This window comes from Mustela nigripes, chromosome 17, assembly GCF_022355385.1.
Source record: "Mustela nigripes isolate SB6536 chromosome 17, MUSNIG.SB6536, whole genome shotgun sequence".
NCBI lineage: Eukaryota > Metazoa > Chordata > Mammalia > Carnivora > Mustelidae > Mustela > Mustela nigripes.
The window spans coordinates 32117364-32189452 of NC_081573.1; the positions used below are offsets into that span (position 1 = coordinate 32117364).

Consider the following 72089-nt stretch of genomic DNA (forward strand, 5'->3'; position numbering starts at 1 on the left):
ATGCTGTGTAACATTGCAGACCATACTCTTTTTTTTTTTTTTTAAGTATTTATTTGACAGAGAGCGATCACAAGCAGGCAGACAGAAATAGAGGAGGAAGCAGGCTCCCTGCTGAGCAGGGAGCCCGATGCGGGACTCGAACCCAGGACCCTGAGATCATAACCCGAGCTGAAGGCAGAGGCTTTAACCCACTGAGCCACCCAGGTGCCCTCCAGACCACACTCTTAACCAGGTTGCTGTGCTGTCCAAACCTTATTGACAAACCGACTTTGTCAGTGCCCTAAATGCATGCTCGATTTACCTGTGAGTGAGCGCCTACGGTTTCTCTCCCTAAGTGCCTCTCCATCTCCACCCTTCAAAGCAGCCACACCTCCCAGCTGACCCCTCCCGGACCCTTCCTTGGGCTGCGTGGGAGGATGAATAGAAATGGGAGTACTAGGATTCCTGGGACAGGGAGTGACTGGACATGCTGCTGGCTCAGCCTTCATGGTGGCCCTCTCCCAGCAGAGACAGACTTGTGGCAGAGAAGTCACTGGCTGGCCGGGTATCACAGGCCCCAAGCCTTCTACCTTTAACTGGAGACATGAGATGTATTTTTGTCAGTGGAGAGGAAGTAGATGTGAAGCAGGGTGGCAGGTCAGGTCTCCAGGCTGGTGCAATCAAAGGGCAGCTATGCCTTCTCTACGCTTGAACTACTCTCCTGGGGTCCTTTGGCAAGACTGCACTTGTCCAGTCAGAGCAATGTCAACATTCAAGAGAACTGAGCAATTAGCAGCCACAAAGCACATGACACTCAGAAAAGCTCATGGGTTCTTGGCCAAGGCCATGCGTTAGAGCTGAAATGAAATGAAACGAATCTGGAGACCTTATTTCAAAAAAGGATAATTTGCACTCATTTGCACTGTGGTAGGCCAGTAAGGGGAGCACTGGGATTAGGCGTGAGGTCTTAGTGACAGTGCTAGAGTCAGTCCCCAGAGGTGACCGCTTGGTTGAATGACATGGGCTGGGGCTCTTCCCTTCCACCTGGGAAAGAAACAGGAGTCTTTCTTAGGACTACCCTAATAAAGAAGACCCCTATCTCTATCTTCACGGGACAATCTGGCTTGTCTTCCTAAGCAGACGAGACTGTTTCTAACCACTTAGCACACCACATCTCTCTCACACACACACACACATACAACCATTATACCTGTTGCCCTGACGAGCTCATCTTTGCAGCCTGGGAACAAAGCCCTGGTTCTCCGCCTAAAGAAACCTGGAGAATGCTGTCTTTGCAAAATATAAAACGAGGAAGGGATTATTCTCCCGATCCCACTATTTAATCACATGCCTGCTCGAGACATTAGCCAGTTGTGCAAACAGAGGCAGCCACTCCCAGACCTTGCCATGTCTGGCTGCAGCCTGGAAACCCATTACTGGCTCATGATGATTGCGCAGAGTAATAGGTGAGGTTCGAGCTCACCATGCCATTAGATCACGCCATCACACCTCAGTTTTGCTTAACGTATATGGTCTGCTTGCATCCCATCAGCTCTGTACATAACACAGCTCTTCTTGCTTCGGTGGTGGTTGACTGCGTTAACTGCTTTTCCCTTGGGAAACTTCCTATGGTTTCTCACGTGGAGCTAGACGGTCTGAAGGGTAAAATCCTAGAAACTGGCCTTTGCTCTCAAGCGTTTAGACAGATCTTAGGGGAGAAGACACCTCTGAGACCTCCAAGTTATCCCCTACCACACCTCCCCAACAAAGTCCTCAACAGACACACGGAGAGCACCTACTAGAACAAACCCTCAGAGAACTATAAGCCATGTCCTAGGATTGACTGAGGCAGAGCACCTGTGGGAAAGTTTGACCTGGGGGAGGCTTCACTCGCCATGGACATAGGGGTCATTGCACAAAGCACAAACCACTGGAAATGTCTCATCTCCTGCTGGCAACATTCATGCCATCCCCATCAGGCAATCCCATGGGACTGCCTACTTTAGCTTCTGCTGAGGTAGAATACATGGTAAGAGTTGGGTAACCCATGGTAGCAAACAGTCCCAGAATGTCAGGGGCTTATTTCGGCTGATGTAAAGATAAGTGGTGCTGCGCCTCCAATGATCTTCAACAAGGGGTAAGTCAAGGTTTTCTGTAAAGGGCCAGGTAGTAAATACTTGAGGCTTTGTGGGTCATATGGTCTCTGTGGCAACTGTTCAATCAGCTATTGTAGCAAAAGCAGCCATAGATAACACCTGGGCAAATGGACACGGCTGTGTTTCAATAAAACTTTATTTAAAAAACAGGTGGCCCGCTGGATTTGGCCCATGGGCCAGTTTGCTGACTCCTGATCTAGAACATGGCAGCTTTACCATCTTTAACTCATAGTTTCTCATGTTGTCCTGGGTGCCAATTCTAGTCAGCTGGAATTAGCACAGAGGAGTGAACGGGGTGGGGTGGGGGGGTTGGGCCAGGCCTGGCTGTGGACCTCCTCATCTCTACTCACAGTCCATTGGAAAGAACGTAGCAGCCTGGCCAATATAATTGTAAGGAAAGCCAGGAGATAGGGTCTGGTTGTGCGCCGAAGGAGGCTGGACAGATTTTAATGGCAATGCCTACCACAAATAATAATATCCATTAAATCATCAATTAGATACTAGGGATTTTTTTCCCTAACACACAGCAAAATGAAGACATAACCATCATATAATGCTTTAAAGTTTATTTGTGCACCATCTGAAATCATCTTGCAGAACTCCGGGAATAAGTGTACTATACTTTGGTAAACAATAGCATCTGTATTTCTTTTATTTAAATTCTGATAGCCTGATTGTAAACCTAGTTCCTGCTTGCTTGGGCTACTCTATAAAGGTTTCCTTCAGCCCCTTAAGAGTAAAGAAGGAGAAAGGGGGAATCAGAAAGATACATAAAAATGGAAGCCCCAGGAAGTTAAGATTAAATTATATTCTGAAAACGGTCCAGCAAACTGAAATCATTACAGATTGTATTATAGACATCTGGGTGATACAGTAACCTTGAACGAGAGAAGTGTTTTGTGTGTTTTCTTATGCTGAGCATTGTTGGGGTTTATGTCTATGAATGTCCAAACCGTCCATGACTTCTGATTAGGCAAGGCGTTACGAGGTGAGCACGATTTGAAACAGCAAAGAAGAGAGCATGTCAGCACTGGGGCAAGGTAGTTCTGGAGGCTTCTAGAGGAGGTCACTTGGGCCAGAAGGGCAAATGGAGGACAGAAGGCTTGAATGGTAATCTAAGGGGAGCTGGCTTTCACCCTGGACAATAGGGAGCCCTTGAAAGTCTTTAATCCTGGGAGTGACAAGAGAGAAAGGGTGTTTCCGAAAGTAGAATCTGACAGAAGCAGGCAAGCCACTGGAGAGGTCAAGAGGGTTCCTCCTAAATCCTCACTGGGAGGTGGGAGGTGAGTTCTCTCCAGAGAAAGCTAAGATCTCTGCCTGAGGAAGCTTGCCCACCAGGCTCCCACAGGCCTCTCAGCAAGAACAGTGACATCAGCTTCTCTGAAATGCTGGACTGCACAAAGCTTTGCCCAGATCGAAGACCTATCAAGGCTGATTCTCGGTTCTCACTTTAGAAGGTCCTGAGGGGCCATGAAGCCTTCAGAGTGCCTAACAAGCTGGTTGACAGCTGGGGGTGGGGCATCGCAACCTCATCCCCAAGTCACTATCCTTCCTGTGCCTACATGTCTTTCTATGGAGCAAATCAGGGGTGAACACCAGGGAGCGGTAGAGGGAAGGATGAGTCAGTCAACCCCCTTCGCTGTGGCACCTAAGTTCCAGCGGCCTCTCATATAAAATGTCGTTTCAACATACCATATGTTTCAACATACCATATTAAACATATGTTTCCACATACCAAGAAAATGTCATTTCAACATGCTAAGAAACACGAACCTCAAGACATGCAAATTACAGGCCGACTCTCAAATGGTCCTGATCAAAATGGCAAGGACTTCTACTACTGCTGTGTTCGTAGTTGTGCCAAGTATGGACAAGAGTATGGGAGAAACGAGAACAATCGCTATGAGTGAGAAACTACGACAAGCTTTCTTGGGGCCAATTTTGGCAGAATCCATCCAAACACTGCCAAGCGGCATGCCTCCTGTCCACACTATTCTCTAATCAGGAATAATTCTGAATGAGCCCGAAGTTGTGTGCATCAGAACGTCTGCCTCTGTGACACTGACAGTAGCAAAAACTGTGATGTAATTGGAGAGACCAGCTATAGTGACTGCCCAAATACTTCATCAAGTATTCCAACTATGGAAAGCTATGTTGTTGTCAAACATGGAGAAACATATATATTTTTCATTTATTCACCTAAAAAGCATGTTTGCCACTTCCTATGACAGAGGGACCAGAAATTGCATTTCTTTCCACCCTCTCCCCCACAAAAGCTCATAAAATAAACTCTTGGAAGGCACAAGCATGTGTACATACAGAATGGAAGAGGAGATGATAATGACATCAGTATTTTAGAAGTGAGAAGGTGGGACAGAGGAGTGACAACTGCCTTTAGAGCAGAGAAAGGGAAAAATCTATGCATGAGGAGGGAAACCCCCCCCCGCCCCCGCCACACACACACTCAGACTAACACATTCACAGTGGAGGCAGCAGAAAACCCTCTGGATTTAGAACTACTGGGTACCTGTGAAATTGGGGTGCATCTACCCCCCCTTATGCACATGGGAGTGCAGCTCTCCCTTCTGAGATCTATCCCCCAAACCAAAGTTCCCACATGTGCTCTGCCTCTGCTAGTCCCAGAACTGGTTGAATCTGCGGAATCCAATCACTTGATTACAACAGAGCCTCCAAAGAGCCTTGCTAATATCAGCATAGTGTGATTTCTGTCCAGAGATCTGAGTGTCAAAAGGAAAATGTTCCCTGAAGTTCAAGGAAATGGTGCAGTCATGGTGACCCTCGATGAAGCCAATGCCGGTCACCTAACCCTGCCCTTCTATTACTAACTGACTATCAGTGGTCCACAGGAATACAACTTTTGGAAATCAATTGTTACTTTATAGAAAATAAAGCAAGGAATTTCTGTAAAGCAAGGAAACATAAAGAATAAGGATAAAAGTGAAACGAATCCTTTAGAAAAATACCAAGTGTCAACAACAACACGGAAGAACTAGAAATTTCTTACTCTGCTGGTACGACAAGTCTGCACGACCACTTCAGAAAACTCGTGGAGTGCCTACCAAAGTTGACATGTGCTGGTGACCTAGCAAAGCCACTCCCAGGTAAATATCCAAGAGCAATGCATGCACATAGTCATTAAAAGACACGATCTAAAGTATTCGAGGCAACTCTTTTCATAATAACCTGAAACAGGAAATTCTCCAAATGCCCAGCACCAGTAGAATGGATAGATTTTTGGCATATTCACACAAATAATGACTACGCAGCAGCGATAGAAACCTGTCACCACCTGCACCACCACGATGCAGATACACCCCCTCTCCCACCTCTGCCCACCTGGGACCTGCAACCAGGGCCAAAGGGCAGGGAGCTGGGCTTTGTGGTTGGCCAGAAAGGTCAGAGTGTCAAGGGCCCTCGAGGGGAGGGGAGCAGTAACAGGGAGTCACCAGGGAAGGGACCCTTTCCTGCCCATCTCAGGCGGGCTCCTCGGGCCCCAATTGGGAAGTACAAAAATTAGGAAAGAAAAAAGCCTGTAGGTCCCAACCTCTGCTCTGCCTGCGAGTGTAGTCATCGGAGTCAGACTTTGCAGGTAATGGGCTGGAATTGGCCCTTTTCCAAGTGTTACAGAGAAAAGCAATGATGATAAGTAGTATTGGTTTATAATTTAACCATTTTGTTGTTGTTGGTTTTGTTTTTAACCTTCAAAGTTGTACAGTATCACGTCACCTGCATCTCAGGAGCCTCAGAGGGGAGGAGAGCAGTTTTTCCCCTTTTATAATGCTGCCCTCTGCTGCACAGTAGGGAATTCACAGACAAAGATTTGGTTTGTCTCCAGAGTTTTGTTGGATTTGATTTGATTTAGGGATTCAGGTCCAAGATTGTAAGGGGGGTGGGGGTGGGAAGGAAGCATGGAAAAAAGGAAGTTGTTTAATTTACAATAAGAAAGTATATAAGTATTTTCTGTTTTTACAGTGGTGAGATAACAGGTGAGTGGGAAATGCATGCATCTGTGTTGTTGATGAGAAGGAAGTGAAGGGACCCTTTGGGGAAGTGAATTTGTAGAACATAAGAAGAGCAATTTAGGGGCCCCTGGGTGGCTCTGTCAGTTAAGCGTCTGCCTTCGGCTCAGGTCATGATTGGGAAGTCCTGGGATCAAGCCCTGCGTTGGGCTTTCTACTCAGTACGGAGTCTGCTTCTCCCTCTCCCTCTGTGTGTGTGTGCATGCTCGCTCTCTCTCGCGTGCACGTGTAAATAAATATTTTTAAGGGCAATTTGAAAAGGGCATGGTCTGTGACTGGGCCCATCTTCTGCAGATCCAGATGGCAGGAATAATTTTACAAAGTAAAAGTACTCATTCCCAAAGCTGCTCATCAAATTCTATCCATAAATGTTCCAGGAGCAGGCTACTGGCTGGAGATGGGGATACATCCACATCAGACTGATATGAAAAGCTGATTCTCTGAAGATCCTCCAGCAACTTGGAATGCATATATCATGCTGTGACTACTCAGCACTTCTTAATCAGGGGGGGAGCATCTAATGCCTAAAAAGGGAAAACATATGTTTCTTGGTCCCATCCAAAAAGTTTCTGGTTTGGTTGGACTGGGGAGCGGCTTGAGCAGTGGAATTTTGGAAAAGCCCTCTGGGGTGATTCCTCTACTTACACCTCTGATAAGAAACCCTGAATTAAATGGAAAAAAAAAAAAGCAGGATGCCAAATAGCATTTATATTTCAGCTTTAACCCAATACAACATCTGATGGCACGTGGACAGGAATAAGGCAAGAGGGCCCTGTATCTAGATGCGTTGGAAATATGCTCCCTCTTGCAAGACACCTACCAAAATTAGAACTGTATTTGAGGATGCCGGGACTGCGTGCAGTATATAAATAAGTGTAATGTCATTTAATATGATAGTATTTTAAAAAATGAGTTGAGTGGTGTTTTCTAACTGTTAGTTTAGCCAAATATCAGTGTAGAAATTAGCCTTCTGCAGCTGCAGAGGCAACTGAATTTCCAGCTTGCTTGTGTGTGGCTTGGTTCCTCTTCCTAGAGCCAGAAAATGCCCCAAGTACTGTTGATCAGCCCTTCCGCAACCACCAAAGCCATAGACACTCCAACAGATTTGGACCCTACGCTGAGGGAGACAGGGAGCATGGCAGAAAGAGTCCTGATCTGGAAAGACAGAGATTCGAGGTCTGGTTTTGACTTGCTACTAATTCACTGAGTGATTTTCAGTGAATTCTTTCACATCTCCATAGGTTTCCATAAAATGAGAGGCCAGGGGTCCAAACCTTAACATCTTTGGGAGTCAGGTAATATCAATGAGTGAAATGGACCCAGGCACAAGACAAATTAAATAACTTCACTTTTAAAGAAAATCTTCCACCCACCCTTACAATCTTAGACCTGAATCACTAAATCAAATCAAATCCAACAAAACTCTGGAGACAAACCAAATCTTTCCCACAAAGGGGAATAGTGAGACTGTGAAAAAAGGTAAAGGGGTGGCCACTACTCCGTTCCTACAGGTTGTTCCATCAGGGTCGCTGAGAAAAATTGTGCAGGTTGTGTACTGCACAAGAGCACTAGTCCAGAGGAGGTACTGTTCACATCACAGATGTAGATCTCTATCAATGATGAGATGATGATTTCCTGGAAGATGCCTATAGAAGGTTTTGAAGAAAGGATACTTTCTAATTTGTACGAAGGTGATGTATGGGCTATCAGAAGCCCTGGTTACCAGGCTGGAATGCAGCTCCAGTGTTGCCAGAATTCTTCTTCCCCCTTCTCCTCTTCCTCTTCCCCTTTTCGTTCTTTTTCTCTGGAGGGGCTAGAAACATGGCTTCTAAAGTGAAATTCCCCTGATTTCATATTAATTGGAAACTAAATCCAAAACATTTTTGACACCTGTGGGCTAAACAAAACATTTCTGGGGGCCACATTGAGGCTAGGAGTTGGAGATCTCTGACCCAGAAAAACACAACATTACTGACATTTCAGAAACTCTCCTACTCCATGCACTTCGCATGTAATCCTGAAGCAATCACAAAGAAAAACTAATTACCCTGGTAAATTACATGGATAGAATAGGGATTATGTAGTTATCATATGAATTAAATTAAATATCAGATTATATTAAATATATTACCATTTTAAATAAATATTATAAATGAATAGATAATTCTATAAACATTAACTTAAATATTAAATTTTAATATGATATAAAAAGTAAAAGTACGGGACGGCTGGGTGGCTCAGTCCATTAAGTGTCTGCCTTCGACTCTGGGATTAAGCCTAGAATTGGGCTCCTTGTTCAGTGGGGAAGCTGCTTGTCCCTCTCCCTCTGCCTGCTTCTCTGCCTACTTGAGCTCTCTCTCTCACTATGCTCTCTCTCTCTCAATTAAATAAACAAATATATATATATATATATATATATATGTACATAAACAAATCTATCTATCTACCTATCTATCTATATAGATTCTTTTAAAAAAAGTAAAAGTGCCTCCTTCAAATGATGTATCACAATACTCTCCCTACCTATCATCTGGTTAACTTCAATCCATCCTTTCTCCAGAGAAAATCTCCTAAGATACGCATCTCAGTTAGGTTCCCCTGTTGTACTTACATGAAACACCTGACTCTCCCTAAGTGAGATTTTCAGATTTGTCACCAACTACACACTTGTGTGGATGTTGGCTTATGGTGTATCTGCTTACCACTGGTGGAGGGCGTGTCTCGCTCAACACTCTAGCCCCAGTGGGGATATGCCTGGCACATATCAGGCACCCAGTGTAGGTTTATGGAGGGTTGGATCAGTCTATGTCCCATCAGGCAAACATCTTTTCTCCTTGGTGTCCTCCCTGACCTGACTTTGTCATCAGGTGTCTGACTCCTTGGCTCCTGACCTTGGAGGACCTCTGGTTTTAATTGCTGAGAAGGAGGCTCTCTGGCCACCCCACAGGCTCTCTGGCCACCCCACCCCTCCTCCGCCTCATATCTCCTGAGCTGGAGAAAAGACCCAGTTTAAGCCATCGAGGTTGAGGACATCCATGCTTGGCTTGTGGCAGAAACCTGCCTGGATAGGAGTTGGAGCACTCAGATTTCAGGTAACATACACCTCTGATAGGAAGTGCACTTCACCTTGGATGCTGGGGGTTGGGGGAGAGTTTTGAGTACAGAATTAAATTCTGCTCCCCGTACATACTTCATGTTCTGATTTTGTTTCCTCTTAGTAACAAGATCATTATGATGCCAACTAATAGGCCGGCCCTCCTACAGATTTATTGAAGAGATCTGGTAGTGTTCCAAGGCAAGCAGCTTTGTTTGATATCGAAAAGAAGTCCCCTAGGGATCATCCCCACGCCCATAAAACATCAGTAAAAGCAGCTGATTTCACAAAGTAGCTAAACACAAAAATGGAGCTAATGATTGTGGGGGAAACTGCAGAAGGAAAATCAAAAATCACACACAATTCCTCAGGGAGCAGAGAAGAAGAAAGGTAGGAGCAGAGAAAGGGAGAGTAATGGGGGAGGAGGACCCGGGAGGGCTGTGGAAGGGGACATGATCAGAGGGAGGGTATCTGACCAAAACTCCACCTCCCGTTCCTTCAGTTTCTGTCCCACGCTCACATTCAAGTCCAGCTTCAGGTACTGCTCGCTCTGACTGTAGGCTGGCCACAGGGGCAGGCCTTCCCCGTTAGGGTCCCTGGAAGTGAAGGCAGAGACGAGGATGAGATTTCCATCCTCCAGCACCTGACTGTGGGGGAGCTTGAGCGGGGGTGTGCGGGGGTGTGGGGAGGGTATACTAAGGGGAGGGAGGGGACAGGGCTCACTTACCCGGTCCGCGCAAAGTTGGCCCAGTACCTCATCATCTTCCTGCTCAGCAATTTCTCCTTCTCCGTGGCTCCTTCTGGAGGAGACAATCACAAAACCCAGCTCTCACACGGATTCACCAGAAGGCCAAGGTGACTCAGGTGTGCTGAATGGCATTCCCATCTCCCTTCCCGCGGGATCCGCTCACCAGCCCACCAATCAATGCACTCCTTTTGCAGCCTCATGTACAAAGGCCCAGAGCAGCAGGGGCTCGCCCAAGGAATCATGGCTTCTGAATGCTCAAGGAGGCCCAACACCTAGTTTCCCCTTCTAGCCAGTGCTCTTCCATACATTCCTGCAAGGCTGCAAGCTCCCTGGGGACAGAGACCAACCCCCCCCCCCGCCACCCCTCCGTCTCTTTCCACCACTCCCCGCCTCAGTTAATTATTGCATTTCTTTATTGGAGAAAGTAATATTTGCTCAAAGTACAAAATGCAACATGCAGGAAGGGCATCTAATGACAATAAGGTTCCCTCCCATCCCTTCCCTCCAGACCCCCAGTGCCCAGCCTCAGAGGTAACCATAGCTACCAGCTCCTCGAGCGCCCTCCAACGGCAGGCTGGACACGTACAAGGGTTTAAGCGGACACCTTGCTACACATTCAGTATGACAGGAACACATATTCTGCGTCTTTTTCTTTTTACAAAATCGTATCCAGGAGATAGTTCCACACTGTCGCTTAAAAACCTTCCATTTATTGCCGTTTATTATTCTCTAAATGTATAATGCATGAATATTTATATATGCAATCCTATGTAAATATATAATTCATGCACCCAGTACTCTCTTGGTGGATCTTCACAGCGTTTTCAGTCTTTTGCTGATAAAAGCAATGCAGCAGCACATGCCTATCGTTTTGCCTGTGCGCAAGTATAATTGCACAAAAAAATTCTAGACATTGGATTGCTTGGGGAAAGACTATCTGCATTTTAAATTTGGAAGTTTTGCATTAATATATGAAATTGTCTGTCTCCCCACACCTGCTCAAATACATTATGTAAAATGCATTGCGCTTCCCAACCTTGATAGATGAAAAAGGCTTCCTTAGTCAAAGTTAGTGTGCAATCTTCTTGTTATGGGTGAGGTCATGCGGATTTTGATGCTTAGAAGTCACTCACGTTTCCTTTTCCATAAACTGTCTCTTTGTATCTGTTAGCCACTTTTCCACTGGGCTGTTCTTTTCCCACTGACTTTAGGAGCTCTTTAGATATTAAGGAATTGAAACTTTGATACACATGTGGTTCATTTTCTCCCATTTGGAGAGTCCTGTGCCCGTCCCACAGTATGAGCTCAGTGATGGCTGCTTGTAGTACAGTGACATTTATTAAGCACTCACTGTGTGCCTTGTGAAAATTGTCTCACTGGGTCTTTATCACAACCCAAGAGGCAGCTGTGTTATTATCTGTATTATTAGAATGGGCACAAATAAATGATGTAACGAATAAACCGCAGCCCACAAACGTACTTGTGCGGAGCACAAGAGGCCAGCATGACCTGGTCAAGGGCCTGGGTCGTGCAATTTCTTTAACGAAATATTTTAGTGATATCTGTTGTGTGTAGTTGCTATAAATTTTTTTGGTGGATAACCTCATCTGATTGGCTTCTTATTTTAGGCTCTGAATAGGTCATAAGTTCAGGAACAGATGAGTGAACCTTGCTAGTAGCAGTGCACAACATCTACATTAGATCACCTAGGTCCAGAGGACTTCGGGAGTTATGAAAAACATGGGTTGTTGGGTTTTGTTGTTTTGTGGGTTTTGTTGTTTTGTTTTTGGTTTGGGGTTTTTTGTTTTTTGTTTTTTGGGGGGTTTTTTGCCTTTTAAAGCCCTGGGTGGTAATCTCATCGATGGCTCTGGAAAGGGCAGGGAGGGAAGATCGGTGGTCAGAACAAGAAAGTGGTTCTAATTAAAAATAAAATTAGATCACATGAGTGCCCCCAATGGTCCAGCCTTTTAGGCTTTAGCACAAAGAGAAACATTTATCAAGCAAATGCTGACAACTCCTTTTCATCTCGGTTTCTAAAAATAAGAGTGGGGGCATTTTCCAGGGAATGGCTGGGTCTGTAAACTGTAGATTACATTCCAATGCACCAATACCAGGGGGCTCTTGCATCACATCAGGCGGACCAAGGGCTTCTCCCCAGCTTATCCCAAGCTCAAGGCCCCACAAGAGCAGAAGCCCGCCCCCCATGCCCCTCCCCCGGCTCCTTACCGAACATGACGACGTCGCCTTTGAGGAAGGCACCTCCAAAGACGAAGCGGATTTCATCAGAGTGATCGGCTTTGACGAAAGCTGGCCTTCTGTCCTTTAAGCACTGGGGCCCGTGTTGAAACTCGTAGAAGTAGACAGGTGCGCCAGCATCTGCACAGAGGAAGGAGGGGGCCTGTGGCCAGCGCCCAACGCGGTGGAGCAGGGGCCGACCCTGTGTTCCCATTCAGAGGGCCTGCCACACCCGTGGATGGGATGGCTCAGAGACAATGCGGACTTGAACCCTGCTAACTTCCCTCTTACTTATTAGAGGCTAGTGCTTGCTACCACAGCAGCCCCTTCCCCCGTGGTGACAGGAGCTCACTAGCCCTCAGGGCAGACCGATTGGGCAAAGAGGTCTTCACTTGGCTATAAGCCTTTCCTCCTGAGCAAAGAACTACCTCCCACCGATCCTGCCTCAACTGTCCCAAGACAAACCAAACAAAGTTATTCCCTGCTTCCAACATTCCTTCTCCTCACTTCTGCTAAAGGTCTTTGCTTTTAACTCCTCCTCACCCCACCTTTCCCTGCATCATCCATGTTTCTCTCCTGGACCACTGCCATCAGCAGAGTCTCTGTTAACGCACACACACGTGCATGCACATGTGCGCACACACACAGAGACACCCACAAACACACATACTCTTGGTCTCAGCTTCCCCTCTAGCTACTGACTTATATTTCTAAATCCCTTCTAGCAAGAACCCCCAATACTCATTATGTCTGCTCCCTCCCCTCACTCACTCTCTCTTAATTGAAGTGTCACTTACAGAGAATAAAAAGTGCAGATTTTAATTACATGGTTTGATGAGTTTTTGCAAATGTATACACATTCCTGTAACCACCATGCAAGGGTATACAGAGCATTTCTATCACCCTGGAAAATTTCCTTGTGTGTTTTTGTAGTCACTCTACCAAGGGACAATCAACGCTTTTATGGCTCATCACCACAGATTAATTTTGCCTGCCCTTGACCTCCACATAAATGGGAGCAACAAAATATATATACTTCTGTGTGTCTGGCTTCTTCTCCTGGGTGTGGTGTTTTTGAGACTCTTCCATGTTATCTCATGTATCAGTCATTGATTCCTTTCAACCACCAAGGATACGCTATTACTTGAATATACCACAGTGCATTTATCCACTCGTCTGATGATAGACTTTTGGGTTCTTTCTAGTTTGGTGCTATTATGATTAAAGCTGCTATGGATGTCCATACACCAGCAAGGACATATGCTTTCATTTCTCTTCAGTGAATGCCTAGGAGTAGAATGGTTGAGTAATAGGGTAGGTATGCACTTAATTTTATAAAAAAGGGACAGTTTTCCAGAATGGTTGTACCATTTTATGTTCCTTCCAGAAATACATGATACTTCTGAATATTCCACACCCTTGAAAGTACTGGTGGGCGTGGTTTGTGTTTTCAGTATTAGCCATTCTAGTAGGTGTCCATGGTTTCCTCATTTGGGGTTTATTTTGCATTTTCCTGATGACTAATAATTTTGAGAACCTTTTCATGAGCCAAAAAAGGCTTTCCTGTATCTTGTTTTGTGAAGTGTCTTTTCAAGCCTTTTATCCATTTGTAATTGGATTATTTGTCCTTTCATTATTGACTTATAAGAGTTCTCATATGCTAGATATGAATTTTTTGTCAGATAATTATGTTGTGAATATTTTCTTCCAGTCTGAGGCTTGCCTTCTCATTTTCAGAGCAGCACTGGGTTTTTGGTTGGTTGGTAGTTTTAGGTAAAATACACATAACAGGGGCGCCTGGGTGGCTCAGAGGGTTAAGCCTCTGCCTTCAGCTCAGGTCATGATCTCAGGGTCCTGGGATCGAGCCCCGCATGAGGCTCTCTGCTCAGCAGGGGGCCTGCTTCCCCCGCAGCCCACCCCCCCCCCTCTCTCTGCCTGCCTCTCTGCCTACTCTTGTCTCTCTGTGTCTCATAAATAAATAAAATCTTTTTAAAAAATACACATAACATAAAATTCACCACTTGAACCATTTCTAAGTATGGTAAATCAGTAGTTTTTAGCACATTCAGAATGTTGTACAACCATCACCACTATTAAGACCTAGAACATTTTCAGCTCCCCAAGCAGAAACCCCGCACCCATTAAGCAGTCACTCCCTATTTGCCCTTCCCTCCTGTCCTTTGGAAACTGCTTTCTGTCTCCATGGATTTGCCTATTCTGGACATTTCATATAAATGGAATCACACACGTGGCCTTTTGTATCTGGCTGCTTTCACTGAGCATAATGTTCTCCCGATTCAGCCATATTGTAGCAGGTGGTGGTCTTATAGCCAAATGATAACCCATCATATGTGTATACTATGTATATACTATGTGTATGCCATTTTTCAGCTGATGGATCTTTGGGTTGTTACCACTTTTTGGCCTCTCCAAATAAGGCTGCTATGAACATGCATGTACAATTTTTGCTTGGCCATCTGGTATTCAATTATCTTAGGTCTATGCCTAGGAGTGGAGTTGCTGAGTGATATGGTGATTTTATGTTCAATTTTGTGAGGAACAGCCAAACCACTTTCCACATCACATGGACCATTTACCAGTTCCACCAGCAGCTCATGAGAGTTCCAGTTTCTCCACATTCTCAGTAACACTGTTATTTTCAGGTTTTTGTTTGTTGTTGTTTTTTGTTTTTTTTTTCTTAAATTATAGCCACTTTAGTGGGTATGAAGAGGTGTGTCACTGTGGTTTTGACTTGCATTTCCCTGATGGCTAATAATATTGCTCACTTTTTCATGTGCTTATTAGTCATTCATATATCTATTTTGGAGAGATGTCCACTCACTCCTTTGCCCATTTTTGAATCGACTTGTTTGTTTTTTTGCTGAGTTATAAGGGTCCTTTTATTTTTCAAATAATAAACACTTATCATGTAAATGATTTGCAAATATTTTCTCCCATTCTATGGGTTGTCTTTTTACTTTCTTTATATTGCCCTTTGATGCAAATTTTTCATTTTAATAAAGTCCAATTTATCTGGTTTTTTTTTCTTTTTTGATGATACTTTTGTTGTTAGAGCTAAGAATCCACTGTAATTTTCAACCTCTTTGTGTCTTTGGTTCTAGAATGAGTCTCTTGTAGACAGCACACAGTTGGACTGTTTTTATAATCCACTCATTCTGCAATCTCTGCCTTTTGGGAGAATCCATTTACATTTAGTATAATTACCGACTATGAAGGACTTACTTCTGCCATTTTACTATTTGTCCCCCATATGTCTTATATTCTTCTTCAATTCTCCCATCACCATAATATTTTCCAGGGTACCACTTTGATCCCCTTGTTTCTTTTATCATACATACATATTTTTTGTTATTTTCTAGGTGGTTGCCCTGGGGATTACAATTAACTTCCTAATTCATAATAATCTATTTCAAACTAATACCAACTTCATTTCAATAGTAAACAAAACTTTCCCCCTTTATAGCTCTGTTTCTTTATATTGTTATTGTCACAAATGGCATCTTGATGCATTGAATGTGAAAACAGATTTATAATTATTATTTTCTACAGTTGTTTTTAAATGATGTAGGAAAACAAAGAGACATTAGAGAATCAAAAATAAAACAATACTGACTTCTGTAAGTAAACATAAGTAGTGTAAGCACCATGAGAAGTGTTTTCTTTCTTCTTATGGATTTGAGATACTGTCTAGTGTCCTCTTGTTTCAGCCTTAAGGACTCCCTTTAGCATCTGTCAGGCAGGTTTACTAGTGACAAACTCTCAATTTTTGTTTATCTGGAAATGTCTTGATTATCCCTTCATTTCTGAAGATAGCTTTGATAGACATGGAAATCCTGGTTGGCAGGTCTTTTTTTTTCCCCCTGCACTTTGAGTATGTTATTCTGTTGTCCCTGGCTTCTGTGGTTTCTGTGAAGAAATCAGCTGTTAATGTTATTGAAGCTACTTTGTACATGATTAGTCTATTCACTTTAACTGCTTTCAGGAATTTCTCTGTTTTTGGTGTTTGATTGATTATAATATGTCTCTACATGGATCTCTTTGAGTTTTTCCTACTTGTGATTCAGTGAAATTCATGGACATGAATATTTACATATTTCATCAAATTTGAGACATTTTGATCATTATTTCTTTAAATATTATTTTTACCTATTTTTTCTTTCTTCTCTTCTGGTAGTCCTATCATGTATATGTTGGGATATTTTATGGTGTCCCACAGGTCTCCTGGGCTCTGTTCATTTTCCTTCATTCTTTTATCTTTCTGATACTCACAATGAGTAATCTCTATGGATTTATGTTCAAGTTCTCTGTTTCTTTCTTCTCCATGCTCAAATCTGCCACTGAGTCCCTCTAGTGAATTCTCCATTCCAGTTGCTGTATTTTGCAATGCCAGAATATCTGGTTCTTTTTTATAATTTTATAAATTCTCTATTGCTCCTCTATGTCGTGAGACATTATTTTCATGGTTTCCTTTAATTTTTTATATGTGGTTTCCTTTATAGCAATTTGAGTATATTTAATAGTTGGTTTAAAGTAGTTAGAAAATCCATTGTCTGGGGTTCTTTGGGGACAGTTTCTATTCATTTCTTTTTTCCCTGTCTGTGGGCCATACTTTCCCATCTCTTTGCATGGCTGTTGAACAGTGGAGATTTTGAATATTATAATGTGGCAACTCTGAACATCAGATTCTACCCCTTTGCCACGGTTTACTGTTACTGCTTTTTGTGGTTGCTGTTGTTTGTTTGTTGAGAAATGTTTCTGTACTAATTTTGACTATTCTTCATCCTGTGCGGCCACCAAATTCTTTTTTCTCTTGTTATCTTCATGGTCAACTAATAATTTTATGGGTCAGCTGAGATTTTCATAAGTGCCTAAAACAGACAAAATCTCCCAATCTTTGAAGACAGGCATTATGTGTGTGTCAGAGCACACCCTCAGCACTCAGCCAGACAGTCTACAATTCTTATTTAGCTTCCAGTTTCTGTATGAGAAGAGCCTTCAGGTCAGCCAGATATAACAGCTTAGGGCCATCTCAGGTCTTTTCTAAGCATGTTGCCCACTCTAGACAAACACAAAGCCTTCTAAATTCCCAGGGCTATGAGGGAGCTCCTCAAGCCTTTATTCCCAGAACATTCTATTGCCCAGCTTTTCCTCCCTAAGTATTGTCTATTATTTATTCCAACTGTTATCCCTTGTGTTTGGGGGCAGCAGCAAATACATTTATTTATTTTCGTTTTTCAGAGAGAGCATGCACACATGTGCACATGTGAGTGTGGGTGGGGAGAGACAGAGGGAGAGGGAGAGAGAATCTTAAGCAGGCTTCATGCCTAGTGCAGAACCTGACACAGGGCTTGATCTCACCCCCCAGAGATCAGAACCTGAGCTGCAATCAAGAGTTGGACGCTTAACCAACTGAGCCACCCAGGTGCCCCAGCAAATGCATTTACTTTTAAATGTTGGTGGGAAATGCCCTCCAGGTAGGTGCCTAATGCCTGAGAGAGTTCTGGATTAGGTGAAATGAAAGCAAACCCTTTGAGCTTAGTTGTTTAGGGAGCCACCAGATAGATCAAAGAAAAAAAAAAAAAAACCAAAACACAATTCTTTGAGTGTGAGATCCTTTTTTCTTCTTCCAGTACTAGAAACCTATTCTATAAATGTGGGCTGCTGTCTTTAAGGCCACTGCCTAACTGGTATCAAGAAATGGGGCAGAGTAAGTTGAAATGCCATACTCTCTCACTGAGACCCTATCTTAATTAAATGTTCACTTGCTTGCGATAAACCCTTGATATGTTTCCAGGTTCTGATCAAATTGATTCTGACAGTACTTACCAGTTTATTCACTGCTTTTGGGGTGGAACAGATTTTTGGAATTCCCTCCTCCACCATTTTTGCTAACATTGTTAACAGTGTTTTTTGATGAGCAAAAAAATATGTATTAATTTTGCTTCAGTGCAATTTTAGATTTTACATTTGGATCTACAACTCAATTCACACTGATTTTTGTATATAGTGTGAGGTAGCGGGTTGAGGTTCACTTTTTCTACATAAATATCCAGTTATTCCAGCTCTGTTTGTTGAATGGAATTTTCTTTTTCCACTAAATTACCTCAGCACCTCTGTCAAAAATGGGCTAATTATCTTCTGGACTCTCTCTACTATATCCTTCAGTCAATACCAGACTTTTTAAATTCCTGCATCTTGAAAATTGTACTTGAAATCAGATGACTTGTAAGCCCTCTAACGTTGTCATTCTTTTTCAACACTGTTTCAGCCATCCTTGCATTTCCATGTAAAGTTTTAAAATCAATTCATTCCTTTTTTTCAAAACCACTGGCTGAGATTGTGAGATTGTGATTATTTTCTGAAGATCAGCTTGCTTTTTTCTCATGAATCCCATTTTAACCAGACTTTGACATATATCATCTCATCACAATAGTTCCCATCAAGGTCACCAGTGACTCCTGTGTTCCCAAATTCAAGAGTCAATTCTTGGTCCTCATTCTCTTGTCTCCTCCGTAGACTTTATGATACAGAATCCCAGAGCTCCCTGCAACTGCTATCCCCTACCCCGGTTTATCTTACTTATATTACCACCTAACACATATACATTCTATCTTTACTTCTTTGTTATCAGTCTCCCCAGCTAGAATCTGAGTTTCATGTAGGCAGGGTCTTTGTTTGGTTCACTGCTGTATCTCTAGGGCCGATGATACTCTTAGGCACATGGTAGGTTCTGGATTAAAAACAAAACAAAGCGAAACAAAAAACTGGATGGGGCACCTGGGTGGCTCAGTGGGTTAAAGCCTCCGCCTTCGACTCAGGTCATGATCTCACGGTCCTGGGATCAAGCCCCACATAGGGCTCTCTGCTCAGCAGGGAGTCTGCTTCCCCACTCCACCCCCCTCTGCCTGCCTCTCTGTCTACTTGTGATCTCTGTCTGTCAAATAAATAAATTTTTTTAAAAAAGAATAAAAGCTTGAAAAAAAAACTGTGGAAAGAGGAGGAAAAGGGGAATGGAAGAAAAAGAGAGAGAGGGAGAAAGGAGGAGAGAGAGAGAAGGAATTAGGGCAGGGAGGGAGGGAGACGAGGTTTGTATCCCCACAAATAATACTCTTTTTCTGATTGCTCCACTACTCCTTAGAGCTAAAATGCTTGGGAAGACACTTCTAAATAGAAAGGAGTCTGGGAAATGAGTTCTCTCAAGTCATGGGGAGATGAGAATTTTCTGCACAGTCCTGAAGGAGAAAGAGAAGAAACAATAGAACTGGCCAACATCCCTGAACACTGAAAGGCATGGGAATTGCAAAAGTCAGAGTGCAAAGTTATATCCCACGCATTCTTGGGAACTCCCTCTCACTGAGCGAACAAAAGGGTAGAGCAGGTGGCCAGTTATCAGGCCACAAGACTCTTGGCAGTCACTGGCCTTACTGGACTGTGACCCTGCTGTACGGTGGGGGGTGTTGGTACTCAGAGACTCACCTCTGTGATATCGAGCTGTGACCAGCCCAGGGACCACAAAGAACACATCTCCAAGCAAGTCCAGAAAACTATCTCGTATCTCAGCTGGGGAGTGCTTGTTGGAGAAGTATTGATCAGCCACAAGGTATAAATACTGGTTGGGGATGCGCTGTAAAAAAAAATCATGGTCACAGGAGACTCAGGTCAACAATAGCAAACACGATGAGCATTTGCTTGGGTGGAAATGATTCTGGGGTCTTTATGTGCAATGTTTCATCTAATCCACACAGTGACCCTATGGTGCAAATATCAAAATTAGCCCCATTCACAGATGAGGGAACTGAGGCTTTGAGAGAGTAAGTGGTTATCCAAACTGGTGCAACCATTATTCTTCCACAAGTCTATATATGCAGCCGGAATGCATGCTCCTAATTAGAGTACATCCCTGAGATGTTTCAGAAACACCCATCCCTGGCAACCAAGGGTGGGACTCTTCTAAGCATATGCCTTCGCAGCTACTACTGGGACCCTGCTTCTAGAAACAGTGCTGCCTCCAGTCCATTGCTCTTAGATTTGAACTAGTCTTTGGTTGGAGTTCCCTCATCCATAAAAAATGGGTTGTTTGGAGGATTACATGAGATCTGAAGAAAGAAAGGTGCTGGCTGGCACAGAGCCTATCTTCAGTTCCATCAGTCCCCCCTGAGACCCACTGCTAAATCCCTGAACAGGACCTTCTGTGCTTTCCTGACTCAGCATGGGCTGCCTCCCAGGCTTCCATCTCTCAACTCGCCCCGAGCAAAAATGTCAGCTGTTGCAAAGTAAACTTCATAAAGATGCAGGGTCTGCCACACTGGTGAGGTTCTTGGGGACCTGGGGGTCTGAGAAGTGCTGGCACAAGTCATGGCACCTCTACCATCACCCTCTCACCCGCCACATGACAACAGGCATAGCCAGGCAGAAATTTCTTTGGAATTTGGGGACAGTATAGAGCACACCAGGGAGCACTGCTTAGACCACTCAGCGGGTCCTCTGAAGGCTGCGTGTTTTTAATCAGACCCAAAGCAACTCCAGGCTCTGGTGCAAGTGAGTGCCCCTGATTTGGACCATATGACCAGCAGACCCCTATGAGCTCAAGGTGTCCAAGGTGGGTACAGTGCTCTGTGGAGCCTTCGGCGAGCCCTAGTGGGACAGTCACCCTGCACTCCACTGGGATTCTAGAACAAGGCTCTGTCTTTTGCATCTGAGAATAACTTAAACCTTTGAAAAGTATTTCTTGCTCTGCCACCTAGGACACACTGCACGCCCCTCCCGTCCTTCCTGGGACCTGCCTCAAGATCCCTTCTCCTCTTGAAGTAGCCTCTGCTTGAATTTTCCCCTTTTCTAAGGCCAAGATCAATGAGGCCATCCTCCATGAGGTCATCTCCAATCCAGCCTGAAAGGTCCCGCTGTCTGACTTGCAATTTAAGTATCTCTCAAACCTTAGTCCTGATTCTCATCATTGGACAGCCCAAACTCATCAAACATTCCCTCTGAGCCTTGAGGCCAGAGATATCCCCTGCCTCCAATCTGGCTCACTCTGTGTCCAGAAGGCTCTTTCCAAAATGGGAATCAATCACGTCACTCTTCTGCTCCCAGCCCCCGGGATGAGCTTCACATTCCTTTCAGAGCATATAGAAGCTGGAAGCTTCCTTCTTGAATGGCAGCCAACCCCAGTAGCTGACCTCACCACACTCCTCTGCTCCTAACTGCACATGCTGGGCCCTCCGGCTCCCCAGCCCATTGCTCCAGGAGCTGGACAAACCTAACTCATTCTTCAAGGCCCTTCTCCCCAAGAGAGCTACCTGCTCCCTTCTGCGGGTACCAGAGGGCATTGGACATTCCTCTGCTCTGGTTTGTTAAGACACTGTACCGAAGTGCCTCCTCCTTCCGGCCACCCGTGGTCTGCAGATCCTGTAAGCAGAAAGGGAGAGCCTGCTTCTCACTGCTCTCAGGGCATGGGGAAGCTCTGGGGCATGTGGGCTCTCAACAAACATCCATTCCATGAATAGATGACGGAAAGGAACCTGGCACAGGGTTCACGTTGGAGAAATGTTTAAGGCAAGAAGGAGGGAAGAAGAGAAAGGAATCCATCCCTACCTCTAGCGGTTGGCTAAGACCTAATACTGGTATATCTGTGCAGGGAGTCCATGAGTAGATGATTGAGTAATGGTCCTTGGTCTGGCTGGAACCTAATACGGTGCCCGGCTGGTGTCTAGTGAATACAGGTCCCTAGTCCCGGGTGTGTTTCAGAATTTAGAACTTTTCGGACTGTATCTAGATAATTCAGTACCAAGGCTGCATATGATGTCACATGCTCTGGAGGGGGGCATCCCCGCCCCTACAGTACCATCTCCGCAGAGAAGCACATGAATAGGGGGACAAATGACGTGAATGGGAATGATAAGGAACAGCAGCCACCTCCCGGCTGAGGCGGCTGTGGCTGCCCTGTGGGCTGGTTTTCAAAGCTCCTTGGATTTGGAGACTGAATAAGGGACTGTGGAACTCTGCTTAGCAAAGATTCACTGAATGAGTGAATGGGGAACGTCTATAGCCCCAAACCTTTGTCCCAAGTGTGGTCCAAGGAGGCTTGTTAAACAGATGACTCTGAAAACTCAGTTGTCCAAGCTCACTTACCAGGACTGTGTGCAGCAAGTGCAGGGCGAGAGACTTGTTGGAGCCCCCGAGGATCTCAGGAAATTCCTTCTGTGGAGAGAAGTAGGGCGTCCTCCATGAGCACCTCAGGTCACCTGAAGGGAAAGCGTTCTCTCTGAGAGCCAAAGTGTCTGCCTTCTAGAAGAGAGGCTGGGGAGAGCAGGAATCTGTTCAGCCCCCAGGGGGCGACATGTAGGAGAACCTCCATAGGTTGGTGAAGCAATGATGTTTCTTCCCACATTTGCTAAAATGCAGCCATTCCCTGCCACACCTGTGGTCTTATGGGGCCTGAGTGGCTGCTCTGTGGAAAGACAAGGTTATGAGCTGACATGTCCCCTACCACCAAATTCCCATGTTGAAGCCCTAACCCCCACTACCTCAGAATGTGACCGTGTGGAGATAGGGTTTGTCGGGAAGTGATTAAATGAGAGGGAGGACATTAGCAGGGCCCTCATCCAATCTGACTGGTGGCCTTATGCGAAGAGCAAATTCTGACACACAAGAGAGACACCGGGGATGTGAGCACACAGAGGGAAGATCATTCTGGGACACAGGCAGAAGGCCGCCATGGACAAGCCAGGGAGGGACTCCCCAGAAGAAACTGGACCTGCCGACACCTTGATCTTGGATTTCCAGCCTCCAGAACTGTGAGAAACTAGGTTTCTGCTGTTTAAACCGTCCGGTCTGTGGTATTTTGTTCTGGCGGCCCTGGCAAACTGGTACAGGCTATAGCTTGGTTCTGGTATCAAGTCTGAAGAGAGGCCAGAAAATCTCGAAGCTAGTGACTTACTGTTCTCTTTCTCGAGACCTTTGCAGTCAGGGCCTCTGAGAAGCCAGCATTTCGCTGACAGCCAGCAAGGCTGCAAGGGTCGGGGTTAAGAACCCAGGCTCTGCATGGGGCCTAGTACAAGCTGTGGGTAATTATTTGCTAACTGACGCCTCCCTGGCTAGTACTACAGCTTAAACACATGAGAGGGTACAAGTACTCTCCACGTGTCAAATGAATTTCCCTTTGACATTTTCTGCTGAAAATCTTGGGATAATAAATCGCCAGGGTAAATATTTAAACGTCTCTGTCTCCTGGCATCTGTGGGAACCCCCAGAGTCATTCAATTTATCCGCAAGTATATTTCAACTACTAAGAACCTCTCTGTATGTTCAGAAGCTGAGATTTGTTTTTGGAGGACTACCCATGGTCACCAACGGCCATATAACTGGAAGGTCACCTGAACAAACAGCCCTGACCCAGGCTCCTGAGCTACGCAGACCTGAGCACCACATCCCATAGTGCCGCTTGAACAATTCCAATATCTAACATTTATTGAGCACTTGCTATATGCCAGGCTATTTGATGGGTGCATGTGAAACAGGTAGTAAGATCAGCCCTATTTCACAGGTTAAAGAAATAAAGGTTCAGAGAGGTTGGGCAGTTCACTTGAGGTCACAGAGCAGGTTAACAGAGAACCCAACATTTAATGGCAGAGCCTAAGTGCATGAAAAAAATTATACACCACTGTCTCCTCCCCAGCTGGGAGACTGGAAAGGAACTTCGCCCTTTCTGAGGCTAAGTTTCTTTAACCAGAAAACAGGACTAATAGTGCTTCACATTGATTCACAAGCTGTTGCGCCAATGGCATAAACCTAGCACATGGAAGGCACTCGAAACTGGTCACAGTGGTTCCAGTGGTGGTGGCTGTCATCAGGAGCACCTGCCATCTTTCTGGCGCAGACCCAGAAGCACTGAAGAGCCCTCCTTAAGCCACAGTCTGTGACTCAGTTGCCTCATTCACAACATGAGGAGAAAGATCCCCACTGCCACTTACCCAAAATCATTGCTCTATAGGTCAAATTAATCATGGCAGAACATGCCCTTGGCAAACCTCTGTATTTCATTATCTCCTCTCCCTCAGCTTAAAAGGAGGGGGTTGGTCTCTATAATTGAGTTATGCTGATATTATGAATTTGAGCATTCCTCCCCTTCTGAGGACAGATGCAAAGTTTATTTCAAATGAGGAAGGGCTTCTTACATGTCAGGGTCAAGGAAGTACAGCTCCTTCTCAGCATTCAGCCTGAGCACAAACGATCCCTCCCAGAGAAGCCTTTCCTCTCTACCCCTTCTCCTCCCTAAAGATCTTCTCCTACCAGCTTATGTCCTTTGTAGCACCTGTCCCTTCCCGAAACCAGCTATTCAACATTGCATTCCACCTGCTCTCCCCAGTCAGATGGCAGCTTGCAGAAAGCTGGAGCCGGGGGACTTGTTTACTACCGAATGCTTGGTTTTTGCAAGAGTGCAGAGCAGGTAGCAAACGTTCCGTGCATACTTGTTGAAAGACTAGAGGGATTCCATAATTTTGCAACTTGGACAAACCTCGAGAGCCCTCTTGGAAGTTAAAATGCCAGAACCAAGGCTGGACGTGAAAATGGAAAGGCCTGAGATTTTCCAAACCTGCGTGAATTTCATCTTCAAAGCAGTAACCATGCTAATTTGAAACAATCATTTATAATGTTTTGAAGAAAGCCTCCTCCCTTACTTCTTTATAGAGTTGTTTCTTTCTCCCTAAGCCTTCTATGAGGAGCAGAGCAGACACCGGCTAAGACTGCTCCTAGTCCTCAGTTACCCTCTGCCAGCGTGGGGAAGGGGCATCTCTGTGTCCTTGGCCGCTGGGCTCTCCCTCACAGTGCTTGGCGTCATGGACAGGAGCACTCAGCGTGGAAGCACACAGCGGCCTCACTGCTGAGGGAGCCATAGGGAGCACAGTTGGGATTGTTACCTTGGGCAGCAGGAAGCCACACTCGTGGTTATTGACTCCGATGATAGAAGGAATTGGATTAAATGTTTTTTCAGTCAGTAGGTCTAGAGGCTCATCAGGAAAGAAAAAACCATCAACCACTCGAGTGAAAGACTTTGTTTTCTGGAATAAGGAAGAGAAAAATCAGCATCTGTTTCTGTTCATAAAACCCGCTGTCCCCAAATCCCTAGTCCAACAGAGCCAACCCACTCCAGAAGTGGTCAAATTGCATTTTGGAAGGAAATGAAAGGAAAACTAAGCCACCTTTGGCTCATCCCAAGGCCCGAGTGCTGCCTGGCCAGCCCTGCCACTTACTTGGGCAAAGGGGCTCAGCTTCCCGCCTTGAATTCCTCATCTGCTAAATAAGGGTAATAAATAGTATCTACCTAAAGAACACAAAAGCCTACAACAGTTGATCTCAAAGTGTGGGTCCTGCACAGCAGCAGTAGGAGCATATCACCTGGGAACTTATTAGAAACAAATTCTCAGGGCCCAGCCCAGGCCTATTGCATATGAAACTCTGGGGATGCATTCCAGCCAACTTGTTTTGACAAGCCTCCAGGTGATTTTGATGCATGCTGAAGTTTGTGAATCACTGGCCAAATGCCATGGACAGAGTGGTTGACTGGGGGTGGGCAAAGGGTGCGGGTGGAGGTGGCCAGAGTAGTGGTGGGGGTCGGTGTGTCTTTGCCTTTCATCTGGCTGGATATTTCTTGGGTCTCAGGAAGTAACACCTGGCTCTGTCCATGGTGTTTTGGGGTCTCTGTTTGGGAGTGGGGGTGGAAGCGAGTACACAAAAGACTTTTTACACAGTATCAGGTCAAGGTCAAATAGCTCCCACATTCCAGCACAGCTCACAGCAGACCCTTCATCTATGCTAAATAACTACCCAACAAATGTTGGAATCTGAAAAGTTAATGACCTTGCTCTTCCAAGGGCCATCAGAAGCTCTCAAGTTTGGAAGGGACATAAAAGTTCATTTGCTCTGATGAATCACCCAGTGATTGAAATTTGTCAGCTGTCATCTAGCTTCTGCTTGCATCCCTACAGAGGTGGGTGTCTCACCACCTTTTCTAGGAGCTGGCCTTGCGCAGACCACTGAGTTTTTAGAAAATTCATGGTTCTATCAAGCCAATATGGCTTCCTAACAGAACTCCTGCTCTTGGCATTGAGTTAACTTCTGGCAGCACGTGGAACAGGTGTGGTCCCTCTTCTCAGAGACTTAGAGACAACCTTCATATTTTCCTGGCTTTTCTCCAGGCTCAACAGCATCCCTGGCCCACAGGTTCCTTCATTATCAATCAGGGTTCTGGATATTCCACCTTGTGTTTCTACACCATGACTATGAATCCCAGCCTCCATCTTCCCAAAGTCCCAAATCAAAGTAAGTGAGTGATGGGATTTGTGTGCCCCTAGAGCCTCCTGTCCCTCCCCACCTTGTTGATGTCCAGCAGCTCCGTGGGGGATTTTGCCCTCAGGCACTGCAGCAAGGCCTCCGAGTCCATCGCGTTGGAGCCACAGATGCGTGCGACCACCTGCAACTATTTCCAGAGAAGGACTGGGTCAGAGCACAGCCCTGGAAGCCGCCAAGAAAATGACAATTGAAAAGAGTCCTTGATCCAACCCCCGGCAGGTCCTTCATATATGAAGCCTGCCAACCCCCACTCCACCCCCATGAACGTGTAACAGAATGGGCACACTGAGGTCAGGCTGGCCCTGGACCTCTTTATGCTCCTGTCTGACCCTCTTGGCCATCTTTAGCGACTGCTGGAGCTGGGGGAGGGGGTGTGGCACTCCGTAGCTACAAGGGACAGAGTCAAGCTTCCTGGTCAGGGGGACACCAGTGCTATGATGTCGGCTCCACTAGCACGAGGCACCCCCCCGAGCCCAGAAGCCCAACTCAGGAGCCCCGAGAGTGAGGAGCAGCTTTGCAAGCATGACTTATCTGCCCTGAGACATGACTCCGGCTCAGTCTCAGCCCGTCAGCTCTGCTCAGCCTCACCCCTAGCGCAGCCTGGAAAACCCCCCAACATCTTTTTCTGTCTCTCACCAATTCCACTCATCCCCACTTCCTCTGGGATGTCCTTTCATGAACTCCTTCCTCTGCTAATTTCCCATCACTTCCAGGATTCCCACCTTTTCTTCCTAGTCTTTTCCTAAACACTGTCTTGCCCGGTCATTGGGCGCTTACCCCTTGAAAGTGGTGGTCCCTCAGTGTCTGGGAGTCACAAAGGCTTTGAGAAGCCAATGAAAGCTACAAACCCTCTCCCTAGGAAAATGCACAAACCTACAAAACCTGCCTACAACTGTAGGAGCTCAAGGACCACCATCCAGACTTTTCCTTGTCATAAAAAGATGATGGTCTTCTCAAGTCAGTGTGGCGTGTCTCCATTTATAAACCCACAGGTCCTACCATAGATCTGGGGAGACAAGGGACACTCAGTAGACGCGCACCGAATGAAAAAGGATGTGTACAAACTGAAAGCTGATGTATCGTGTTCCCCAAATCAGTATGTCCTGTGTATTGGGAGCACGTTCACAATACTCTATCTCTAGGCCTCTGCTCCTGGCGTATACTGTTCTTTTCTCTAAGGTGTTTAAGCAGATGTACCACTAAAACGCACAGTCCCCAGGAGATGGCTCCACAACCCCGTGCTAATGTTCATCGACGGAATCAGCTCAGTAGTTAACTCATTCATTCAGCAAACACCGATAGTCACCTACCAGACTGGGACATGAAAGATAAAACCCTGGCCTCCAGGTCCTCACTGCCTGGTAGAGCACTAAAGCAAGAGGACAGATGACAGAAGCCTTGGGCATATGACTCACTGTCCCCTCACAATGCCAGGCAACATGCTTCATTCACAGTGTTCTTTTCCACTGAACTGGAAACAGCCTCAGGCTCTTTCTTAACATGGTCCTCTAGGTGGAATGGAGCAGTTATGGGAGATGAGGTGCATACAACACAGGGGACTGAGTAATATATCCCAGACAAAGAACAATGAATAAGATGTAAGAACTCTCACCTACACACTCACATACATGCACGCATGCACACACACACATTTGTGCACACCAGCCGTATTGCAATGGAGATCTACTTCCTGAACCAGGTCTTCCACAGAGCAGTAACGTTCACTTTGATCAGCCCTGGAGTCTTTGACCATGGTCAGTAAGGACAGCCAAGCACACGGTCTATCAACACCTGCCCAAGTTCTCCTGTGACCAAGCAGAGGAAGCTAAAGAGGTGTTAACAAGATACCTACATCTTCATTCCTCTCATCGTCGGGGGCCCTCAGGAAAGGGATGATGGCCACCCCACTCTCCATGATGGCTCTGTGGAATAAGCCATTGGCCATGGGGGACAGAATCTGGAAAGAGAGCACAGGAGATCAGGACAAGTTATGCAGGGGACCCCCCATCCATCATATATACCACCCATCCTTCTTTAAACAAACCTTCCCAGGAAGTCCTTTAAAAGCTCTACATATACAGGGTGGGGGGCGGGGGGGGGGGTGGAGCCCTGGTTTGGGAATTCAAGGATGAGTCACAAAGGTTCCGCCAAGTCATTTAACGTCTCTGAGCCCCAGACTCCTCAGGAGCTTTGAGGTCAAACATTCAGGTGTGAGTCCTAACTCCCTCACTTCCCGGCTGGAGAACCTCAGGCAAGTTGCTTTCTGTATTTCTGAGTATCAGTATACTCCCTATAAAACTGGGAGGAAAAATGGAGCCGCCCATCTCACAGAATTGTGCAGAGCAGAAGTACCGAATATAGAAGGCTTTGCACGATCCCTGGTCAAATACTACACACTCAGGAAATGGAGGCTATTAGCATATATGTAAAAGTTGGTTTACTCTAATTCACCTTATCGAGTTATCTTGAAGATAGAAAAATAACTTGTATATTGTCAAGTTCTATACAGCAGAAGCTCTCTTAACCCACTCCCATGTTAACTGCCTTCTGTGATTAACCTGTTGGCTGAGGCCCAGGAGAGGCCGACCACTCGGAGCCAGTGGGCTGTTTTCTAGCACCACATACGTTTCTATTCCCACCAGTTTCTGGCCAAGGGTCAAGTGTGTTTGCTCCCAGATTTGCTTTTGTAAGTTACACTTGCTACTATAATCAACTAATCGATGAGATATCGTGGGAACCAATGAAGTACATGTATAGAAAGAAAACAAAATTATGTTTGGGGAAAGAAACTTTGATGAAAGCAAGTAGCTGAAAAATAGCGCCGTCAGATTAATTTGGTGTGAACAAGGTAAGAGTGTAAGCTATGTGGGGAGTCAGTGGGAGATTCCATGAATACGCCACACTCAGACTACAATGCAGGCATCTCAAGTTCATGATCGCTGTAAAGAAGCTAAAGCAGCTGTAGAGGACATGAATCTGGGGGCAGGGGGTTATACCCAGAGACCAACCCTGAAAAGATACAACACTGTATCAAATCATTGGCAGAGAAATGCACACTTTATGTTGGAAGTTGAAATAAAACGTTATATGCATCCTTTGTTGCTTTAGTTTTAGCTACATTTTTCTATTAAATGAGTAATTATCTGTCCTGGTAATTAGACACCAAGGTTCATTCGTTCAAGCCCCGCAGAGAGAAGAACTCACAAGGCTGGAAACACTTATGGCTCCCGCTGACTCGCCAAAGAGGGTCACAGAGCGTGGGTCCCCACCGAAGAACTCGATATTCTCCTGGACCCAGGTTAAGGCGGCCATCTGGTCCAGGAAGGCCCAGTTCCCTGGAGCATGCTGGTCCCCTGTGCTGGGGCAAGAGGCATGGTGAGAAAACTCAGTGGACCTCAGTCTGTTTCCTGAAGCCCAGAGAGTTTGAGGTGGAGCTCTGGGAGGATGTCAGGGCATTGCCACTCCGGCTGGTGCAGAAGGGTAGGAGGCTGCAGGCACAGGGCAGTAGGGAAAGACATGCTTGTTTCTCACTCTGTTGGGATTTGGTTTTGTTTTTGGTTTTTTTGACAATCCGATGAAAGCTACACACCCCAGAAAAATGCACAATCTCGTAAGTGCAATATGAGGGTATTCATAGGCTCCCCTGAACCCACGGATTCCAGAAAGTTCCCGTTCCTGAGAGCTGGTCTGCACCAGGGAGCTAGATGTCCTGGGCACAGAGGTTCCAGGAAATGACTACATGAATAATAATGGTAATAAGAGCGAAACACCTATCAAAATATCCATGTGGTCCACACCATATGTGAGTAGACCTGGGATCACATTCTACTCCCCTCCATTCTCCAGCTCCCTCATGGCTCCTCCTGCTGGTTCCCTGCGTCGGTCCATGAGCCCTGCCTTCTCTCTCCTGGCAGCCCCACATCTGGTCAGGAGCCAAGCCCTGCCGATTTCACCTCCAACCCACTGTGGTTTTCATATGGGTTCCCATTCTTCCATTTCCATTTATCCAGATTCACAATCTGATCACTTAAGATCTGGGTGCCCTTGGGCAAGTCACTTAACCTGCTTCCTGTCAATGTTCTCAGGCCTAAAACAGGGCTAGTTGTGATGCCTGTGTCACATGTGGTTATGAAGACTGGCTGTGCAGGCCTACGGTAAGCGCTGTGTACGTGCCTGCAATCACTCTGGTTACTCAACTACCACCGCACTTTGTCCCGACAGCCGGCCTCAAAGCTGTGCAGTAGCCTCCCAACCAGACTCCTGCCCAGCCCCCGCTTGCTCTGGAGTGACCGTCCTGATAGGCTGCTCTGAGAACGGCATGGCTGGATCCCTCAGGCCCCATGTTGGCCTGGCCTTCGAGGCCTTTCCACACCCATCTCCTGCCACATCCTTATCTACCTGCCTACCAGGACCCAGATTTTAGGAACAACTTTCGGAACACTTTGTGCCAGAGGAATCCCCATGTACAGAGTAGGTGACAGTGTAATCGCTCTGGGTCCTCTCAGCCCTTCCTGTCCCCATGGCAGCCCCAGAGCCCCAGCCCAGGGCCACGGGCCCCTAGCACAGCTTGCAAATATCATTCCCGGCCACTGTGCAAGTCCACTTCCTTCCAACTTCCCAGCTTTTGCTCGGGCGGCTCCTTTGCCAAGGACACTCTTCCCCAGCCTCTCCTCTCAAATCCAACCTCATCTTGGAGGTGCGATTCCAATGCCGCCTCTCTCGTGATGCCGCCCTGATTCCTCACAGATCCCTCCCGTGTGCACCGCCCTCCCACCTGGCACTCTCGGGGCCTTAATCACATCCTGCCTGGTGGCATGGATATTTGTGTGCCTGTGGTATCTCCCCCACAACACTGAGAGTCCCCAAACGGTGGAATCACACTCAGCTCCCTGCCACCTTCCCTGAAGTGCTGGCTGGTGTTTTCTCACTGCCCCCTGGCCAGGGCTTAGGGTCTGCTGTGTTCTAAGCAGGATAACAGAAGTGGTCACGCTCTGCTCTGTGAGCCCTGGGAAGTTGCTTCACCTCTCTGTGCCTCCACTTTTCAACTGCAGGATGGGAATGACGACAATACTTCTCCCATAGGATTACTCTGGGGGCAAGCTGAAGCAATGTATGGCTGGTACACAGCACTGTGCCTGGCTCACAGTGAGTGTCTGACGCAGGGTGGCCATTACTGTGGAGAGGGAAGGAGTGATCCTCCCAGGGGAGTATCTGAGGAGGCCGACGTGAGGCCCTATAACCGCTCACCCACCATGCCTCCTCAAATTCCAGGGCACGCGTTGGGTCTACACTCCTCCACCTCCCAGGGCGGTTGGGTGAGGCCATGAGCTGAGCTCTGCCAATGATATATGAACAAGAGTGACAAGCGCCAACTCCAGGCTGACCCAGAAAGAACTCCCTTGCATGATAGCTGTTTGTCTATCTGCCGGTCAAATGCAGAGGGTCTGTGCCACAAAGGAGGGCAGAGCCATGGGACGGAAGGACCCCAGTCCCTGATGGACCACATAGAAAGACCGTTTTCAGTCAGGATCACTCAGTTGGACCTTACTTGAATGAGAAAGAGATTTTGGTTTGGTTTGGTTTGGTTTGGTTTTAAGTCACCAAGACTTGGGGGTTTATCTGTTATAGCAGTTTATCTGTTTATCTGTTTATCTATTACAGCAGTTTATCTGTTACCTAACTCCTTTGGCTCGCATTTGTTCAACATCACTGAAAGCTCATTCCTCCTTAGGTGGCTGGGCACTGAATCCCCTGTGGCTGTCAAACAGCTGTGCCTTGGGGACCCAGGGTGTTGGTCACATGGGGACACTCACTTGAAGAAACCCAATATTCCTAGCCGGTACTGGGTCGTCACAATTAGCACGTCCTCGTAGGCAGCCAGGGCGGACCCGTCAAAGATGGAGGCTGAGCCAGTCTCGAAGGCGCCCCCAGGGAGCCACACCATGACCTGCGGAAGGGACAAGACCTCTGCAGTCAACCTGCCAGGCATTCACATCCCCTCCCCATGCATTTTGGGACTTTCTTTATTTAGGGAAATATAATAGAAAGCTTTCCTTTCTAAGTAGCATCAGAGGCTTTGTCTTTTGAAGGCCCAGGGGCAAGCTTGTGGGTTCTGGCACCAAAGTACCTGGGTTGGATTCCCAGCTCTGCCACCAACGAGCTGTGTAATGTTGGGAAGATTACTTAACCTCCCTGAGGCTCATTTTTGCCATAGGTAAGCTCTGAAGAATGAAAGTATCTCACTGATGGGTTATCACGATATTTAAACAAGATCCTGCATCTAAAGTTCTTAGAACAATTTCAAGTGCCCAGAAAGCATTAACTAAATATCACTGAACTTGTGACCCACAGGAAGATGGAAATCATTGTAAGTCATGAAGGAGAACCAAACCACTTAAGCTATTTTAACTTAACTCCTTCCCCTACCTACAGAAAGGAGAGAAGCAAGGAGAGATGACAGGGAGGAGAAGTATGAAAACTTTCCTCTATTGATTAGAAAAATTCGGACCAAGGAACATAAAACATTCACATGGTACTATTGGGATTGATATACTTCTTTAAAAAAAAAAAAAAAGATTTTATTTATTTATTTGACAGACAGAGATCACAAGTAGGCAGAGAGGTAGGCAGAGAGCAAGGGGGAAGCAGGCTCCCTGCGGAACAGAGAGCCCGATGTGTGGCTTGATCCCAGCACCCTGGGATCATGACCTGAGCCAAAGGCAGAGGCTTTAACCCACTGAGCCACCCAGGGGCCCCGGGATAGATATACTTCTTAATAAATCCTTTCCATTCTCTCTTTTTAAAAAAGATTTATGTATTTATTTATTTGAGAGAGAGTGAGTGTGTGTGCAGGTTGGCAGGGAGGGGAGCAGATGGAGAGAATCTTAAGCAGACTCCACACTGAGCACAGGGCCCGATCTCATGACCCTGTAATCACGACCTGAGCAGAAACCAAAAGTCCAACGCTTCACCGACTATGCCACCCAGGTGCCCTGCCCTTCATTTCCCAGGAATGCCTGAGTGGCTCAGTCATTAAGCGTCTGCCTTCGGCTCCTGTCATGATCCCAGGGTCCTGGGATGGAGCCCCGTGTAGGGATCCCTGCACAGCAAGAAGCCTGCTTCTCCCTCTCCCTCTCCCCCTGTTTGTGTTCCCTTTTCTTGCTGTCTCTCTGTCAAATAAAGAAATAAAATCTTAAAAAAATAAAAAAGGATTTCCCAAACAAGCAAACAGAAAATCAGGGTCCTTTTAAGCAGTTGTCTTTCTAAACGTTTACAGACCATTAAATACTCAACAGAGGGGAAAAACAAAACAAACTAAAAATCAAAGTTCAAGTCAAGCCACTGCCAACAAAGAAGCAATCAGAAAGGAAGATAAAGTGACTCTGTCATTAAATGACTTTTTAAGAGTTACTGATGCATCAAGTGATTACATTTCCCTTTTACCCAACAGGGGGTAGGTTTGATTCTAGACACCCAGCCCCTCTGCATGGGACCCTGGAGCCCTGGGCACGGTGGGCAGCCTTACAGGGAGCTTGGAGCCCTTGTTCGCATGGGCTGGCGCATAGATGTTAAGGTACAAGCAGTCTTCAGACACTTCCAATTTGGGGTAATGCACCTTGAGAAAGTGTTGATCTGAGAGCAGCCACTCTGAGTTCTGGAGGCACCTTGGAGGAAGGAAGGAGAGATCTCAGAGTTGCTATCAGGGAACATGCCTGGGAGGGGCCAGGTCTTGTGACAGCAGAGAGGCCAGATGGCCTCCCGTGTCTGATCGGAAGAAGCCTATGGGAGCTATTGGTACAAAAACTAATCACCTCCCCTGCCCCCACCACGGTGGCACAAACAGAGAAACATGCTATAATTCTTTTAGATCTGGTTTTTGGGTAGGAAAGCAGTTTGTGCAGAATAACTGTATCATTAACTTCCAGCACCCACGCATGTGTATAGCCACTACCACAATTCAGACACATACACATCAAGATTCAACATGGCTCAACAATTCCCCAAACTGGAGGGCAAGACACTGGGTTACATATCAAGGGCTTTGCTCTAGCAGCTCCCTTTTCTGCCCCCAGAGGGACAAAAGGACATCTCTAGGCCTTTTCTCCAGGACACAATGGAGGTAGATGAATAGGGAGATTCCTGCATCCAAGCCTTTGTTCAGGCTGGTCCCTATGCCCAGAGTGCTCTCAACTCATATCTGTTTGCTCATGTTCTTCCCTTTCTTTCAGATTCAGTAAAAGTGCCACCTCCTCCAAGAAGCCTTCTGAGATCCCCCTAGTTAGACCACAGCTCTTTAGAAACACCTATATACATTGTGTTCTTTCCTTAAAGTTCTCTTAGGTTTGCACATGAGTGTTGCCATCTTCTCCCACTCAAATGTGACCAGCCAAAAGCTGTTTTGGTCACCTTGGTACCTCATAGTCCCTAGCACTGAGGCTATGACACAGTAAGATTGAATTAGACCAATATATGATTCCTAGGCTGGATGGGTGGTTCCTTCTCAGCATCCTTCTCTGATCCCCTAAAAGGCTGCCCTCGTCACTTTATATTTTAATCATTGTTATGATTTGCACCCCCTAGCACCCCTAGCACCCTAGCACCCCCATCAGCCCACAAGGTCATTCAGGGCAACTGTGACCAGCCCACCATATGTCCCCTAGGACATTATAGAGAGGCAATGACTGAGCTGGCTCTCAATGAATCTTAGCTGAATGAATACATGAAGGAAGGAACAGATGAGTTTCAGCTTCATGTCTTGAGTCCCTGGGCCCCATGGGGTCTTCTTCTGCGACTCATGGAGCTTCCTGGCACCAGGGTACTCCTTACTCCTGGGACCCCAAGGCCAAGAACCAAGAACCAACTTGAGGACTGGACAGAATCTGAGCATCAGAAGATTCTCGGGGATCACTTCTCAGCCTTTGGCTAAGATCAAGTGCAGAAGATTCTTGGGGATTTTCAAGTCTCACCTTCCAACCTATGCTCATCATGATTCACCCACCCCAGCTTGAAGATCGGCAATGACGGGCGCTCCTGACCCAGAACACATGCATCTACTCCACAGGTGTTTGCGGATTTCCCTGCATCAGGCAGAGAGCACTAGAGCTGAGATCCCTCTGGCGTGGTTCTTCACCTCAAAGCCCTCAGCCAGTTTGGACCTTGGGTGGGGACTGACATGGAAACACCTGGACCAAGACTCAGTAAGTCTGCCACAGCCGTTCCCAAATCTGATCGGTCCTCAGATCCCTAGACACCTTTCAGTGCAGCCAGCTTCCTGGGCCCGGCTCTGGAGATTCTGATTCAGGAAGTCCAAGAGGGGAGCCCAAGGTACCTGTGTGCTCTGAACACCACTGCCAGTGGTCCCGCTGATCAGCCAGCTGGGGGGCCATGGTCAACCCTCCTCCTCCTTGGTGCCACCACCTTTCCCAGGGAGCTGCACGACCTTTACTCCCCTGCAGTGCTCCGCCCCCACGCCCAGGCCACTTTCCACCACGGGACTGAGACTGCTCTTACAATTTAGGGTAGGACGTGGCATCTCGGAAGTCATTCCAGGGCAAGGCAGGCTTTGGTTTCTTAAATCGCAGGGGTCCTACAGGGGGCACAGCATAGGGGATCCCGAGGAACACGTTCACAGGCATGGTGCTTCCCAGCACAGTGGCTTGCTTCCCCCGGACCCACCCAAGCCTGGTGCTCCTCACTGGTGCGTCCGCGGCTGGCCCTGAGGGAACACACAGGGCAGAATCAGGAGTGGCTGGGTGGAGAACTGGAACGAGCCCAGCTAGGACGCCCCTCAATGGGGGCACTCTCTCTTGGCCCAGAGGCCATGCAGCAGGAAGTACCTAGACTCCCCATCAATAAACCACTGTCCCTGGCTTCTTTTAAGATTGCCTTAGAAGCCACCTGCATCAGAGCGCTGACTTCATTTCTCCTAGGAGCACAGCACCAAGTCACAAAATTTGCCCCAGTCCTCTTGGGGAACAAGGAAACTCTCCCTTCAACAGCGCGGATTTCCCTTACTCTCCAACTGATAGATGCCAGGCTCTGCAGATCCTATGGTCCCACAAAGTCATCTGGCCCAGGGTCATTTTCATACCTATCAGCACACCTGCTGGCATGTCTGTGCCTTCCCTACCTGACTATGAGCTTTTTGATTTTTCTTAAAATTAAATTTAAAAAAACTTTAAAAAATCCTTCCTAGGGCAATCCTAAGCAGTAACAGCTATGGAATTGTGCTCTTTGATGATTTAAGTCTATGTTTTTGAATATACATGAAAATAAATATACATCAATAAAAACAAAAAGTTCTCATGGGGATGCCACCTGACATCAGCGCCCCCGCCCCCAGGGACAGGAGGATGATATTTTTGGAAACCCGAGAGTGCAAGCTTCTCGGTTTTCACATAGAATACAGAGTGTTGAGAAGCCCACTGCCCAGCTGTTTACTTATTAGGACTCGGGCGTCTTGGTGGTACCTGTTCTAATGTCATTTTAATAGAGAAAGTCCTGTCCAGGCAGGCACTAGTACAAAGCATGGGCTCCATTCTATGACCCTCCCCAGTGCCTGGACAGAGAGCTCTCCAAACTCCGACAAGGTGTGAGCAACCCAAGGGCAGCTCTACCCACTCCCACAAAGGAGACTCAGCGGAGGATGGTTTTCAGTTAACACCAGGACGCTGCTCAGGGGCCCTGAGGTTACTTACATAGCCTTTTATGAGCCTTCAGACCTCCGAGAAATAGGTTTGTTTGCACTAGTGGTAAGGAAATTCCCCTACCCCATCTTCTGAGGCCCCTCCTCTCCCACGGGGTGTCTCACCCTTGGTGGCAGCTGTAAGGACCCAAACAACCCAGATCAGGGTCTGGCCCCGGTGCCCCCACTCCCCAGTCATCCGGCTGGCCTGCCTGAATGCCCTGCACCTTCACGGCCGCAGCTGGCCTCAGAGAGCTTCGGTCAGGGGCAAGAAAGGGCTTCCTGTTGGCAAACAAATGTTGAGCAGGCAAACACAGAACACCAACTGGTGAAGAGGGGCAGCAGACCAAGATTTTCAGAGGAATTGGCCAAGCAAGACTTTCCTGTTCTGATTTACATAAGGAGAAGCTGATGATTAACTTGTAAGCTGGGGAAGGATAGTGCGGCAGGCTCTGTGCATGCGGGATGGAACAAATACAAGGGACACTGGGCATCAAGGAAGGCAAAGACCTTAACTGCAGTGTCTGCAGGGGCCAGGAAAGCAGCAAACAAACAGTGAATGAAGCTGGCCAAGAGAGCTTGATAGGATGTGGTGGGGACTGTGGGACAGAGCGCATGCCCTCTCTTAAAGAGGCAAGACTTCTCAACTCCAACGAACGTTTGGCTTACGACAATGTAGGTACACCAAACCAGAAGTCAGTGATCTCTCTCTATTTTTGTAAGTGGTTTCAAATTTGAAGAAATCATGTTATGAGTCCAGTGCAGTATTTCTACTGGCTTGAGCTGTGTCTGTAGTTCTGATCTAGACCCAGCTCCCCTGCGTAAATATGAGGAGACAAGTCCAAAGAGGTTCTTTGGAAGTTCCTATACGTGGTTCTGTTGGAGCCTGTCCTTACATTCAGGTGGGTCATTGATGATCTGGCTTAGGACCCAGGAACATCACCATCTGGCTCCTGCCATGGTCTACACTGCCCTCGGGGTAAAGGTATAGCCCCAGGATGGGGCTTCCCAAGTGCTTGGAGTAGGTGGGTGCAATCGGGGTATGTGTCGAAATTCTGTCCTTCTGCTTAGCCGCCCTGGAGATCTAGGGGCAGGACTTGAACAACGTGAATGGTGGGTCTGGGAAGCATTAATCTAATGCACAGGTCTCGCAGAGGAGTCACCTTCTGAGAGAGGCAGGGTTGTTACGAGCAGATATTATGTGCCTGCTGGATACAGAACTCTACACAAGCAGGCAGGGAAAGCCTTCCTCAAGGTCAGAGCAAGGGGCTGTCGGGTGTATTTTGCTAAAGGCCTGTGCTCTGTAAATCTCTACACATTAGTAGAAGTCCTCCGGTAAATATCTTTCTCCCCAGCTCTAAGTCCCTTTCTGACAAGCCACTGACCGCACCAGGAATTATGGAAATAGGACTTGGGTGGAGTCCTTTCTGAAGATTTGATTCTTAATTCAGCAAAAGTCACTTATGGTTCAAATGGAACCTTGACATTGTCCCCTGAAATCTAGCGAACAGCGCTAGACAGCAGTCCCTAGGTATGATGACAAGGAGTGAGGAAGACAGGGGCTGCCCGTATCAGATGTCTAGATGTTCAGACTGCCCACCTTTGATGTGACCACAAATCCCAGCAGATGAATGGGAGATGGGGTGGGAATTTCTAAAATGTTCCCGGCATGCCCTGCAGACTTTGTTGGGTGTGGGTTAAACATTGAGCATACCCAAATCCCAGCGCGTGTGTATACACAGGTTGGTTGCTGCTAGGTTCAAGTACTTAGGGCTTTTCAGACATCAAAGACCTTAGCTTGGGTCTGGGCCATAGAGTGGGTGGTCAGTGGTGTTTGCTAGATTGCAACCTGACCCTAGCTTGTTGAGACGCACCCACACATGATTCTTTAAAATGCCTTCAGAACAAAGGCAAGTTGTTTTCTTGCCTTTCCCAGCAGGCCCTTCCTGGCATGGCTGACCTAAGCAGCTGCAAGCTCTTGCCCACAGCCTTGAGACCATTTACAGAGACCTGGGTTCTCTCTTGATTCTTCCTCAGAATCAAGGGTGTCCTTGAACAAATCCTTTGTTTCTTCTGGGCCTCGGTGTTTCCATCTTCTGTTGACATCTGTGCACGCATTTTAGGATTATAAATTCCGGAGACCCAAGCATGAGTGAGTTTCCAGAAATGCCTAGGGGGCCAGAAGAACCCAGAGAAGGGTGGAGAAGTAGACAAGTTTCTGAGCAGAGGAAGAAGGCTGCTGGCAGGGCCAGGCCAAGTGACTCTGAAAGCACAAATTTGCCAGCTCAAAATGGCATCTTCATGGGCCCTGTCAAATGAAGGTCTACAATACCCATTCTGTCTACAGCCTTGAAACTCAGACTGTCTCCCTGCTCTGGCCCTTCTTAGTTGCCGCCAGAAAGGTCCTCCCTGCCCTATAACTCTATCAGAAATACGTGGTGTTTCCCCAAACTCAGCCATGGACCTAGAGCTTCACAGTTTGTACCATTCCCACTCCTAACCTGATTATCAGTTTACTGGAAATTGTTCTTTAAATCAACCTTTAAAAAAAAACCTGTTGATTATCAAGAAATTTTTATATACCTAATGCAGTAGAGATAGTGTTTTGAAAAGAGTAAACCAGTGTATTTTGCATTTCTATATGGTGAAATCATCCCCCACCTCTAGCAACTGTTCTAATAACAGTTGAAGACCCCAAAACAGGAAGTGTGGAGGATCTGGCCCTCCTGCTCCACAGATTGTGGGAAGAAGAAGGGAACAGTGGTGGGGAAAACAGGGAGTGATACCAGGTGACCTGAATCTCCCTCTTAGACTGAAACCCCAAGTGGGAGATGTGTTAGGGAAGCTGACGGCAGCTTTGGTTCTCCAGAAGAAGACTGCCATAGGGGTGCTCCAAATCCCTAAATCAGCCTGTGGCAGCCACAACCAAGTAGAAGAGGTTGGGCAAAGACAGATCTCAAGTGATGCTCTTGCTTATCCCGGATCAGCTGTTCTTGGAAGGGCCTGAAATATGGCCTTGAAGGGAACTCAGAAGTAATTGAGACTATGGTTGAGAGCTAGATAGGGAGAGGTCAGGGGACCCACAGAGGTGCTTCCTGGGCTTGAGGATAAAGTGGAGGCAGGCCTGACCTGGGTAGAGCACAGTGATGAGAGCTGGTAGAGCTGGTCAGAGCCAAGGTGAGGGCACTGAGTCTCTAAGGAGGGATCCATGGGCTTTGACCAAGACAAAAGGACAGACCGTGAGCTCACCATGTTAGAATTCACCATCCTCCCAGGAACTCGGTGCACAGGGAAGTTGCTGTAGACAGCCCAACAACACCAGGACCTCTGCAAGTGGGTTTAAGCTACCTCTACCCTTCTAAGGGTGTGGTCGTATTAGCTTCTCCCAGTTCATGCATCCAGATGCCATCTTGGAGAGGATGGGAAGCAAATCTGAGCAGAGGCTATGCATTTATTTGAAAAAGCTATAAAGAGATTATTCAAGTTATTAAATAGGACTGAGTTTACCTGATGGAGCTCCATGTAAGTATCTACTATGAACTACAGGGTTGGGGTGGGGTGAAGGAATTGTTCTCTTCTGGTTAAAAAGAAAAGTTAATAATTATTATAGATACATATATATAAGAAACACGCTATGGCCAAACTGGGTCTCTTACCTACAAACCCAGCCTGAAAGAGAACCCTGGAGAGTGTGACTTCCTAACTGCTTATCTCGCATTTTCTTTTCTGTCAAGGTGCCACCTCTGCTTATCTCACTGTTCCCTAATGGACAGAACGGACCCTCAGGGAAACTGACATGGCAGGAAATAATGATACTAGCTTTCATTTACCGAATGCCTTGTAGGTATCACAGCCTGGGCTAAATGTTTTACAGCCATGACCCTGTGTAATGCCATTATTCCCATTTTGCAGAGCAGGAAACCCTGCAAGGTAGGATGAATCGTCAGATATCACAGGACTGAATCGTCAAATATCACAGGACTGAGGAGCCAGCACAGCTGGGACTTGAGCCCAGACTTCCTGCCTCCAAGCTGCAGCCTTTGCCATTTAGGGAAAAGGAGCGGGAATGAGGAGCAATAGGAAGGTCGGGGAGCATGGGCTGACTTCTGCAGTTCTTGGGCCATTAAAGATCATTTAATCTTGTAGGAAGCAGAGGATCCACCTGACATCACCTCCTTGGACCTTGCTGTTCCCAGCAAGCCAGTGGCCTTGAGGGCCCCCAAGACAAGAGCTCTTCTGATGAGCTCTCTCTGTTCTCCCAGGCTGCTCTGCTGAAACCCTGAGGGAGAAACCAGAATGGGAGAGGACCTCAGTCCCAGGCCTGGCTTCGGCTTAGAACATATGCTAATCTGCCCTGCTGCCAGTGGCCTCAGGGTGGAGGCCGGCCTGCAGGGGGACAGAACAAAGGGAGGATGCTCTGGGGCTGGACTCGTGTTACCGGGCACTGCACCTCTCACTCTAGGGGCCTGGGGCTGGGCACCCTAGAGCTTCCTTCTTTCTTCAGACCCACCTCACACTGCTATTTAATTCAAACACTTCAGCAGGTTGTTCAGATCTTTTCCCATTTGGCTCTGTCCTGTCCAGATGGATGCTTCACTGTACCCCATCAGTGCGCCTGCATCACTGCACCTCCTCACTATGCTCCCATCACCAAGCCCCTATCCCTCTAGCCCCATCGCTGTACCCCATCCCTCTAAGCACATCACTGCATGCACATAACTGTTCTCCAATCACTGCACCCCCCTCATTATATTCCCACCACTGTACCCCATCCCTATAGCCCCATCACTGTACTCCCATCCCTGCACCCCATTCCTACAACCTCATCATCACACCACCATCATTTATGCCCATCAGTATGGGTACCATCCCTGCACCCCTATAACTAGACCTATCACTGCACCCCACCTGCATCCAATCTTTTAGTTAATCACATTTTCCTTTCCTGGAATGTTTTGCCTTGACTTCTTCACCTGGTAAAATCCTTCTGGTTTTTCAAGATCCCACAGAAATACCATCTCCTCCAGGCAGACCTCCTTATTCTCAAGTGCTAAAATCATTTTCTCGTTTCATCCTGAGTGCTTTGTTGATGTTTCTATTATACCATTTCCAATGCTCCATCCCAGTTCAATGGCTGGTTTCGCCACAGATGATGATGATGGCGATGACCATGTTGACATCGCAATCTCCTGGTCACATAACGTGAGCCCACTTCTGCCTTAAGTCATACCTGTAGTGGACAGTCCTGTGCAGACCAGCCTCACCTGTCAGGTGACAGCACGCCACCTGAAGCATGGGTGGGCCATGTGACTCTCTATTTTCTGCCCCAGGGCCTTCACCCCATCACAAATATCCTCTCTCACTTTGCTTAAGCAAGATTGGAATTAGAGTAACCCAGGAGTAATCCTCAAGAAAGGGAGCATGAGGCCTGGGAGTAACACTCCAGCCTCTGGAGGCATTCTGTGTGCTGCTCAAGAGGCAGAGGGTTCTAGAAAAACCGGGCTCTCTTTCCTCACAGAAGCAGTCTCAGTAATACACCTTATCTTGTCTTTTCTCTCTGCCCTCCCCGCCCCAAGCTCCACTCTTATGGAACCAAAGTAAGTCAGTGGACACCAGGAGGAGACCTCGAAAGTGGACCGTCAGTGGGATCCTATGACTGGATCACTCACCATTCAGACAGCATCATGTGGCAAAGACTCTCAGGGGTGGGCTGGGATGTGGTCCAGCTGGAGGGGCACCAGTCAGGAATGTCTTCACCCCAGCCTCTTGAAGGTATAGAGGTAATGGTAATTACAAGGGTTGTGGTGTTGGCTGGATTTCATGAACTGCCTTGAAGCCTTGAAAAAAAAAAAAAATGACAGGCTCTGGTCAATGAGCTATTAACACAGCATGAAAATTAGAGGCCTTCCTGGCAGCTTTTAAAGATAGCTTTATCTCCTTGAACCACAGTGAGACCATGCTAAAGATGAGACCCAGGATTTGACCATACGAGTGAAGGAGCTGCAAAGGAGGTTGTTTGTATAGCCGTGGAAGAGCTCCTATGCTTAAGTCAACCCCTAGGTAAGATGGTTGGGACCCAGAGTCGTGTGAATGGAGACATTTGAGAACAATGAATACTCGATTCTCCTAAACTTTCCAAACTAACAGGAGGTGCCTTCTCCCTCTTACTAGAAGGGAGCAGACTTGGTTTGTGTTGTGTGCTCCCTATGAAAATGTTTTTCCTCATCAAGATCACCCTATTTCATGCATTCCCCCTGGTCAATCATGGGAGCCAGGCTTCAGCCTAGCCAGAGCAAGGGAAGATATTTCCCTCTCCAGGAAGAAATGGCTTTCTCACTGAATTAACTGTATATCATGCCAAGAGGCAGAGGGTTCTAGAAAAACCGGGCTCTCTGGTAGCAACTGAGAAAAACATGTGTGGGAGTGAATCCTGAGGGCGGTGGACCTGAGGGGTGGGGCAGAAGATAAGATTGGGTAGGAGAGAATTTATAAACACAAGAGCACATTCCCACGACTCAGGATTTATTGTCCTGAAAGAATGCCTCGAGCTGGTCTAAGAGGCCACAGGAATGGCTCTTTGAAGCATGCACATGAAGACAGCCTGCCGTGGATGAGATGGAGCTGCTAGAATTGCCATGGCCGAGAACTAAGAAATAAATCAGAAGGTGCAGGACATGGGTCTATTAGAATGAATTTATTTCCTAGAAGGAGGGAATTCATGACCTGGTGATGTTTACTAGGAGTGCCCACGAACTCTCTTCTCTAGGGTGGTGAGGAACATACCAGTGTAGAGAGCACCTGCCTCTTTGAGAAGCCCAGTGCTGACAATTCTCGGTAAGTCAGTGTTGACGGTAGGCGATGCCACCATGAAAATGTGCTTTGTTCAGATTCAGTCAATGTGAATGAATCTGGAATAGCAGAAGCCAGGCGGTGCTATTTAACCACCAGAGTAATGTAGAAATAACTGCCCCAATGGGTGGCAAAGACAGAGTGGCAACAAGGGTGCCTTGTCCACTGAGATCTATGACAGTGACTAACAGACCACGGTATTCCTAGAAGTAAGGTAGGTAAGCAGCCACCTTGAACATTGTTTCACTTGTAAAACCAGAAAAAGTCAAGAGCTGGTGAGCAGAAGTTTCATGCCAGCCATAACAATGAAAAATCACAAGGCCTTACCAGATGTTTCCAGATGTAAACCATTTCTCAAGCATACTGAGCCTATTGATTAGGAGATGCTGGGTCCTCTTAAAGAAGAATTATGCAATGCCACTATAAATAAATAAACTATATACATTTCCTCAATCCTTCCCTAAAGGAATTTATAGACAGAACCCATCTCATCATGCGAAATTCCATATGCATGCTCATCTGGTGCCCATGATCCAGCATTTCTTCTCAACCAGAACCCAATAACACTCCAGGAGATCTTCTCAAAGGGCTTGTAATTCTCTGCTATAGTTAGCAAGGCCTTACTCCAGAATTCCAGAGACCTATATCATGATTCTCTCACTGGAGTTTGCCATACACTCCACACTGCATCTTTTCCCATCCCTGACACCTCCAGTATCATAGGGCCTGCCAGATCCTATCACTCAGATAGCTGGGATGATAGATCCACAGGTGCCGTCTACTCTCCAGACCCTACTCAAAGCTGGAAGCCTTCCATGTCCCCTGGCATTTAGGCCAGCTGAATACCATGTACAAATACCCTTATCAATTATACAGTGATTGAGGGGGGCCATATTTCAAAGGTCACGATGTATAAGACTGGGCAAAAATCTAAGACATTGAATGGAAATTTCATCGCCCCTATAACCTGCAAACAGCAGGGTTGATAGAAAGAATGGAATATTAAAGCAGTAAATTATATTACTAACAGGTTAATCACATTGGTCAGGTGGACTAATGTGGCTTTAATACACTTAAATGATCAACCAGTAGGGCCTGTTGCCCCAGATGCCAGATTGCAGCCTCTCGTCCAGACACCCAACACTGTAAAGGTATGGGAAGGATGGGGGACAGCCATTGCCCTGACTTTCACCAAGACTCAGTGTGCTATGCTGCTAAGAACACCAAGTCCCATCATTCCTGAGAAAGGTGTCATCTACTAGAACTTTCAATGGGACATCCCACTGGGATGGGCAAGTTACTTCACACCCATGGGGTGACGGGGAACTACTCAATCTCCACTGGGATCCTATTGTCCTGATGTAAGCCAGACCTGCTGGAAAGCACTAGACTGCAGTAGGACACACACTATTGAAAAGAGAAAGGGTGGCAGTTGTGATCTGGCATATCCTGCCCCCAGTCCAGTCCCTCATGCCTGACATGCTCTCTCCCCCAGCCAATAGGTATGGTACACACAGCCTGGTGAAGTGAGCAAGTTGTTTTCCACTGGTATGATCACTTGGTCACCATCTTTGTTTTCTCCCATTGGGCTTCAAGAACGCACATTAAAAGCCCCCTACTAAATTCACCCAACAAGCCTTAAACAATAGACAACAAAGCATTTCCTTATCCTGAACCCTGAAATGTCTCTCATAAGAAAAGGTGTCTTGGGGTGCCTGGGTGGCTGAGTCAGTTGAGTGTCTGACCCTTGATTTCAGCTCAGGTTGTGATCTGAGGGTCCTGAGATTAAGCTCTGTCACAGGCTCTGTGCTCAGTGGGGAGTCTGCTTGAGTTTATCTCTCCCTCTCAATGTGCCCTCCCCCAATTCGCATGTGTGCACACTCTCTTTTTTAAATAAATAAATAAATCTTAAAAAAAAAAAAAAAGAAAAGCTGTCTTCTAAGATAGGATGACCTTGGACATTAATGCCTCCCAAGGAGGGACCTGTGCTATCATCCAAATAGAATGTTGTGTGTTCACACCTGATGAGTCTGTTAATGTGTCATCTTCATGAAATCACATGAGGACACATGTGAATGCTCTGAGTGATCAACCCTCTAGTCTAGGGAACTTAATAAATCAGGGGTTTGGATGGATCATGGGCTCTTGGAGAAAAAAAAAATTGTACTTATTTTGGGAATTATCTTGATCTGTGTTTCTCTGGCATGTGCTTCTATTGTTGTGATGGTATCTGCCTCCAGTGTAGCCAGACAGTCACCAAATCAACAGCCTCCATGCTGGTGAAACTCCTTGGTGACTGCTCACAGCACGTTCAAGGAAGAGGGATGTGCATAAGAGTAAAGAGCCTGTCACGAGGGCTGGAATGTTGGCGATGCGGGGGGGGGGGGGGGCTTCATTGAGACAATGTGACCACCGGTTGACCCAGAAACTGGATCTGGACAACTGGGAGACTCCTCCCTCCCTCCGTTGTCCTTCAAATGCATATTCATCCCACTGTTCCCACAGTGGAAGCCATTTTAAAGGACAGAGCCTTGAGAGAGTCAGGTGTTGTGGAGACCATCAGGATGGTGTACATGGCTGAATCCAGTTAAGGCCTAGGTGTAAACCTGTAAGATTCTGGTGAGGGGTTGTTGAGACCTTCTCATTTTGCTGATGCCTAACAAAAGCCTTCTAAGTAAGCTCCCTTGTTTATCAAACCTGCCACCCACCAATCTGGAGTGGTTTACCTCTTTCTTTGGTCTTCCCTCGCCTTCTGTGTACAAGAGCCAGCTTGCAAACCAACACCAACTAGACCTAACAGACATGCACAGCATGCTATACCCAACAACAACAGAATACATATTCTTCTCCAGGGCACATGGAACATTCTCCAAGGCATACCATATGTTAGACCGCAAAACAAGTCACAATAGATTTGTGAAAGTTTGAAATCATATGTGGTCTCTTCTCCTACCACAATGGAATGAAAGCAGAAATCAATGACAACAGGAAATGCAGAAAATTCACAAATATATGAAATTTAAATAAGACGTTCAGACAACCAACAGGTCAAAGAAGAAATCACAAGGGAATTCAAAATATTTTGAGATGTTCTTTGGAAGTACATACTCGTGGCTTAAAAAAATACTTTGAGGGGAATGAAATCAAGGTACAACATAGCAGAACTAATGAGATGCTGGGAGAGCGGTGCTGTAAATGCCTACATTTAAAAAAAAGAGAGAGAGATCTTAAATAAATAATCGAAACTTCCCCTTTAAAGACTTGATAAAGAAGGGAAGAATCATTCCAAGGCAAGTGGAAGTGAGGAAGCAACAAATTTGGGAGTATAAGTAAAACAGAGACTAAAAAAACAAAAGAATCAATGAACCCCAAAGCTGGTTCTTTGAAAAGATTAACAAAATTGAAAACAAAACTTTTTTCTAGATTGACTAAAACAAAAAGAGAAAAGATTCAAATACTAAGGTCAGTAATGAAAGTGGGAATGTTACTGCCAGCTTTAAGGAATGTTTTTCAGGCTGAAAAAAAAATGATAAATCAAATATAATGCAAATGCATCATGGGGCTCTAAGACACACAGAAGTAAAATCTATGACATGGGAGGAGGGGGTAAAGGGGATTGTATCATATTAAGTTCCTTATATTATGTAGCCAAAATATTCAATAGCAGAGATAAAAAACAGAGAAACATGGAAGGGTTCAATTAATCTAAAAGAAAATAGAAAAGAAGGGACAAGAAAGTGTACAAAAGAGGGGCACCTATGTGGCTCAGTGGGTTAAGTGTCCGACTCCTGATTTCAGCTCATGACCTGACATGAGATCTCATCTCATGTCATGAGATCGAGCTTCACGTCCAGCCCCACATTGGACTCTGTGCTGGCATGAAGATTGCTTCAGATTATTTCTTTGCCTCTTGCTCTCTCCCTCTCTAAAAGCAAAACAAAACAATACACTAAAAACTACAAAAGAACTGATGGAAAGAAATAGAAAAGTCACAGCCAGATGATAAACTTTATCCTACCCATATTAGTAAACACATTTAATAAAAAATGGATTAAATGCTACAAGTTAATACAGATTTTCAGTGAGTTCAGTATAGTAGATATCAAGGTAAAAAATATTACTAGAGACAAACAAGAGCATTTTTAAGGGACAAAAAGAAAATACAGTGTTCAGAAAGATAAAACAATCCTAATTGTGTTACACCTAACAACGAGCCTCAGGATACATCAAGAAAAAAATCAAACTATAAGAAGAAATGGAAAATGGTTACAATCATGGATAGAAATTTTAATATAGTTCTCTCCATATAACTAATAGAATAAGGAGGAAAAAATGAGTAAAGATAGAGACTTGAACAACATATTAATAATCAATTTGATCTGACTTATGCTAGACTAACAACTATAGATTACACATTCTTTTCAAATCCACATTGACATTTACTAACAGAGACCATATGCTGGGCCCTAAAGCAAGTTTTAATAGATTGCAAAGTGTTAAAATAATGAAAATAAGTATTTTCTCTGTATAGGCACAATGCAGAAGTTGATATGTAGAAAAATTCCAGACACTTGGAAATCAAGTGACATGCTTCCATGTAACAAGGTAAATTTGACACTGGAGTTCACAAATTGGTGAATTTTTAGATATCATAAGTAAATTGACATCATCTGTGGAAGCAGTCTCACTCAGGTAAGACTGCTATTGACCAGTTGCCCCTTGGAAGTGTGTTTATTGAAGTGAGTTTGTCCCTGATGGCTAATTTTCAAAAGTGAGCAGATAATGATGATTTGTGATTTGCTTTTTAAAAGCATGTTCACTGAAGCAAGTTGTCATTGATCAATTGACCAAGTTTAAAATCAGTTCTGGTGGCTACTTGTTACCATGGCTACAGAAGAATCAGTCTTTAAGTAAGTTTTTGAGAAGATGTTTATTTTCAAAATGAAAAATCAATCTTTTCTACTATCAGAAAGTTAGAAAATGAAATTATAATAGTATAAAATAGCACATACTAAGTAATTTATTTAATAAAAGATTTGAAAGACCTCTAACTTAAAACTACAGAGCAATGATAAGAGGAATACATAAAAAAAATGGGGAGATAAACCATGTTCATGGATTCGAGGACTCGGTATTATTAAGATGTCATTTCAACACAAATTGATCTACAGAGTGAATTCAACCTAAACAAAAACTCCAGTAGGCCTTTTTTGGGGAGGAGGGGGTAGGAGGTAGAATAAATTGAAAAGCTGATTCTAAACTGTAAAACCTTGCCAAATTTTGGAGGACTTACACTACCAGACATTGAGACTTACTATAAAAGTAACTTGACTCCTACCTCACCATACACAGAAATTAATTTAGGACACATCAAAACCTAAATGTGAAAACACTGGAGAACATTTTTATAATATTAGAATAGGCAAAGTTTTCTGAGAGAGGTACTAATTGGGAGAAGAAAAAAAAACTGATAAATTGGACTTCATTAAAATTTAAAACTCCTGCTTGTCAAGAGATACCCTTAAGAGCACAAAAAGACGAGACACAGACTGAATGAAAACATTCATTACACATTACCTGACAAAGGAGTCATACCCAGAAAAAATAAGAATTCCCATACCTCTACAATAAAAGACAAAGAAGCTAATTAAAAATGGGCAAAAAATGACTTGGGGGTGGACAAAATGGATGAAGAAGGTCAAAAGGTACAAACTTTCAGTTATAAAATAAGTAAGTCCTAGAGATGTAATGTACAGCACGGTGACTGTAGTTAACCATATGTATTACATATCTGCAAGATGCTAACAGGGTAAATCTTAAAAGCTCTCATCACAAGAAAAAAAATGTTGTAACCATGGATAGTGATGGATGGTTTCTCAGCTTAACATGACTGTCATTTCACAGTGTACACAAATTGAATCATTATGTTGTACACCTGAAGCTAGTATAATGTTCTATGATAATCATACGTCAGTTTTTTAAAAACAGGCAAAAAGCTTGAGCAGCCATTTTACAAAAGAAACTATCCAAGTAGTTAATAAGCACATGGAAAGTGTGTTATGTATCATTAGCCATCAGGGTAATGTGATTAAAACATAGTGAGTATGATGATACACCCACCAAAAAAGCTAAAGATAAAAAATTTAAAAATAACTAACTATATCACGTATTAGCAAGGATACAGAGTGTCCATTGCTGGGAGAAGTTACAATGATAAAACCACTTTGATTGCATAGCAGTTTCTAACATGTTAATTCTTCACCAACCCTGTGACTGGGCAGTTCTATTCCTAAGAGAAACAAATGTATATGTCCATGAAAAGACTTGTGCAAGAATGCTTACAGTGGCTTTATTCATAGCAGCCCCAAACTAGAGACCAATGTTCATCGATAAGAGAATGAATAAATTGTGATATGTTCATACAGTTGAATACGACTAAGCCATAACATAAACAAAGGTACTAAAATGCACAACAATGTGAATAAATCTCAGAAACATTCTCTTGATTGAAAGAAGCCAGGCACCAACAGGCAAAACTAATCTTTGGTGACAGAAGTCAGAAGAGTGGTTACATGAGAGGGGAGAATGAAGTAGAAAGGGGCCCAGGAATTTGGGGGGTTTATGCCAATATCTTGTGTCTTAGTCTGAGATCACATGGATGTCAACGTATATAAAAATGTATGAAGCTGGACAGTTATGCATTGTGTCACTCTAGGTAAATGATCTTTCAACAGCTTGCTGGGAGATGAATCAATGAAGTCCCAATTTCTAAGGGTTTTTCTGGGTGTTGGAAGTAAAGGCCATTATTGGATTCCCTCACTGCCGAGCCTGGGTCACTGTTTCTTTTGTTTTTGTTTGTTTGTTTGTTCTTGTTTTTAAAGATTTATTTATTTATTTTAGAGATAAAGAGTCTGTGTGGGCACAAGCAGGAGGGGCAGAGGGAGAGGGAGAGAATCTCAAGCCGACTTCCCACTGAGCACGGAGCCAGACACAGGGCTCGATCTCACGACCCTGAGATCATGATCTGAGCTGAAACTAAAAGTCAGATGCTCAAATGCTCAACCAACTGAGCTACCCAAGCAGCCCTGGGTCACTAAATTATAGCTCATACACAGGTACCTGGGCTGGACAGGATACAGTGCTGACTTCCACAACTGCCCCCTACCCCAGATGTGCTCTAAAAGCCAACCACTGGATTTCGTCTGCTTTTTGTCCTTATATCCTGTGGCCAAACTCTTAGCTCAGGCCACAGCTCTGGAAACACGCTGGGCATTTCCTGCAGTGGTGCAGTTCTCTGCCAACAGTATAAGCCCATTCACCAGTCCAGGTGAGGTCTCTCTGGTTCCACCAGAAGGACTCAGTAAGCATCCAGGTGTTCTTTACCATCTGCTCGTAGGGATTGTGTGTGAGTCCCGGTGCACAAACTTAGGAGCATAATACGCGGACTCTGATCTTCTCTAACTCAACTGAATTTTTACTTTGAGTGCCCATCATCACCCTGAAGAGTGGAATATCCTGCCACTACTGCCGTGTTCAGATCCAAGACCACAGCTCCATCCCTGCTCACTGTTCTGTGTCTCTGCTCCTTTTCTGGTCTGGAGTTTGAGCAGAGCTTCACCAAGGTCCCCTTTGTGTGTTGTCTATCACTGCAGCGGCTTTGGACCAAAGAAGGGTGTTAAGGCACAAATAAGCTCCTACCATATGCTGACCGAGAAATTGCAAACTTAATGATGTTCATGAGCGTGCGTCTTGTCCATTCTCCTGAATGGACTTTTGAACCTCAGAAGTCCAGAGCTGATTCCCATTTGGGCTGCTTTATCCTATGTTATCCTTTCTTGAGGCCATGAATTGCAGAATGGCCTTACTACTGATTGGAGAAAGGGCCAAATAGGTACAAGGAATGAGAGGGTAATATTCAAAATATTTTCCCTCCACACATCCTTGGAGAGTGTTGGGACCTCCTGTGAAGTTTTCTGGGAAACTAATTTGTGCAAGACTCTGTGGGCAGGAGGGTAGGTGAAAAATAAGGCCTACATTTCACCTTTGCGAGCCCAGATCCAGGTGAGGGAATTACTGTGTAAATGCAGGTAACTCCAATAGCAGATAGAACATGGTCACTGCCCCAACTGAGATTTGGACCAGGATGGTGTACAGAGAAGGAAGCTGATTCATGGAAAACAACCCGGCACATAGCCACTTAGCTTTTACCCTTGCACTCATGGCTGTTGAGCAACGGCTTCGGGTCTCTTCATCAGGGAGCTCCCTGCTGCTAGCCTGGTCCTTCCACAGCCTTGAGGGTAGCTCTCACCCTACCATCCCTCCTTGAGCTTATAACTGGGACATCTAATCCCAGATTTCAGGTCTGTGTCAAGAAAGAAAGAGTGTTCAACCCCTATCAGAAGGAGAAGGTAAGGAGCCAAAAGGAATTCTGGAAGATTGTTGCAGGAAAGGCTCAAATTTGTCCACATCTACCTATATATACACCCTTGGCATTAACCCTTCTTCTACATTGATGCTGAGCTTGGTCATTGGACTTGCTTTAGGCCATGAAACAACGCAAATACACACAAACCAAGAATTGAAAAGTGCTTGGATAATGGGTTTGGCTTGTCTTGCTGCCCTTTGGAACCCTGCAATCATCATGTGTGAACCAGTCTGCTGGCTGATGGGAGTCAGCGAGTCAAGCCCAGTGCTCTGTCCCTCCAGCTGACAGCCATTCAGTCCACACAGGCAGGGTCTCCCAGCTGACTGGCAGCAGACCACAGATGCATGAGTCTAGTGAAAACCAACAGAACTGCCCAAGTAAGCCCAACCCAAAATGCTGACCCATAGAAACTTGACCTGAATAAATGGCTATTTTTTAAGCCACTATGTTCTGGGATGGTTTGTTGCACAGCAATATATAACCGAGACAGAAGTTGGTATGTAGATGTTAGATGCTGCCTAAAAAAAACCCCTCAAACTCTTAAGACAGAATGTTTTATCTTTAGTGTGCTCTTAGCTGCTTATGATGAGATAGAAAGCATGTAACAAGGCAGAAAAAGAATTGAAGCCTGGCAAACATTTCGGTCCCACACTGCTGTTTCCAGAAGGCCATGCTCCTCCACAGGGGGCAGAGACGTGTGGAGGAGCGTGGAGAGAAGAAACTCGTGAGTTCTTAACAGAGGAAATCTGCATCATGCTTTCTGGCTGGAAAGGGGGTGAGTCCTGCACCCCAAGTTGGAATGGTTATGTATACCTAGGCACAAGACCCTATAAGCCATCACACAAATGGCCAAGTTGCATTAACCAGATGTAACCCACAAAAGGCATGGAACTTCTGGGCCTGAAGGACCACTGGATGATAGATGTTGGACCCCATGTGGACTAATGATTGAGAAGGAGATGGCCCTGCAAGCCTCTTGCCCCTCACCCATGCCATGGCACTGAAATCTGGGAATTATAGACCCAATCTCCAGAACTGGAGAGGGGGTTAGGAAACCCAGAAAAAAGTCAGGCTAAGCTTTCCCACCATTTATGTGGAGCAAGAGCTCTGCATCCTAACTTAGCATTATAAATGATCAAGAATATTATACTTTCCGGGGTGCCTGGGTGGCTCAGTGGGTCAAAGCCTCTGTCTTCGGCTCAGATCATGATCCCAGGGTCCTGGGATTGAGCCCCACATCGGGCTCTCTGCTCAGCAGGGAGCCTGCTTCCCCCTCTCTCTCTACCTGCCTCTCTGCCTACTTGTGATATCTGTCTGTCAAATAAATAAATACATAAAATCTTTAATTAAAAAAAAAGAATATTATACTTTCATACTAAGTTTGGGGTAGCAACATTGCAATACACTTCTTTGCTCTCTATGATTGCCATCAGAGTCAAGGTTTAAAAATTCAACTCCTTGTAACTGGAGGAAATACTTAAATTATTTATGAGTAATATTGTTATGACACAATTATTATGTAATATTTACTGTTCCGTTATTATTACCATGACTTCTGCTGTGCTAAGTGCTTTATATATGTTACTTTATTTATTCTTCCTATGACTGTATGAATCAGGTGTTATTACTACTCCATTTTATAGGTAAAAGAATTAAGGCTTACGGGAACTAAGTAGTTAGTTCCTCAACTTCTAAATCTGTTTCACGCACTCCCCAACACTGCAAATTTGTCTTTGGAGGCAGCAAACATGTCTCCTGACAGAATCACAAGTAGGAGGGGTCCAGAGATGACCAAAGCCAGCCTGTTCACCAGAGTGATGGGGACGCTGAGTGTTAGAGGGGGTAGGGCTCACACCAGGACCATGGTTCCTGACTCCTGACCACTCTTCTGTACACAGATGATAAACGATTCTCACTTTCCCCCTGCACGGTGTTGATCTGACAAGGTGTAAGCAGTGTGGACCAAAAGGGTAACATGGATTGTCTCATTTCATCCTCCTGACAACCCTGGGAGATAGGGTTTATCCTCATTTTAAATATGACAAAACTGTGGTTTTAAGAAATTATTATCTGAATAGCAGAGTCAGCATTTGAAAATGAAATTATTAAGGAAGTCTGTTTTTTTAACTCCTGATCTGGTTCAGGGCCTCGGGACCATTCCCACCTGCCTCCACTAGCCTCCACCTCTCCAGGCCTCACTTGCTCACTTGTGCACAAAGAGCTCTCATTCTGCTTTCCTCTAGCTTATGTCTCCAGGGGACTGCTGAGTGTTCTGCTTGCCTAGGCCCATGCCAAGAGCATCTAACCGCCAGGGACCACTTCCTGCTGTCCTCAGTGGGAAACAAAGCACTTTGTCTGGGGGTGAGGGAGGGGAGAGCCAAGAAGAAGTGGAGAGGATGGGGGCAGGGGTTATTATCTACTTATTAGTCTGACCAAAAGCCCAAGACACCTTCAGGGCTGGGAGTGGGGGTAGGGGGTTTCAGGAAGGGGAAGAAATTGTGGGACTCTTGTGAACCAGGGTGAGAAAGCGGCCAAGATGACGGTTTGCTTTGTTTTACTTAGGAGATGTGGGTCAATACCACATTGTCCACTTGGACAAGGACCTAAGTGAGCTGGCTGGGATGGTTAATTTTATGTGTCAACTTGAAGGAATGAAAAGATGCCCAGATAGCTAGTAAGACATTATTTCTGAGTGTGTCTGTGAGGGTGTTTCTGAAAGAGATTAGCATTTTAATTAGTAGACTGTGTAAAAAGATTGCCCTCACCAGTGTGGGTGGCCATCATCCAATCTGTTGAGGGCCTGAATAGAACAAAAAAGTGGAGGATGGGCAAATTCGCTTTTCGCTTTTAGCTAAGACATGTACCTTCTCCTGCCCTCCTAGCCTTCAGACTCAGACTGGGACAAGCCACCGGCTGTCCCAGTTCTGAGGCCTGTGGACCTAGACTGAGTCACGCCATGGATTTTCCTAGTTCTCCAGCTTACAGACAGCAGATCATGGGTCTTCGAGGCCTCCATAACCAGGTGAGCCCCTTCCCAAAATCATCTTCCTCATATATATATATGTATATCATATTGGTTCTGTTCTTCTGGAGAACCCTCACTAAGACATCTACCTTCGAGTAGAGAAGAACCAAGCCTGTTTCTAGATTCTCCAAATCCCCTCATGTTCCTGGTGGAGGAACCTTGACAGAGCATTTCCTCGAAGCCTCTAAATATACAAGAGTGAAACCAGAATCCTGCACAGGGCAGATATTCCCAGGTTTCCTTTTTGCTTAAGGGGCACTTACAGATGACAAATTGTCTTTACCATCAGTGTTTAGAAAACTGATTTACCATGCAGAGCAGCATTGGTTGGTTAATAGTCAAAACCTGGGACCAACTCAAATGTCCAGCGTTAATAGAATAAATAAATGTATTAGCAGGATAAATAAATGTGATATATCCACATGTATTCCATAATAAATGTGGAATGCTACTGAAAAAGAATGATGCGCTACTATAGGCCATGAAATGAAGGAACCTCCCAATGTCAAACTTAAAAAAACCAAGACACAGGGCACCCTCGGTAGCTGAGTCGGTGAAGCATCTGACTCTTGATTTTTGGCTCAAGGTCATGATCTCAGGGTCATGGGATGGAGCCCCCTGTTGGGCTCCATGCTCAAAGCAGAGTCTGCTTAAGGTTCTCTCTTTCTCCCTTTGCCCCTCTCCACACTGTGCACACGTGCTCTCTAAATAAATAAACAGAATCTTTTTTCTTTTTAAAGCTAGACACAAAATGGGTATGTACTACATAAGCCCCATAATGGAGAATTCAAAAACAGGTTAATGTATGCTGACAGAAGTCAAAATAGTGGGGGGATAGGTAATGACCACAAGACCTCTGGGGTTCTGGGAAATGCTCTGTATTTTGATCTGTGTTGTGCATCTGCATGAGCAAAAATTTGTAAAGATTTGATTTGTACATTAAGGATTTGTGCACTTTTTCTATGTGCATGTTACTCATTGTACTTAAATAAGAAGAGCAAAGCCAGTAGCGAATATTCCTTGAGGGCACGCATGTGAAATCATGTGTAGGGGTGTCCAAAGACTCTGAAAGGCAGGCCCCAAGATGTCAAGAGTGGGAAGATGTTTGAGGCAAAAATTAGTCATTTTTACTTTTCTCTTACTTTTCTGTATTGTTTGAAACCATATATTTTTTTAAAGATTTTATTTATTTACTTGACAGAAATCACAAGTAGGCAGAGAAGCAGGCCGAGTAAGAGGGAAGCAGGCTCCCTGCTGAGCAGAGAGCCCAATGCAGGTTCAATCCCAGGACCCTGAGATCATGAACTGAGCCGAAGGCAGAGGCTTTAACCCACTGAGCCAACCAGGTGCCCCTGAAGCCATACTTACTATGAGCATGTACTATTTTTGTAATTAGAAAAAAATGATTATTTTTATTTGGGGAAAGACATAATTAAAGCAAAATAAAAGCAAATAACCCTGAAGAATAAAGGAGGAAGGCCCCAGATCAAGTATAATGCTGCCTCATTAGCACTCAGTAAACACCTACAGAAGGGATGTATGACTCCCTAAGGTTATTTCACTAAACCAGGACACTGAGATCCAGTGGGCAGAAGTCCTTTGAACACTCATCTCCAATTATGGAAGGAAGGGTTTGTCCTCACGAAGGGATGTGTCCTGGGGGGCCACCTAGAGCCCAGGAATCACTGCCCCAGTCTGGCCAGCTCTCTGTCACCATGACAGAAGCTGGGGGCTTCCTGGGATGACAGCCTGACTGGGGAGACTGGGCTGTGGTGCCAACACCAAGATCTTCACAGGAATCACACACTCATGATTGTTTTCCAGGAGACTGCTGTGTGCCTGGCACTGGGTAGGTATTTAAATAGGTAATCTAAATTTACTCTTCTCAGTCATCATGTAAAAGGACTCTTGATGGCTGCATTTTGCTGATGAGGAAGCAGGGGTTCATCCAAGGTCCCCCAGCTGGTGTGGCAGAATAAAGTGGAGGTTGAGACGAAGGTCCTGTTGTAAGGGTTTGAGAGGCAAGGCTTATGACTCAGCATGGATCCAAATACACCATGGATTTTTTTCCTGCCAAGCCCCAAACCCAGGCAAGCACATCAATGGCCTGGCCTGCCTTTCTGGACATTCTAAGGCTCAAGTGCCTGTCCTAGGTCCCAAGGCCAACATCTCAAAGAGCCTCTCTCCCTGAGCCTATAGAAGGGCAGCTCAGTTTGGTGGAACAGAATGGACAAGTAGCAGGAGTCAAGAGCATGTTCCTTCATTGTTGTTATGCTGGAAGGCTTCCTGGAGAAGGTGTCCAAATAAGGATGCCTAAGAAAAGCAGTTTGTAGCACTGAGGATGTTGCTGGCTATCCCTGAAGAGCTCCCTCCTCTGCCTTTCCAGTTAAAACTCTGACTTGGAAAGAGGATCCTAGATTCATCTGGGAGTTTGGAGCTGAGAGACAGGGCTTTAGCAGTTTTTTAAAGTTTGTCTCCTAAAACACTGGTGTGTCAGTGACTCTAGAGCCACAGAGAATGCATCTGGGTAACACTCCTTCCCACCCCACCTTCAAAGGAGACTCTCACCTCTTAAATGTTCTATTAGATTAAAATAATGGGTCTCAAGCAGGAGCAATTCCCTGCCCCCAACCCCAGGGAACATTCGGAGATGTCTACTAAACTTGGGGAGTGCTACTGGTATCCAGTGAGTAGGGGGCAAAGAATGCTACTGACCACTCCACTAAGGACAGCCTTTCCTAATTATCCATACCCAAGGTCAATAGTGTCAAGGTTAAGAAACGCTGGGATGGGGTGCCTGGGTGATTCAGTCAGTTAAGCATCCAATTCTTGCTTTTGGCTCAGACCATGATTGCAGGGTTATGAGATCAAGCCCTGTATCAGGCTCTATGCTGTGTGTGGAGCCTGCTTAAGATTCTTTCTCTCTCTCTCTCTCCCCTTGTGCCCTCCGCCCCCAAAAAGAAAGAAACCATGGGATATGATACACTTGACATTTTTGCCATAGAAAAGCAGTGATTTCACATGATTCCTATTGGACTTCTATAGCTTTCAATTCAAAAGAGATTTTCAATGTAGTCTTAAACATTGTAAACCAAATCAAATCCAAATTTCTCATTGCAAGAGAGTCAGAATGTGGCCCACAGAGGAAAAGGGGATTTCCCAAGGTCAAGCACAATAAATGAGCGTGGATCCAGACCTGAACATGGGTCCCCTTCACTCTCCTCTTGTTAACACAGGACCCTGACCGCCATTGCAGGCCAGCCACAAGAAATGGCTTCTTCCCTGTTTGCTGCCCTGATGCTCTGCCCCGGAGAAGTTGTTTCTGAGAGGCCCACTTGCCACCAAAATCTTGGGATGACATTCATCCAGAACTCAAAAGAAAATCTGTTTGTCTAAGAAAAAAGAAATGGGGAACAAAAGAACCTTATCCCCAAACAGCCTTGCAAAGTGAGGCCAGCTGCAGGGAATTAAATGAGATTAATACCCGCTCACGTTGGTGAAGAGAGAAAAGGCTTACGAGGAGCACATCGAGAATGACAAGGCTTTCCTCTCAAGGAATAATAAGCTTTGCTTCAGATGGACAGGGAGACTTTCACTGGGGAAGAATGAGCCTGGTGCCATCCCATTATAAAGCCTATGCTAGGGCCGGTAGGAGAGGGAGAGAACTCTTCGTCCAGGAAAAATGCGATTGTTTGTGCTGCCACAGCCACTTCCAGAGAATGAGGACACAGAATCTCAGATCTCTGCTCTTCGGAGCTGGGAAGAATCCTGGAGATGGTCTGAGGGAAGCAGATTTGGGGTGAGGAACAAGAGTCAAGCGGCCAAAAGCCGGAGAGCTGTATGGCAGCTTCTGTCAACTTGACTTTAACCTGCACATGCTTGTTGTCATCCTAGGACACTTCAACCCCATCCACTCAGTGCCTTGCCCAAGTTGTTCACTTTTCTAAAAAGTGCAACCAGGAAGCACTCATCGCCTCTCAGGGCTTCGCGGTATGATGGGGAAACTGAGGCACAAAGAGGGGAGGGGTTTGTCCGAGTCAGGGGGAAGAGCGGCTCACCTCAGCCATACCCAAGCTGGGGTTCTTTCTCAGACAATAAGGGAAAATAAAACTAGCAAGCAAATGCCTGTGGGCATCCTATTCAAAGTTTTGGTTTACTGTAAGAAAAAAAAAAGTACAATATAAAGTTAAAATAAACTCCTACAAACATAAGATATCCTAAGCTACCCATCGGCAGTTTGGGAAGCAGATTCCCCACCTTCAGTGAGGAAGACATCCCCTTACAAATGCACTGAGGCTCAGGTACAGCCTTTCTAGATTTCTTATTTATCAAGGCCTCAAGCATCTCCCTGCTGGGGCAACGAGGACTGAAAACACCCTCCAAGACCCGAATTCCCTCAGCCTCCCTCTGAAGGTTTCCATGGCAAACGCTTCCACTTTCCGTTTTATACACAGGATTTAGGCCAGCCCAGGGGCTCTTGAAAATGGTTTTTCTGACCTTACTAGTGTTGACCCTCTTTCCCTGTTATAAATCAGTGGATTTTATTTTAATTTTAAGGCTTACAATTAAACTGCAGCTGTTCCAGGACTGTCTGTCAGCACGTGGCTTCAGCAGCCAGCCGCAGCCCAAACTCCTCATCCTTGTTCCTTTCAACAGAGAATGATAGAAGCCTTGGCAAGGACTGTAATGAGGAACAGAAGAGTTCACTCTCAAATGAAGCCTTTTCCCTTTGATCTTGGCCTTTTTGATTGTGCCTTTGGTTGCTAAACACTGCTTTGATCCTTCGCCTGCCAGAAGCCACCAAAGATTTTCCACATCCTCTGCTCCCTTTAGAATGAAACAGAGGGCGCCTGGGTGGCTCAGTGGGTTGAGCCGCTGCCTTCGGCTCAGGTCATGATCTCAGGGTCCTGGGATCGAGTCCCGCATCGGGCTCTCTGCTCAGCAGGGAGCCTGCTTCCCTCTCTCTCTCTCTCTGCCTGCCTCTCCATCTACTTGTGATTTCTCTCTGTCAAATAAATAAATAAAATCTTTAAAAAAAAAAAAAATAGAATGAAACAGAAACTATGCCACCTGGCAGGTCAGGGGAGCCAGTGGTAGGGAGTGAGAACATGAACACTCACCCTCTAACAGTGGCTGGACCTCTGAAGGGCTATCATCAATGAGGTATAGAATGGACAGCAGAAATTTTCTTACATGCTGCCTTCTGTCCAGTTTGGCCAAGCCCTCAAGGAAGGCTGTCTTCCACACTCAGGCAGAAAGAACTAGTACATCTTCTTCACTGACCATTAGGACAGACCTCCTAAGGATCTGACCATAGAAAACACAAAGCAAATGAAAGAAGAGATCACTATGGTCTCTTCTCTCAGTCCTGACCAACATCCTGTGAAATCACTGTCTATTCAAACCTTCCCAAGAAGATATTCACAATGATACAGGGTTATCAGAGACACAATCCACAGCTATCAGAGTCCTTGGCTCAGCTCAGTTTGAAGGGGACCCAGAGGATACAAAAGTGGGGTCCCTGCTGATACAACCTTATGCCCCTGCATTTATATAAAAACATGAAGAGTATGACCCAAATTCCCATCGCTACCTGTTACCTGAAGTGTCACTACTGGTGATTTTTTCTTTACAACACAAATACCTTGGAGGGGAGTGAGGGGTGGTGAAGTTCAAGGCCCTCTGATGAAGGAGATGAGTTCTCCATTTTTGGACCAGAAGAGTCCAGGTCAATAAAGAAGTAGTGGAAGGGGACAGGAAATGAGAGGGGAAAGATGAAAGAAAGATGTAAGAAGGAGGATGCAACAAAGACTAACGCTGCTTCTGGGGGAGACCATTTTACTCCTTCTAGTCATCAGTCTTAATCAAGACCCCTTTAAATATAGATCCCTAAGAAGAACTTATTTTAAAGGTATGCAGAGAAAGAGAGAGAGAGAAAATAAAGTCATGCAGAGAAGTTGCAGACCTGTTGTACTCCCAGACCTGAAATAGGCAGCAAGTTCAACTCCTGAAGACTAAGAGGGGCAAGGATTTCCTCATGCAAGGTAGGAGGCCACATCCAGGCTCCAAGTCCTGTATCTGAGCTAGAGAAAGCTATTCTTTCTGCCTGGGTAACCTGTTGTAAGCTATTTGTCTGAAATGGGTCGGGACAGGCACAGAAACCCTAGCAACATGGATTTGTCTAAGTGATTTGCTGGCTCAGTCACTTAGTTTGTAATATTCATGTAGAATAAGACCACACACACACACACACACACACACACACACACACACCCCAACGTAAGGCCTGAAGCTGAAGGCCAAGAAAGCTGAACGGTAGCAACACACACCTGCACACCCACATCCGATTAGGGGTTAATAAGCACAGAGAGAAGAAGAAATCAAAAGCTCTCACCAAAAAATGTGAAATCACAAAACAATATCAATGTAGCTATGAACAATGTAGCTAAGAAACTAGAGAAGTTATACTAGCAGGGGAAGGAAAAAGGAGAAAACAACAACAAAAAATCATTAACAAAAAAAGGCAGTAAAAAAAGGAAAAAGAAGAGCAGTTGAAGTAGGAAATAACAAGATTGTAAAAATAAAACCAAATATAATGGTAATTACAATAGACATGAATGGTTTAAACCCACTTATTAAAAGTTGGAGGTCATTCAATCATATAAAAAAATGGGCAGAAGATATGAGCAGACACTTCTCCAATGAAGACATACAAATGGCTATCAGACACATGAAAAAATGTTCATCATCACTAGCCATCAGGGAGATTCAAATTAAAAAACCACATTGAGATAGCACCTTACACCAGTTAGAAGGGCCAAAATTAGCAAGACAGGAAACAACATGTGTTGGAGGGGATGTGGAGAAAGGGGAACCCTCTTACACTATTGGTGGGAATGCAAGTTGGTGCAGCCACTTTGAAGAACAGTGTGGAGATTCCTCAAGAAATTAAAAATAGAGCTTCCCTATGACCCTGCCATTGCACCACTGGGTATTTACCCCAAAGATACAGATGGAGTGAAAAGAAGGGCCATCTGTACCCCAATGTTTATAGCAGCAATGGCCACGATCGCCAAACTGTGGAAAGAACCAAGATGCCCTTCAATGGACGAGTGGATAAGGAAGATGTGGTTCATATACACTATGGGGTATTATGCCTCCATCAGAAAGGATGAATACCCAACTTTTGTAGCAACATGGATAGGACTGGAAGAGATTATGCTAAGTGAAATAAGTCAAGCAGAGAGAGTCAATTATTATATGTTTTCACTTATTTGTGGAGCATAACAAATAGCACGGAGGACAAGGGGAGTTAGAGAGGAGAAGGAAGTTGAGGGAAATTGAAGGGGAGGTGAACCATGAGAGACTATGGACTCTGAAAAAAAATCTGAGGGTTTTGAAGGGGCAGGGGGTGGGAGGTTGGGGGAACCAGGTGGTGGGTATTGGAGAGGGCACGTATTGCATGGAGCACTTGGAGTGGTGCAAAAACAATGAATACTGTTATGCTGAAAATAAACTTAAAAAAATTTTTTTAAAAGTTGGAGGTCATTAAAAAATGTTAGTGACCTATATATTTGCATATACATTACAATGGGCTATTATTCAACCATAAGAGAGGAGGATATTTTGCCATTTGCAACAACATGGATGGACTTTGAGACATTATGCTAAGTGACTTAAGTCAGACAGAGAAAGACAAATGCTGTATAATACACTTATTTGTGGAATCTAAAAAAGTCAGACTTGTAAAAAACATCGAGCAAGGGATGCCTGGGTGGCTCAGTCGGTTAAGCATCTGCCTTCAGCTCAGGTCATGATCCCACGGTCCTGGAATCAAACCCCATGTTGGGCTCCCTGCTAAGTGGGGAATCTGTTTTTCCCTGTCCCTCTGCTCTTCCCCCAGCTCATTCTTTCTCTCTTTATCTCTCTCTCTCACTTGCTCTCTCTCAAATAAATAAATAAAAACTTAAAAAAAAAAAAACAGAGAGCAAAATGGTGGTTGCCAAGGAATGGGGAGTTGGAGGATACGACTGCTGTTGTTTAAGGGTAAAATCTTGCAGTCAATAATAAATAAGGTTATAGAGATATAATTCATTGTATAAGGAATGGAGACAACGATATTGTACTACCATTAACAAACTTGCTAAGAGACTAAAACTTAATTATCCCAACCACTAAAAAGAAAAGATAATTATGTAACATGATAGAGGTGCAACATATTGCTATAATGACAATCATGTTACAATATATAAATGTATCAAATTGTAACACATTGTACACCTTAAATTTACCTATTACATGTCAAATATATGCAATTTAAAGAAGTTGGAGGTCACCAGATTGAACTTAAATCTACTGTATGTAGTTTACAAAAAACACACCTGAAATAAAATACGAGGGTTGAAAATGAAAAGATAGAAGAATATATTTCACAATACTGAATCAGACAAAATGGAATTTAAGTTGAAAAACATGACTAAAGATAAGGATGGACACTCTATGACCAAAAAAAAAAAAAAAAAAAATCTACTAAGAATTTAATGCAATCAAGAACTTGTAGGCACCCACTAACAAGCTTCAAAATATATAAAGCATAAAGCATAACCTGACAGAAAAATAAGGGGGAAAAACAATGAGTGAACTGACAGAAAAATATAAGGAAGTTGAAAAAGTCCATACTCATAGTAAAATGATTTGAACAACATAGCACCTGCTACAGAAGGAACCCAGACTACACTTGGTCACCCCAGAGAGAAACCTATCATGGCAGGAACTGAGAGAAATAAAAAACTGAGAAATAGGAGGCATCTGGACTTTAGTTTCTCTGTGGAGAAGGAAGACTTGATCCTGAGAGTCCAGTCCAACTCACTGTGGCTTCATTGGAATTTGGGGCCAAAGTCCAAGTGAACAATCAAATCTGTCTGCATTTGTGTTTGTTCTCAATGACTCTTCTTCTTACTATACCTGCCAGGTATGAGCACTAGGATGATGGAAAATCTGAACTGAATTGTGGTAGAGCCAGCCAGTTCTTGATGGCAGAGGGGGAAGAGAATTTATGAGCGTCATAGAAAATAACAGAAACCCAAGGGAAAACAGATCATAAACACCCTATACATTCATTTTGAGATTCTGGTCCTCCCCAGCTTCTCTGGATAAAATCATCACCACCATCACCACCAGCAGCTGTTGGGTGATTACACAGGCACTGTGTAAGTGTGTCATATGCATTGCCTCTATTAATCTTCACAAAAACCATTTCAAGTAGGAGTTTTTATCAATATTCTCATTATACAGAAAAGAAGAGGCTCAGAAAAGTTCAGTGACTTGCCTATAGTAACAGAGCTAATAAATGACAGACTTGGGATTGAACCCAGTTTTGTGTGACTGCTCTTAAGCACTATATGACCTGGTTTTTTGGCTGATGAACTGAAAACATGTGGCACATAATAATGGCAACAGGTCACACATCCTTCAAATCTGAGGTCAGGTGTCCCTTGCCCCCAGGCAGAAATCAGTACTCAAGCTTCTAGTTTATACCTTCCCACAGACCACTCTAGAAGGCAAGCTATCTTTCCTGGATCCCCAAATCTTAACACTAAATCTGACCCAAAGAGAGTATCAGGATATTTTATTAAATTGAATTGAATAGATTAGCAAAAAGAAGCTAAATTCTGACACCCGATCACCACCATTTAAACAGTTACTTGGCCAATTGAATGTTAAATTTTAGAAACTCTTTTTTTTTTTTTTCCAAAACAGGTCACTAGGTGAGCCAGTGACCCAGGACAAGTTCCTCCTGCAGCATGGCGCCCCCAGGCCCACCTTCCAGGCCTCTATCACATAGGTGACTTACTCTGCAGACAAATCATGGATGGTTCTGAAGGTGGTATTGTCACGTGAGGAGAGTTTTGTGGTTGGGTCTTCTAATGCCCTGGGTTTTCTTTCCTCCAGAATACCCTGGTACCCCACAGAAGATCTATACATTTTATTTTAAACAGGATTCTTCCTCCCATTTCCCGGTCAAGTCCCTATTTCTCGAGGAAAGTTTCTCTACACTGGTTACTCTGCGTTCTGGGAGGTTGGGAACGTAGATAGGGTTGGTACTTAATATTTAGCTGGTGATGCAAAGTCCTTGTGCTTACAGAACCATACTGCCAATAAAGAATTAAGAATGCAATGATTAATTAAGAAGTGGGAGGAAAGGAAAGCTTTTATTTATTAATAGCCTGGGAAATCTTCTGATGCTTTAACAGCACTATCTCACTTGATAATTGTAACACATTCCCAGGATGTACTATTGACTCCATGTTACCTGTAAGAACACTGAAACTCAGAGAAGGTAAGCCCCTTGTGAAATTCACAGAGACATACAGTGACTGGCAGGATTTGAAATCAGATCCCTTTGCCTCCAGGGGCCTGGAATCTCAAAGAATACAGACAATATATTCTATAGACTCTGTTACAGGTGATCAGCATTGGTGACCCTCCGAGTATCATATACTCCCTGGGCATGAGAAAGATCCTTAAGCTTAAACAAGAAATCATCTTACTGAGATCCCCTGTTTCCTGGTGAGAGCATTTGAGGAGAGGGATGCTGATTGATGCGGGTTGTAATAATACTTATTTGTGTGCAATTACTCCTTGAATCCCAGCCAACATGGGCCACACTGAGCTGCAGCTGTACAAGATGTCTGGATTCTCCCACACAGCTTAGAGTTGGGAACAGGGTGGTCAGGAAAGGAGCTGAGTGGGGGCAGAAAGACATCTCCATTCAATGAATATTTATTGCAGCCCGGCTGGACACCAGACCTTGGCAGGGAAGGGAGAGGGAAGGCATGAACTTAAGCAAAATTGCAGTTCCTTTATATGTCAATGAAATGTTTACTTACAAAATGCAAAAATACAAAGTGTGGTTTCTTCCTCTGAGGGAAATAACAAGCCCAGGAACAAAACCCAGCAGCATGATGTGATCGACACTATAATCAGGGTGCGCTGGGAGAGCTTAGAGAAAGTTGTGCCCCAGAGGGCTGGGGAAGACTGCAGAAGAGCCGACTTTTCAACTAGGTCTTGCAGGCTAGGTTTTGTGTGACTGTCCATCAGGTGGATGAGACGTGCGAAGGCAGTCCAGGAGTCGGGGAGGATGGGGACAACCAGAAAGGCTGGGGGCATGAGTGTGCATGACACACAAGAAGCTCTGGGGTCTGATATAGCCAATGCCCTGCCACAGGCTGGCTTAGAGACCTTGGGCCAGTTCCTTTCTCTGTGACTTTGCTGTCTCTTTTGCCATTTGTGAGATGGAGACAGTAGTTCCTACCTACTGGGTTGTCATAAAGATGAAATGTAACACTATGTTTAATGCTTTAAAAAGTTCCCGGCATATGTAGATACCCAATAAAAGCTAGTTAGTTTTAATTTTGTTATTAACATGATGATGTTTATATTAATGTGATGATGGTGATGGTGATGGTGATGATGGTGGTCGTGGTGATGAGGATGAGGATGATGATGTTGGGACAGTAAAATGAGGCCAGAGCCAAGGTATTGAGAGCTTCAAATGCTATGGGAAGGAATGGAGAATTTCATTCTCCTGTTCCAGAATGAAAGTGCAGCAGACAGAAGAGTTTTCGACTCAGCATAAAGTGATTCCACACCTGTTACTCTCAGGGCTCCCCTGAAGATACTCCTCCTGGATATGGCAAGGCCAACTCCCTCATCTCACGGGTTCTTGGGGCAGGGTGGAGAGAAATGAGCTCATCTTGGCAGGACAAGGCCCCCTTGCCACCCTATGCCCTGTCACTGCCCCTCATGTACATGCTGCGCGGGACTTGTGAGGACATCTCCAGGCCTGCTAGGATTTGAGACACATCATAATCCAAAAGGAACTGTCCATCTTCCTTCCTGCTGCCCTACCCACTGTGTTCCTCCATCCCACTCACCCCAGAAAGCTCCTGGGGCGTGGACATGGATATTCCCAGCCCATGAAGATGTTCCAGGCCATCGAACAGATCTGGTCCTGACCAAACGGTCTCCTGTCTGGGCTTGGAATTGGATAACTGGCCTCTCCCTCCCTTGCCCTGCCTGGTTCTTTGCTAATTTGCTCCCTCCCTCAGCAGGCCCCCATGCACCCCTGGGATTAGCTTAACTCTCCTGTTCTGTTTCTATTTCTTCAAAGCACAGGGCCTCTGCTTTCTTCCCTGTTCCCCCCAAACACTCGAGCTTCTCATTCCTGTTTTTTTGGTTCATCCTACCTGAATCCTACAGGTCAGCATCCCACGAACACTACTTGTTCATAGTGCCCTCTCTAGCTCCTATAGTCCCCACTAAGCTTTATTTTCTTGCTTCTAGGATATTCAGATGGGCCTCTACCCCTCCCCAGCCCCCTAGTTTAGTCCATCTTACGTCTTGTATTGGCATAAATACCTTGACCCATAGGTCTGATTCTCCAGAGATGGGGTGCCTCATGGAGGCCTCTCTACTTCTTCACTTGCACTGGGCACAGGGAATTAGCACTAGCTACACATGGACCCCCCTTCTCCCCTCTATGCTTAAGGCCGCAGCCACTCTTCTTTTCTCTCCATTCCATATGTATTTCCCAAAGAGAACAAAGAAAGCTGCTCATATATTCCCAAAGAGAACAAGACACAAAGAAAATGTAGAACAGAGGAGAAATGCTCCATATTTGTAGACACAAGTTGTGGAGAGAGGTGGTGGGATTTGCAGCAAGGTTGGCAAGCGTGATTTTTAGTTACCTGGGTTGGAGTCAAGGCTGTGCAACCCACTGGCCTCTGAGAGACACTGCCCTCCACCCTTCCTCCCAGTCTTGGGGGTGACTGAGTCCCAGAGAACTTGGGTGGACAGCCACATTCTTTCCTATTTGTCCTCAGTCCATGAGGGTAGGCGTGGAGGGCTGGAGCTTTCCCCTTGCCCTTTCCCTTAAAAGCTGGAGCTTTTAAGCCCCCTTTCCCATAGAGAATGAGGGCGATGTTAATTTAATTATTTTAGCCAACTCCTCACAATCATCACCAAAACCAACCTCTGCCTAGAAGTTAAAATAAAACCAAAAGTAAAGCAAGAATGACTGCAGTTGGACACCGGGAAGAACTGGCCAACCAGTGTGGTAGAGGTGGCAGAGAAGAACTTTGGGTATCTGAAGGACAGGGAAAGGCCACCTTAAGCCAGCAGGCATGGGCTGAGGATGCCCACATGCCTGGAGCCAGAGGAACCGATCTGATTATCTCTTGAGTTCTGTTCTAGTTCTGAGCTTCCATGAATCAATGAAAGGGGCCTAGAGGTGGAGCAAATGGCCTGAGGTGGCTGGTAGCAGATGTGAGGGTGGCAGCTCAGCTACTTTCCAAGTCAGCTGCACCAGCCTCCCAGGAAGTGAAGAAATCTCGATTCAGGTTCCTCTGCTGACCTTGGGGGTTCATTTCCTTCTCTGGGTTTAGTGCGATTATCCTTAAAATGTGGAGGCTCATCCAGATGTGGGACCAGCTCTGCCTTCCTGAAACTGTTGGAGGCATTGCCAACCTGAGCACCAGCCCCGGCCGGTCATCCAGCCCCAGGGCACTCCAGGACACTCACCACTGCTGCCAGGGTGCTGAGCCTTGGGAAACCCTGACATATTACTTAGACATCAGTGGCTTCAAGGGTGCAATGAGGGGCCCCAGTGTCCCCACCTCAGAACACAGGGAACAAGGGCGATGCGCCCTGTGGCTGGACTCAGTCCACCGAGTCTCCCCCAGCTGAGAAGCATCCCGAAGCCCACTCCTTACATGCACAATGCAGCAAAACCCAGCATCCACGGGCCTGAGACTACTAGGAGCCAGGTACCTTTCTGCCCCAAACCTTGCAGGGGAACTGCCCGTGGCTCAGCAGGGCCGTCCTCCACCCCATCCCTCCCAGTCCTGTCCGGCTCAGCTCTGGTCCATACTCACCTGCCCTTCTCTGAGGGCCTACGTCATTTATTCTCCAAGCCCCAGCAGGGCCATGTGACGCCTGCTCTCTTTGAGACGCTTCTGCTCCTCAGCATTAACCTTGCTTTCCCAACCATGACGTCACCTCCACGAATGTCACCTGGAGTCTAGGAGCTTGGAGGGATTACATAAAACCGAGACTTCCAAATATGCATAGCATTTGGAAATTGAATTGGTTAAGGTAAAAGTTGAGCTTAAAAAAAAAAAAAAAAAAAGCCTTAGTGTAGGGCCTGATGAACACAGGAGTTCATTTCTTTGTACAGAACCGTGGCTGCTGTGATCGCCGTGCACACATCCACTCGGACGCCCTCACCATGTGCGTGCACACCGGCCTGGCTTCCCATGGCCAGCACCTGCGCCTCTGGCGGAGGGCCACCCTCGGGCTGCTGGTGGCCACTCTGCCCACGAGCACAAGGAAGACTGGAATGTCTGGGAACTGGCGGTCCATAGGGACCCATGGGTATGGTCCCTCAACCTAGGCTAGCTCTGAAGCTCACGCTCTGCTCTGTTCTTCTCCATGGAATTAAGCTCTTACCAGCTGCTGTGGTGGCTGGGCTTTACTGGCTGCCTTTCCTTCCTTTGGTCATTGCCCCACTACACTCACCTGCCAGCGCTCTTGCCCTCCTCCCAGCAAGCCACACGCATACAGTCCTCTTCTTAGAACAGGGACCCAGGGTCCCTTCATTTTATCGCCCTGCCTGGCTCCCCTACCCCAAGCAGCTCATCCTGCTCCTGTTCATGCCCTGGCCTCCAGAAAGGAAAGGAAGAAGGACATCTTCAAAGGGAGTGAGGCAGGAAGCGCAGCCATCCCTTGCTTTCATGTGTCCTTGTGGAGAACTTAGCTGCAAGGGAGGCTGGAAACATGCCCAGCGGGAAGCAGTAATACAGATGAAGGGACATTATGGTGATGGATGCTGCGGAAATGGAATCGCCCTCCCCATTTACCGGGCCCCAGAGTGAGGTGCCCTGCAACACACCTTCCAGGTCCTGCCTTGCTGGATGCCCACAACACAGGATAAGACCATTACTGCTGCGGTTTGCCGACTGAGACAGGACTAAGTCATATATGAGCCATAAGGGGCAGAGTCAGATCCCAAATGCATGTCTGGCCCATGGGTCTCCTCTGTGGTGCTTCTGCTTTTTATCCCTAGATGTGACTTATAATCTGGTTCAATACCTGTGCTTTGAGAGTAACAAAACTGGGAGCCAGAGAAGGGCAGGGACTCAACCCAAATCACCCAGAGAGCAAAAACCTGGGGCTACTTGGCCACTGGTTGGCGACTTGGTCCATGGCTCCTTCTCTAGGCTGACAGCCTCCAAACAGCTTTTGCTCTGACTCAGACTGGTGCCTATGGGGCTGCTGGGAAGAGAGATATACATCCTCTGGACTCACAGCCCGAAATCACAATAGCATCTAAATTTCTAAACAGCAAATCTACTAGTCAAGGTGCCAGGGATGGCCCAGGGTCTATGTTACCTCTGTAGCGGCCCCTGCGTCAGCCCACAGACCTTGAATCAGCTCCCTGGCTTCTCCCAGAAGGCAAGGAGAGCTTATTCCCTTGGGCCTGGCTGTTTGCAGGCAGGAATTAGTGGAGAGGGATGGTGCCACCAAGGCCCCCAGATCCTCCATGAAGTCATCCCCTTGCTGTCGTCAGTGTCAGTTGCCTAGCAACTGCCTTTGGCAGATGGTGGCACTGAGAGCATGCCAATCTCTCCCACAGCTAAAAATACATGCCAACGACAACGGGTCTATTTTAAAAGATACAATGCGCTCCCAATGTCTTCCTTGAATGTGAGGAACTGTGCTGTGCCGGGTCTCTCTGGGCTTCTGATTTCATCTGATGGGGTGGAAGGGAGCATTCGAGGAAAGGAACCCAAGACCAGCACTGTGGGGGGCTTAGAAAAATTGTCGTGGAGGCGGAGGAAGGAGAGGAAGAAGAGGAGAGAGAAGAACTAATGAGCTGGGAATTAAATATAGTCGGCAGCACATCCTCTTATCTGGCCACATTTTTTTTTTTTTTAATCTACACAGGAGGGTGGGGTTAGGAAGCAAAAATCATAGAATCACAGAAGCCTAGACCTGGAAGAGACCCAATCTCATTTCCCCGTTGGGAAAGCAGAGGCCCTGAGAGCTGGAGATGAGAAGACTCAGCTCTTTGTCCTTGTTCAGGGTGCAAAGGCTGGGGTTCTAGGTGTGGACATGAGGCCTTGGACCCTCTCTAACTCCTCTTTTGCACTTCTTTTGTTTGCTTTTTAAGATTTTATTTATTCATTTTAGAGACAGAAAGCAGGGAGAGGAGCAGAGGGAGAGGGACCAGCAGATTCCATGTTGAGCACTGAGCACAGCTTGGGGTTCGATCCCATTACCCTGAGATCATGACCCAAGCCCAAACCAAGAGTCAGACGTTCAACTGACTGAACCACCCAAGGGCCCTCCTGCACTTCTCGTAGCAAGTTGACCACATGACACGTCACCACCTTAGCTTTCTGTCAATCACCATTATCTGCAAT

General features: G+C 45.8%; 1 protein-coding gene across 2 annotated transcripts; it reads right to left on the reverse strand.

Annotated features, from left to right (window-relative positions):
- Positions 1 to 9417: 9417 nt before the first annotated feature.
- On the reverse strand, positions 9418 to 37601 carry CES5A (carboxylesterase 5A). Of its 2 annotated transcripts, XM_059381739.1 has the most exons (13): positions 37433 to 37601; positions 36133 to 36337; positions 34148 to 34286; positions 32436 to 32569; positions 29827 to 29980; positions 28475 to 28579; positions 26645 to 26749; positions 25191 to 25331; positions 22402 to 22470; positions 19750 to 19897; positions 12244 to 12393; positions 9997 to 10069; positions 9418 to 9865 (listed from the first exon to the last, which is right to left on the reverse strand). In XM_059381739.1, exons 1-13 carry the CDS (start codon positions 37503 to 37505, stop codon positions 9637 to 9639), a joined length of 1725 nt encoding a protein of 574 aa, XP_059237722.1. In that variant the 5' UTR covers positions 37506 to 37601; the 3' UTR covers positions 9418 to 9636. The 2 variants fall into 2 exon arrangements, with proteins under 2 accessions (XP_059237722.1, XP_059237724.1); XM_059381741.1 differs by lacking the exons at positions 36133 to 36337; positions 37433 to 37601 and adding an exon at positions 37320 to 37404.
- Between the last annotated feature and the right edge of the window lie 34488 nt (positions 37602 to 72089).

Coding starts and splice junctions, on each gene's coding strand:
- CES5A (XM_059381739.1), bottom strand. CDS start 37,505: ATGACTGGGGAGTGGGGGCACCGGGGCCAGACCCTGATCTGGGTTGTT. Junction 32,570..34,147: donor ACAAGGGCTCCAAGCTCCCT/GTAAGGCTGCCC, acceptor TCCCTTCCGCAG/GTCATGGTGTGGCTCCCTGG. Junction 9,866..9,996: donor GCCAACTTTGCGCGGACCGG/GTAAGTGAGCCC, acceptor CTTCACTTCCAG/GGACCCTAACGGGGAAGGCC.